Source organism: Marmota marmota, unplaced genomic scaffold, assembly GCF_001458135.2.
Source record: "Marmota marmota marmota unplaced genomic scaffold, marMar, whole genome shotgun sequence".
NCBI classification, from domain to species: domain Eukaryota; kingdom Metazoa; phylum Chordata; class Mammalia; order Rodentia; family Sciuridae; genus Marmota; species Marmota marmota.
This window is the reverse complement of record NW_026000026.1, coordinates 81,175,618-81,245,714: the sequence shown is the minus strand read 5'-3', so window position 1 is coordinate 81,245,714 and position 70,097 is coordinate 81,175,618. Positions and strand designations below refer to the sequence as shown.

Sequence of the window (70,097 nt, the reverse complement as noted above, 5' to 3'; positions counted from 1 at the left end):
CTCTCTCTCTCTCTCTCTCTCTCTCTCTCTCTCTCTCTCTCTCTCTCTCTCTTTGTGTGTGTGTGTGTGTGTGTTCTCACTTCCAGTATCAGAATTAGAACATTCATAGAAAGTGTAGAACAAAATGGGCAAACTAAGGCCTCAGCTTCTATTGAGAAAGAAAGGAAAGGGGGGGCTCAAGGACGTAAGAAAGTGTTGGGGTATTTTCTATAGAAAGGAAATCAAGAAAGCAATCCCAGGATGTGGGGATGGGAAGGACAACAAAATGAGGAGGACATTATTACCCTATATACGTGTATGATTACATTACTAGTGTAACTCTACACCATGTAGAGCCAGAGGCATTAGAAGTTGTGCTCCATTTGTGTACAAAGTGTCAAAATGCATTATACTGTCATGTATAACTAATGAGAACAAATTTTAAAAATTAAAAGAAATACAAAAATAAAGCAATCCCATAAAGTTATCTATTGACACCAAGCTGATGGCACATGTCTTTTTTTTTTTTTTTAATTTTTTATTGTGGGTTGTTCAAAACATTACAAATTTCTTGACATATCATATTCCACACTTTGATTCAAGTGGGTTATGAACTCCCACCTGGATAAAAAAAATGTGGCATTTATACACAATGGAGTATTACTCTGCATTAAAAAATGACAAAATCATAGAATTTACAGGGAAATGGATGGCATTAGAGCAGATTATGCTAAGTGAAGCTAGCCAATCCCTAAAAAACAAATGCTAAATGTCTTCTTTGATATAAGGAGAGTAACTAAGATCAGAGTAGGGACAAAGAGCATGAGAAGAAGATTAACATTTAACAGGGATGAGAGGTAGGAGGGAAAGGCACATGTCTTTTAATATCAATAGTATACCAAAAGCTTTGTTAACAGAAGTATGGGCAGACTGTGCCCAACTGTCCACTAGGTGGTGCAAGTGTGAAATCGCTCCAAACAGCACTGCAAAAGTTTTGAAAATTGAACTGACATTGGAGCCAAACACTCATTGATGTCAGATAGAAACTGTAACTGAACCTAAATAAAAATTAAAGCTAAATAAAAATTAAAGATATCAACAGTCTACCTAAGGTTTCATAACATTCAAAACATCCCAAATACCATTCAAAATTATCATTCATGTGAAGAACCAGGAAAATCTCAAAATCTCACAAGGGAAAAAAAATTAATAGACTTGTCAAAATTAACTTTTTTTTTCTCTTACTGGGGGTTGAACTCCACCACTAACCTACATCCCCAGCACTTTTTACTTTTTATTTTGAGACAAGATGTCCCTGAGCTACCCAGGTTAATCTCAAACTTGCGATCCCCGAACTTCAGACTCCCCAGTAACTGGGATTACATGTATTCACCACCAAACCCTGCAAAATTAACAGTTTTGCTCTACAAAAAAAAATCATTTTAATAGAATATAGAATATATGCAACTGACTGGAAGAAAATATATTCAAACTAAGTATCAGACAAAAGATCTTTTTACACAACAGATAAAGAATTTATAAAACTTAAAGGTAAGAAAACAATCAATCCAATTCTTAAAAATAAGCTAAAATTTAAACAGACATTTGGCCAGAAAGATACATAGATACCAAATAAGCAAAGGAAGACATGTTCAACATTCAGGAAATTCAGCAAGTACACATGGTATCACGTATCATGTACTGCATGTGTATTAGAACCAAGGAAGGAGTACGTGTGAGGATGCTGAACAAGTGATACATACACTTACTCAACACTGGTAGGAATGCAAAAATGGTGACTGCTCTGAAAAATGGTTATGGTTTGCAATACCTTATACACATGTAAATCCCGCATGAATTAGCATTCTCCTATATTAGGTATTTACCAGGAGAAATAACAACTTATGTTCATATAAAACCCTATACACAGATGTTCACAGTTACTTTGTTTGTAGCAATCAAAAAATGAAAATATCCCAAATGTCCTCCTATTAGTGAACAGATAACTAATATGTGGTTCACTTCTGTAACAACATGGAGCAGAGTATTGGGACTCAGAATATGGATGCAAAGGAGAAATATGCTGTCAAAGGAGTCAGACTCAAAAGAATACACACTGTGATTCCATTCAGCTAGCATTATGTAAAAGGCAAAACTATACTGGCAGAGAACAGATCATTGGTTGCAAGGGCCTGGGAATGGAAAATTGATTTTATTAAATAGAATCATAACAGTGGTTTGAGGTGTGGGGACTGCACTGTACCCTGTTGGCAGTGACAGTTACATGAGTCTATACATATTTCAAATCTCATAGCAAACAAGTCAATTATATTGTACATAAAATTTTTAAAGATTTTTCAAGTGATATAAATGAAAATAGATTCGGTCAACATCCTAAGAATAATTCAATGTTAGTGTCAAAATACTGTGCTAGATTTTTATCTTTAATTGCCCCAGAATCTTAAGATACCAAAGCAATGAGGGTCTTGGTCTCAATAATATTCAAGTTCTGTTAATGATGCTAGATACTTAGAACTTGGATTGATGATGACAGAAACAAAATCCAGGCTTGTGACTATGAATACACAAGCAAAACCTTTCTTTGGGCCCCCACATAGAAAAGGAGACACATTTCCAAGTGTCAGAGCCTGCAGTAGTGGCACATACCCATAATCCCAGCAATTTGGAAGGCTGAAGCAAAAGGATCACAAATTTGAGACCAGCCTCAGCAACTCAGCAAGACCCTGTCTCAAAACAAAAAATAAAAATAGCTGGACAAAATCAGCAAAGTAGCCAGATATAAAATCAATACCCATAAATCAAACATGTTTCTATATATCAGTGATGAATCTACTGAAGAAATCTACTGGAAGAAAATATATTCAAACTATCAAACAAAAGATCTTTTTACACAACAGATAAAGAATTTGTAAAACTTAATGATAAGAAAACAATCAATCCAATTCTTAAAAATAAGCTAAAATTTAAACAGACATTTCTCTGAAAAAGAAATTAGGAAAACTACCCCATTCACAATAGCCTTTAAAAAATTAATTAAAATACTTGGGAGTTAATCTAACCAAAGAGGTGAAAGACCTCTACAATGAAAACTACAGAACACTGAAGAAAGAAATTGAAGAAGACCTCAGAAGATAGAAAGACCTCCCAGGCTCCTGGAGAGGCAGAATTAATATTGTCAAAATGGCCATACTACCAAAAGGGTTATACAGATTTAATGCAATTCCTATTAAAATCCCAATGACATTCTTTATGGAAATAGAAAAAGTAATTATGAAATTTATTTAGAAAAATAAAGAGATCCAAAATAGTCAAAGCAATCCTTAGCAAGAAGAGTGAAGCAGGAGGCATCACAATACCAGAACTTAAACTATATTACAGAGCCATGGTAACAAAAATGGCATGGTATTAGCACTAAAACACACCATCAACCAATGGTACAAAATAAAAAAACACAGAGACAAACCCACATAAATATAGTTATCTCATACTAGACAAAGGCACAAAAAAAATTCACTTGAAAAAAAATAGGCTATTCAACAAATGGTGCTGGGAAAATTGGAAATCCACACATAACAAAATGAAATTAAACCCCCATCTCTCATCCTGCATGAAACTCAACTCAAAGTGGATCAAAGACATAGGAACTAGAACAGAGACCCTGTGCCTAATACAAGAAAAAGTAGGCCCAAATCTTCACCCTATTGGCTTAGGAACTGACTTCCTTAATAAAAAACTCCTAAAGCGCAAGAAGTAAAATCAAGAATCAATAAATGGGATGGATTCAAACTAAAAAGCTTCTCAGAAAAAAGGAAACAATCAATAACATGAAGAGAGACCCTACAGAATGAGAGAAAATCTTTACCACATGTACCTGAGATAGAGCATTAATCTCCAGGATATATAAAGAACTCAAAAAACTTAACATCAAAAAACAAATAACCCAATCAATAAATGTGCTAAGGAACTGAACAGGCACTTCACAAAGGAAGAAATATGATTAGTCAATAAATACATGAAAAAATGTTCAACATCTCTAGCAATTAGAAAAATGCTAATCAAAACTACTCTAAGATTTTGTTTCACTACAATCAGAATGGCAGTTATCAAGAATACATGCAACAATAAATGTTGGTGAGGATGTGGGGGAAAAGGTACACTCACACATTGCTGGTGGGACTACAAATTGGTGCAACCATTATGAAAAGTGATATGAAGATTCCTCAAAAACTTGGAGTGGAACCACCATTTGACCCAGTTGTCCCTCTCCTTGATTTATACCCAAAGGACTTAAAATCAGCATAATACAGGGACACAGCCACATCAATGTTTATAGAAGCTCAATTCACAATAGCTAAACAATGAAACCAACCTAGGTATCCTTCAACAGATGAATGGATAAAGAAAATGTGGTATATATACACAATGGAATATTACTTAGCCTTAAAGAAGAATAAAATTATGGTATTTTCCGGTAAATGGATGGAACTGGTGAAGATCATGCAAAGTGAAATAAGCCAGTCTGAAAAAAACAAAGGCTGAATGTTTTCTCTAATATACAGATGCCAATTCACATTAAGGTGTGGGGAGCACTAAGGAAGAATAGAGTTATTTTGTATTGGTAGAGGGGAGTGAAGGGAGGGGAGAGGTATGGTAGGAAAGATAGCAGAATGAATCTGACATTATTACCCTATGTACATATATGACCAAACAACTATTGTGATTCTACATCACGTAGAACCAGAAGAATGAGAAATTATACTCCACTTATGTATGATTGTAGTGGCACCCCCTTTCTCCACAGAAAAGTCTCAACTGGGCTTCTCCAGAAATCTTCACCATGGCTGATTTGGGGACTGTCAGCAAAAGAGTCTCTACAAAAGAGTTTAATGTAGATAAACTTCCTATTTTCGTGTTGCCCTATCTTACATGGCCACAGGCTGGGAAGAAATCAGCATTCCAGGTGTGCACACCCCCTTACTAGTTTTTCACAAACGTATCAAGTATAGTAGTTTGTAGAAATGTGCAAACAAGACCTCTGGCCTTGAGCTGGGCTTCACAGAGATGTCTACATTTTTAAGAGAAGTTACCAATTGGGCTCCATGGTAACAGCAAGGGGAGGAAAGAAAGGGGAGAAGAAGCTCTCCCCTTCTCAGGTGTTGTCCTTAAAGGGTTAACTTGCCTAAAACAGTGAGGGAAAAAGTTGCCTTTATGTAAACTTCTACAGACTGTGAACTTCTGAGCCCCTCCCCTAACATGCTGGGTATGAAGTTCTTAAACTACCTGAACTCGGGGTTCAGGGGATTAATTGAGTACAGCAAAAGCTGTGCCCTCTGAACCTGGCTGCAGCCAAATAAAATTGTTTCCTGCTCTCTTTGGTGCCTTGCCCCATCCGTCCCTACAACATGATGTGTCAAAGTGCATTCTACTGTCATGTGTAACTAATTAGAGCAAATTAAAAAAAAAAAAAAGAGCTGGATGTGGCTTGGTAGTAAAAGACCCCTAGGTCAAATCCCCAACACACCCTTGCCCCCCTAAAAGTGACAGGCTGGCTTGATGAAACAGAAGAAGGGAGCTAGGTTTATTGAGAGCTTGCAGGGGTGGGCTGGAGTCTGGGGTGTGAATTGGCTTTAGGGCTCTACATTAAGCTCTTTGCCCTGTGAGAAGCATGAGCTAAGTGAAAGAGCAACTAGCAAGTCAAGGGCCTGAGAATTTTCCATTTTAGTGTCTCCTCAAGGGCTTTTCCCTTTTAGCATTGGAAGAGCTGTGGCCCGGGCACCCTGGCTCTATAATGCATGTGGAAAGACAGTCTGAAGGTGGATAAATGAAGCACATTTGGTATCTAACAAATTGTGGGTTAAACTGGGACTTTTTTAATGACTGACAGGCCCAAGAATGTAGTTTCCTTTTGTCCCTGTGGTGGTCCCCAGCTATCTTACTGGTAAGTTCAACAATAATGGATATTGGGTAGTTAATTAGCCATCTCTACCAGAATCTCCATCTCTCTCAATTGTGTAGTACTAAAATAGAAATATTCAGGTATGGGGAGCCACCCATGAACTATGCATGAACTAAAAGCGATGTTGAGGCCATTAGGCAGGAAATCCCGGCATCAGGAACTCCCAGTAGCAATCCCACTGGTGTGGAAATGCCTGGTTCCTGGGGCATCCTGCCTAGGGCCATCTCAAGTTCAACACAGCATGGGAGATGGGCAGGACCCACTAAGAACCAAACAGCCTGTCTACCCCCACCTACAGCCTGTTTTTCTTGAAGAAGCAAGCACAGAGACAAGAATCATCACACTTATTCCTACCAATCCACTTTTGATCTGTGCCGGTATAAATAAAGCAAGGGAGGGCTCCATCTTTGTTAGATGCTGTAGCCCTCTGGTGGGCTTAACCCGTCACTGTGCCCTCTTTTTCAAATGTGTTTCTGGTCTTTCATGTTTATTTCATGGTGCAATTTTCATAGCTTTTATTTCTCAGCCAGCCCATCCCTTCAAAGGGAACCCTTTCCCTCGCCCACACCTGACATGCGCGAGATTCACATTCTGTGTGACAGAGCTGTTATTAAGAAAGCATATCATGTTTCAAAATACTAAATAAAACATTTGTTGAGTTTTAAAAATTCAGCAATGCACTTAGTCTGTTTTCTATCTGTAACAGAATACCTGAGGCTGAGCAATTTACAAAAGAACAGAGGTTTATTTAGCTCCCAATTCTCGGGGCTAGGAAGTCCAAGAGCATGGCATTGGCATCTGCTCAGATCAACTCTTGGCATATAGAATGCAAATTAGAGTCACCCATATGATCACCAAGGATCACAACCAGTGTAGAAACACTTTGATATTTTTTTTAAACAACAACAACAAAAAAAAAAAAAAAAAAACAGACATCAACTTCTGATTACAAGATTCTTCCAAAAAGTTTTCATTTAAAAAAAATAAAATAAAAAAGGGGCTGGGGTTAGAGCTCAGCGGTAGAGTGCTTGCCTCGCACAGGTGAGGCACTGAGTTCCATCTTCAGCACCACATATAAAAATAAATACAATAAATAAAGTAAAAGATATTGTATCCATCTTAAGAAAGAGAGAGAGAAAGAGAAAGAGAAAGGAAGGAAGGAAGGAAGGAAGGAAGGAAGGAAGGAAGGAAGGAAGGAGCTTTCAACAATGAAGGATTTCCAGCCATCCACCTATCTACTCCTGACCCAAACATTGATATCATCATTGCCACAGTCCGGCTGCAGCAAAATAACCGGGGGGTGACGAGCAACTTGTGTACATTGGTACAGCAGGAGTGGGAGCCATTTATTGTAGGACAGGAGGGGTATATATACATTACACACAGCTTATCTTAATTAACATAAACTAGATACAGCAGTCTACCAATAAGGAATCTCCACACTTAATGGCTCGCTGGCGTTACTTCACAAACCACTCCCTCTGGCAAAATGCCAGGCGCCATCTTGACTTGTTTACAGACCCTAACAATCATAGCTAGATTGTCCAGGATCAACCAAAGTCAATGACATTTCCATCGGCAAAATAAAAATAACTCATATTAGTGACAATTAATACTAAATACTGTTTCTAGAAAAGAAAAAAAGGTAAATTTTGCTATGTGAGCATTTGGTAGGTAACACTATAAAATATGTGTATTACCAAACATATTTATCACTAAATGGATAGTTAAGCAAATAATGTGAAAAGCTGCCGAGTATTTCAGGTGGATCGTGTTACTCCTTAACACACACAGCAGTGCATAGGCACACACAGAATCCCCAAACTGCATTCATTGGGACTAGGTAGGTATGTATAGAGTCAAGCCCTTGGAATGTAGGTTTCCAAAGACATAGGTTTAGTTTAAAAAAGAAATCTGAGGAACTCAGTTTAAGTTTGAAATACAATAGCAGGAATTACCGTGTAACAAGAAATGAAACAAATATCACAGGAATAAATTCACTAGTGACAATATATGCATTCATAATTTTATTATAGATAATTGTAACTAATGAAATATCAACAAGAAAAAAAGTTGTTACTATAATCTCTCTGCCCCAACTAAAGTTGTCTAGATCTCCTCTATGCTCCTTGCCATTCTTGTTTGGATGCATATATGTTCAAAATATTAACTCTATTTGTAGTTCCCCAAAATTCTTTTTGCAGGAGCAATTGGCCTTTTCCCAGTCTTACATAAAGGTTTATGAAAAATTATAGAATCATGTTACATTATCCAAGAAAATTATCCCCTCTTATCCCATTATATTAAAAATGCTGGGGGTGCCACTGAAAAGGTACATTTTTGAACTTTATTTTTTGTTGCTTACCATTTATACCGAATAGTGCTTTAATTGTTATAATTTTTTATCCTATTATTTTGCTATATTTTCCAGAACACTCCTCTATGACTGCATAAATGTTGCAATTGTTTCTTCTTTTCCTCCTAGTCATTTTCCAATGAGTTGGTTATTTCTGGAGTTGGGGTTGTGGTGGAGGGATTTTAGAGAAAAACACACTAAGGCTCTTTAGTTATAGCAATAAGTAGTATTCTGTCTGATTTACCAAATATCCTTGTCTCCCCAAAATGTTACTTCTGCTAATATTAGTAAGGATCTTAAATGGGAAAACATGTATTGGGAGTGTATAAAAATTATATTCATGTATTGTTCTTACCTACGAGCATACATATGTTTCCTACACTTACGGATATAAATCATTCCTCAGAGCTGAATAACATAAAGTAAGCACTAATATCAATAGATAAAACAATTTGGAACTCTATTATTATTTATTATTAGACTACTTTTCCAGGTAGCTAACAAATATAGATTTAAAATTTTTATTTTCACTCTTTTTTGTCAAAAGATTCTATACATTGTCTCCACTTTTGGATGATCCAAAAATAACTGTCTCCTTGTTCTTAAAGTCTTCATTCCAGCAACTGTTGGCAAATTTCTCATTCCATCACCACTCATGGACCTCTCTGAGACCCTGAGACCAAAAGCCTCTTGGCATCTCTATTTGTTCAAACCCATCTGCCCCTCATTAACACAGTTCTCTCCTCACTGATGCCAGACCACATGCTGGACTTGGAAGTGAAACAGCTAGGTCAATAATTAATAGATTTTCCCATCTGGATCAATCAAGATGTACTTTATCAAGCTTAAGCAAAAAGGTTCAGCATAGGAAAATATGTGCTTAAATTCATTGAGAGAATTGGAGGAACAGAGAAGGCAAGGGTTACCAGAATCCCTCCCAGATCAGCACTGTGAAGCTGGCCATCTCAGAGAACTGCAATTTCAGTGTGACCATTGGGAGCCTAGGGAATAAGAAAGCTACAGTCTCAGCTGTGGGCAGCAGGACTGTCCCACCTCATCTGCCATCCAGGTATCAGAAAGCTACCAGGTATCAGAAAGCTACTACTTTTCTGGAGTTGGGGTTGTGGTGGAGGGATTTTAGAGAAAAACACACTAAGGCTCAGAGCCATGTCCTCAGAGCCATGCTGATGCAGCTGGAGTCCCACCAGCACTGTGAATGCCTCACACCTCATCACGTCCCTCCCAGCTCCACTGAGCTCCACAATAAACCTGGCAGGCAGGCAGGCTTCTGAACAGCAGAGCCTCCAAGCACATTGGAATCTCTAGCACCAGGGCAGTGAGGGCAGTGCAGGCTTTCACCCTTGATGAAGTTTTTCACTTTCCAGCCTGTGACGTCCAGAAATGCACACCAGGAGTTGGAAGAAATGCTGAGCAAACCAATCAGAATCTCATCACGAATATGTATCCCCTGCTGTGGTCTGAATGTTTGTGTCCCCCTCAAAATTCATGTGTTGAACAGGAACCTTCAAAGTGATGATCCTGAGGGGTGGGGCCTGTGGTAGATGATTAGGTCATGAGGACTCTGCTCTCATGAATGACATTGGTGCCCTTGTAAAAGCTTGAGGGGGCTTTTAGTACCCTGCCACCATGTGAGGACACATAGAAGGCTCCATCTTTGAGGGAAGGACCCTCAGTGGACACTGGGTCTGCTAGTGTCCTGAACTTGGACATCATAGCCTTCAGAACTGTAAACAATAAACTTGTATTGTTTATGTGTTATTCAGTCTACTGTATTTTGTTAAAGTAAGTCAAATGGACAAGATGGAAATTCCTTCTACAGCTCTTTCTCTGAATCCCTTAATTCTGACGTCTTCACTACAGTGCTATTCCTGGGAGAAGTGAGCTGAAAATAACCTTTTCCTGTTGGGCAAGGTGGCACACCCCTGTAATCCCAGCAGCTTGGAGGCTGAGGCAGAAGGATCACAAGTTCAAAGCCAGCCTCAGCAACTTAGTGAGACACTGTCTCAAAATAAAAAAATTTTTAAAAAGACTGGGGATGTGGCTCAGTGGTTCAGCACCCCTGGGTTCAATTACAAGTACCAAAAAATAAAATAAAACAAAATAAATATTTTCCTCATCTAAGTTGCCTTCTTGGGTATTTTGGACACCATTACAAGAAGCTGACTAATATAATTATTTTCCTGACTCCCTTCCCACTTCTATTTAGCATTCTCTGCATTCTGAACTTAGCACCTCACTCCTCTTGGCCTGCATACTCTGATCCTGTCCCCTGGAGTAGCATGCCTACCATATACGACAATCTCCCAAACCATTACTCCAGCCACAAAATCTTCCCTAAGGAATAAAGCAAGATTTTCACTACATCCTGAAAGTGTCCACCTGCATAACAGGCACCTCATACTCAACATGTCCAGTACTAAATCCATTATCTTACATCCAAAATCAGTTTTTAACCCCTGGAATTATTTATTTGTGTAAACCATATAACTTCATCCATTTTCTGAAGTTAGAACCCTGGAAGTTAATGTGATTCTCCTGTTTTTCCTTCTGTTCCTCCATCCAAATAGTCACTAAGGCCCATAAACTCAGTGGAATCCTTTTATCTGAGTTCTGAGTTCAGTAGGTGCTCTTGAAAGAAAGACATCAGATAAGGTCATTCTAGTATTTTATTGGAAATTGGTTGTGTACGTCAATGAAATAAGATCAAAGTAAAAGCATCATTTTTACACAATAATATCCTAATATCTGTGCTATCTTGTTACATAGTTTAATAAATCCCAGGATGCTCCTGATGTGGATATCAAACAGCTTGAGTGGTCCAGAAATATCTCTATATAAATACAAATCATAGCATCTAAAATAATCATCACTGGCTTGAGTTAGTTCCGAAAGTCTTGAGAACGTCTCTTAAAATACAAATACCTTGTATTTGACTGCAGTTCTGGTGGGAGGGAGTAAGGAGTATATGTGGAGCTAATGACAGCAGGAGCCGGGACAGAGGGATGTAGCATCTCTAGTGTGGGGCACACAGGGTTTGGGGACTGCAGATCCTGAAAGCTGAGCAGGGTATTGGACACCCTGCATTTTCCAACACTGCCTGAGTGGCAAAGCTACAGAGAAATGAGACTCCCCTGCAGAAAGAAGCCCCTAACCCTAACTCCCTGGGCATTGCCAAACAATGGCAGAGCCTTCCTCCAGAGTATACAGGGGCAAAACCTTGGGCACAGAAGAGATTCTGGACAGCTTAACTCAACTCCCTTCTCCCTGCCATGTTCAGCTCCTGCCCTCCTTGACAAGGGAGAAAATTTAAGGGAGTGATGCTTCAAAGAAACCAATCCTGAGCCAGTGTGTTTCTAGCCCCTGGGAATGGGGGCAGGGTACCCTTCGCTTGGTTTGAGGGGCACAGGAAAAGGCTGCTGTGTCCCCAGTGTCTCCCTCACCACCTTAAAGGCCATCACCAGCTTTTAGGCTCTTGGCTTCTTCAAAGCTTCTCAGCTCTTGGCGTGACACCTGGACATCTGTGGTGGCTTCACTGTTCTCAAACAGCTTTGTCACTTGGTTCTCACAACCCTATGAGGTAGGAAGGGCAGAGATCATGATACCTGGTTGAAAGCCAGTGAACCCGGAACTCACAGAGGTAGACCAGAATGCAACCTCCCAAGTCCTTCCCACTGTGTTGCTGAGAACAGGCTGGGGCAAGGGACTTGCATCCTCGTCCCTGCCGGGGCTTTGGGTGGTTCTCAAACAGCCCCATTGAGCACTGGGTGAGTCCGCATGCGGTAGAGGATGACGGCAGTGGCTGGACACAGCAACAAGGAGGTCATGATGACGATGGTGGCCAGGATGATGAGGACAATGGCCCAGATATCCAGGATGTGCTTGGGAAGCACAGCTTCCATAGGGGATTGGCTGATGGCATCCATGCCGCCTCACTCTGCAACACACAGGAAAGGAAAATCAGCAGTCAGAGGCTTGGGTCACTTTTTAGCATGTGATCCTTATGGTTTCTTTATTTTATTTTTTTGGGGGGGCGGGTACCAGGGATTGAACTCAGGGGCACTTGACCACTAAGCCACATCCTCAGCCCTATTTTGTATTTTATTTAGAAACAGAGTCTCGCTGAGTTGCTTAGTGCCTCACCATTGCTGAGGCTAGGTTTGAACTCGTGATCCTCCTGTCTCAGCCTCCCTAGCTGCTGGTATTATAGGCAGGTGCCACTACACCTGGCATCCTTATGGTCTCTTGATCAATAATTGTAATGGCTTCCTTGCTGAAGGCTTCCTATGACCATGTCTTGCAAGGGACTTCCTATTACTCATTCAGAACTCACATCGACCACCTGTGATGAAGGGACTATACTAATGATCCATGTTTTGTTTCTTCACCTTTATCTTCCCTTATGCCCAATTTACAGAGGAGTCAAATCTTTGAAAGAAGGACATGCTTCTAATTTGACCAAGGAGTGAACCCAGCTGGGTGGCACTCCAGAGTTTCCACACTTACTTATTAAACCACCATATTACCAGTCTGTTCCCCTCAGCTGTGAAATGAAAATTTTGTTGTTTTTGTCCATTGTTCCTTTCTTATTATCCTGTAATAGATCTTCCTCTTTTCTAAGGAGAACCTACCTGTGGGTTAGGTGGGACCTTACCTAAGCATAGGGATGGAGATGCAACCTAGCTTTGCCCACTCAAATCCCCATATTCAGGGGATTCAGGGGTAGGCAAGTGACCCAGGATGGTCAACTAAGGTCCTCCCCAATATTTTCATGCACTAGCTCTTGGAACAAAGGATCATTTCTCTTGGGATTGCTAAAATAAAAGGATGTGAGTCTGGAAAGGAAGGGCCCAGGACTGCCTTACTTACATTTGGAGAGTTGGTCCTAGATGGAAAGACAGACCAGCCTCAAAGCTCATGTGAGCACTTGAACTCAGAGAATTTGATGCCATCTGTAACCCTGGACACCCTAGTTATGGGAGCCAATAATTCCCTGTTTCTTCTTAACCCACAGCTCATTTGGTGTCTCTCCATTGCAGCTAAAATAATTCAGATGAGTGAGGATGTGTTGTAGTTTAGATGTAGTGTCCCCTAAAAGCTCACAAGTGAGACAATGCCAAAAGATTTGGAGGAGAAATGATTAGATTGTAGCCTTAAACTAATCAGTGAATTGATCCCTAATGGGATTCGCTGAGTAGTTAACTGGAGGCAGGTACGGTGTGGCTGGAGGGAGTGGTTCACCGGGATGGTGACTTTGGGGTATATATTTTGATCTGGAGAGTGGAGTCTCTCTGCTTTCCAATCATCATGTGAGCTGCTTCCCTCTGCCACACTCTTCCGCCATGATGTTTAGCCTCACCTCGAGCCCTAAGGAATGAAGCCACCGTCTATGGACTGAAACCATGAGCCCCCAAATAAGTTGTTCCTCCTCTACTGTTGGTCTGGTTGGGTCTTTTAGTCACAGCAGTGAAAAATCTGACTAAAACAGAATGTAAATCAGTCATCCCTAATTATTTTTTATTCACCTTTTATTCAACCTTAGGATCTTAATTATTTTTTTTCACAGCATTCTGGGCCAAAAGAAATACCTAAAAGTCCTATATACTAAATAGTTAGGTTGAAACAGTTCAATAAGTGTCTGTGTCCTAACACCTTAGCAGCTGTTTGGAAAACACACAATTTAAAAGAAAAAAAATATTATTTCATTCTTAACTAGTTACGTACTAACGGAATGTGTGCACTGTTGGGCTCTGTAGAACTTTTCAAACTTTGGACAGTGCTATCCTCTTTTCTTATTTCACAGTAATTTTTGCCCAACAGTTGTTGTATCATGGCAACCATCAAAAATTTAACTTCATAAAAGATGATATCACCAAAAGAAATGTAGTATGTTTCAAGTTTAACTGTAACATACCACTTTGTATGATGTCTGAGATCAGTCTTTCTGCCCAAAATATTAAAGATCCTGCAGCTCCCCTTCCCTCGGTCCAGGGAGTTCACTGTGGCTCCCCAAGCTACTTCAGTGCAGAATCTGGCAACCAAAGATGTAGTCCCTTCCCTGCAGAGGGCAAGAGGCAGGAACAATCTTCTACTGTTCTCTCTAAACCTAAGTTCTGTAATTCTTTTTTTTTTAATATTTATTTTTTAGTTGTAGTTGGACACAATACCTTTATTTTATTCATTTATTTTTATGTGGTGCTAAGGATTGAACCCAGGGTCTCGCACGTGTGAGGCGAGCACTCTACCACTGAGCCACAACCCCAGCCCTAAGTTCTGTAATTCTGTAACCCTAAGTCCCAGAAAAAAATTCCCCATTCCAGTTTTATTTCCTTTTCTTACTCAGTCACTGCTTTCATTTTCTAATGCCTTTGGTTCAATGCGCACTGTTGCCACCCTACATAAGTACCCAAGATACCCATGCACGGGTGATTCTGCTTTATCTGTTATCATAGCCAACACAGAAGTGTCTGCAAATAGTAAAGTGGGACATACCAATATGCTATGGTGTAGATAGGTTCAGTGTGTCTTCCAAGGGTTCATGAGTTAATTTAATCCCCAATGGAGGGTATTACGTGGGTGATATTTAATCTAACTTTGATATTTGGGGGTGGGGCTAATTTTTAGAGGTAATTAGGATCATACAAGATCATCGAGGTACAGCCCCCATAATTGAATCCTGGTTACTTTATAAGAAGAGAGACCAAAAGAGACCCCATCTGTTACATCTTGACTCTGTCAGCCAGAAAGTCATCACCAGATGCACCCTTTGCCCTTCTGCCAGAACTGTAAGCTAAATAAACATCTTTTATTTATAAAGTTAGCCTGCCTCAGATATTTTGTTATTAACATAAAAAATGAACTAATACCATAAATGGAATACCAGGCAGCAATTGTCATACATTCACTCATTCATTTAACAAATATTTAGTGCTGAGTACACACCAGGAATGTTCCACATACATTTTACAAAAACAGAACTATCTTATGATCCAGCAACCCCAATTCTGGGTATATAACCAGAGGATGTGATATTAATACGTGGAAGAAACATCTTTATTTTCATGTTTATTGCAACATTAATCACAATAGCCAAGTTATAGAATGAACCAAAATGTCCATCAACATGAGAGGATAAAGAAACATTGTAAATATACACAATGGTATACAATTTAGCCTTTAAAAAGAAGAAAACTTGCCATTTGTGACAACATGGCCAAACCTGTAGGTCATTATTCTAAGTGAAATAAAAAAGGCACAGAAAAACTTACATGTTCTCACTTATCTATGGAAGCAAAAAAAAAAAAAAATCACCTAGAAGCAGAGCAAAATATTGATACCTGGAGTTTGGGAGTTGGGGGAAAACATGTTGGTCAAAGGATACAATGTTTTTAGTTAAACAGGAGGAAAAATGTAAGTCTATGGAGTGAAAAAAATAATATTTAATGATTATTAAAAGGAATCTAACATTGGTGAGGTCCAAAATATTTTAAGTTGAAAAAACAATAAATAGAATGCATAGGATGATTTTTTTTTGGTGGGGGGGGGGGGGTTCAGACTTTTTAGAATTAAGTAGATGGATAGGTAAGATCATATCCATGAAAAATATTTCTGAGTATAATCCCAAGGAAGGTTGGTTAATAGTGGTTACCCTCTGGGAAGTTGGACCAGGAATATAAGATACATTTTGGCTTTTCATTCTTCATGTTTTTATACCATTTGAATTTTCTAAACATAAGTATGTATTCTAATCTTTTTACCCCATTGAGGGGAAAATGGGATTTGGGGAGTTTTATTTAAAATTCTCATATTTAAAAAGGGTCAATAAAGCCAGGTGTGGTGGTACATGCCTGTAATCTCAGCACCTGAGAGGCTGATGTAGGTGGATCACAGGTTCAAGGCAGTCTCGGCAACTTAGCAAGACCCTAAGCAACTTAGTGAGACCCTGTCTCAAAATTTAAGATTTTTTAAAAGATTTGGGGATATAGCTTAGTCACAAAGCTTCCCTTGGTTCAATCCCCAATACCAAAAATAATAAATATATATATTTTTTTTTAAAGTAAATACATATATACTTTTTAAATAAAATTAAGATATGAGACTAGATCAAAGATTACCAAATGCCATGAATGAGAGTCACCTTAGGATGGTATTAAAAACACTAATATCTCACTGGAGCTCACCAATGTAGATTCTTTTAAATAGCTATTAAATAAGTTATCTTTTTCACCTCAAAGACAATTTTTCTCCTGCTTAATTGAAATGAACATGTACCCTTTGACTAGCATCTCCCCCACATTGCCCACATAGTAAATGAGAATCACCTCAGGATAGTATTAAAAAACTGACTTCTGGGTCCCAACCCAGACTCAGTGAATGAGACTCAAAAGCAGATGGGCCAGGCGCAGTGGTGCACACCTGTAATCCCAGTGCACAGGAGATTGAGGCATGAGGATCACGAGTTCAAAGCCAGAGAGGCACTTAGCAACTCAGTGAGACCCTGTCTCTAAATAAAATACAAAATAGGGCTGGGGATGTGGATCAGTCATCAAGTGCCCCTGAGTTCAATCCCTGATACAAAAAAAAAAAAAAAAAAAAGCAGATGCGAAGGCACATTTTTCCCCATAGCTCAGGTAATCTGAATACGCAGCCAGGTTTGGGAGGTCCTGGGCTCGACCATCACCAAGGTCTCTCAAACTTTTTCTAGCACTAAGATTTGGGAACTGATTTCTAGGGGCTCTTGTAGCCAGGTTGGCCATACCTGGGCAAGTTCCAAGATGAAGGAGAAGCCTCTGGCAAGGGTCCCCAGGGTCACAGGATGATCAGGCTGGGGCCTGCAGAGGAGGGAGAGGCAGAGGCCGGCCCTGACTCAGCGGTGGAGATGGAGTCATTTTCTCCAAGATCTCAGACACACAAGCATGAGTCACAGGATCCAGCAAACTGCAAATGGTTAAAGAAGGATGAGGGTGGGAGAAACCATTCTTTGTGGTCTCCTACTTACATCAATAGCAAGCCTGCCTTAAGCCAGAGGAACCCCGCAAAAGCACTTTCCAGTAAATCCATTAACATCAAACAGTCACTGGGACTCCAAATGCCAGGAATACATAATCTCCCTGACTGATTTTCCTAAGCAAAACCTGTCATTTACAGGAACACAGGCTTTGAGGCTCATCCACACTTGATCATGGAATACTACAGCTACAGCCAGTCCTGTTTTATAGACAGTGAAACGGACGTCCTGGGGCCCCTACCACTTTCACTCCTTTCTCCTTCCAGAATAATCATCGAAATACATAATCTGATCATATCACTGTTCCTAACTACAACCAAACAAAAGCAAAGCAAGTAGGTGAATAAATGAAACATTTTCTGTAACCGGTATCCTAGACCAATATTACTCTTGTGCAAATGAAATCATATTTAAAACCACAGTCACAGTCTCTGCTCTAGTAGAAATGCAGAGAGACTGAGGATGGGGCTGTGTTCCTACCTACTCAGCAAGGCAGGATAAATATCCTCAGGAACCTACGCACTAGATATTAGGGTACCCACAAACTTTACAATATGCAATTCAAACTAAAAGCAATATTAAACTATAACACACAAAATTTACATGGTATGAAATTCAAGCGGGTTTTTTTTTTCTTCTGAGAAAATAATTTTGCCCAGTTTTTGGTTTTTGTTTTATGGTGTCCCTCTGTAGTGCAGTTTGCTTACGTGATGGTCCAGGACAGCTGTTCAGCTTCCTCTTGACTCCTTGGGCTTCCCCAAACACAGTTAGAAAACCGCAGGTCACGATGTTTTCCAAGGGACTGGACCTTCCACAGCTACTGTTCCAGGACTCTAAGGCTGGCCAGACATGTGGTCAGGAGGGCACAGGGTACTCTATTTCCCTGTTTCCTCTTTCCAGTCCTCAAACACGTGTCTTTCTACAGGCTGTTCCTCCCCATGTAGGAGGGTTTTTAGACACTATTAATAAAGAAAAAAATTTGTCCCCAAAATAAGAAGTATGCAAATCCTACAGTCAGTATGTTTAATTTCATGCTGGATGAATTTGCTTGGGAAAAAAAAAAAAAAGCAGAACTCGGAAGTTTCTTCGAGCTGACTTCTGTTTGATCTTATCTGGCATCCAGGGCACTGGCTCCTTATCAGGGCTTCAAAACTTTCTTCTAGATACATCTAATTAATACTCACAGATTACTTTGCTAATAATTTGCTTCACAGATAGACTGTTTGTTATTTCTGATTAATGGGTCATGAAGGGATTTAGCCGAAACCATTTGCGTCACAAATTTAACCCTGTCCACTGATAAGAAAATTATGTTTCAATAACCCTGGGAAGGAAAACAGCAGCCAGGCCTGAACCCCTCTTATTTTGAACTAGTATCCTTTATCTACTATTTACCTCATTAATTAATAAGAAACACTTGACATATGTTCAATGTAAATTTGTCTAAGAAACTGCCTCAACACCTCCCTGAGCTCACAGCAGAGAAGCCACTGATACCAAACATGCCCCCCTATCAGGTCCTGCACTGCCAACTCAGTGAACTGCTGCTCCTCAGTCCACAGGACTCAAGAAATTTAGCCAATATAAAGGAAAAATCAATAATCACAAAATGCTGAATATTGTATCCTCTAACAAGATTAAGTGTAAGGGCAAAAAGAGTAGAGTCTCTAAAGAGGGAAATTTTGTACTTTTTCTAAAGGTGGAAAATTCATCCAATCTATCAAGTTCTCCACTTGATCTCCTTCAGGCAGGAAAGGAGATGTCCTACTGTGTGTTTAGACGAATTCTAAATTCTACTCCTGGTATTCTTTTTATTAAGCAACTAAGCTCTTTGGCAAATGAATCATTGTTCCAACCAATCTCAAGATACAACCAATTTTCTAGTTATGTGAAAAAATAATACATTTCATAAATAAAAATTTCCCACAAGTGGATAATTTTAGAATAAGGGGATTCAAGGCAACAATGCTATACTATCTATTCACTTTTCAACTATGAGATTCCTTAGCAAGCAACTTTTTTCTTCTCTGACAGGGTGATATTGTTTTTACTTTTGTTTGAGAACTATTAGAACAAGTCATTCTGCCCAGAATAGTCATTTATTTATTCATCTGTCAAGGACTTTCTTATAAGCAAGATGTTCTGTTAGGAATAACTATGACTTACTCATTATGACTGTTTTACTTCCAAGAAGCACAGAGAAGTAAAGTAACCTCCCCTTGTTTCCTCAAATGTATGATCATAAAAACCAACAGTTAACAAATGCTATTCATTTAAATCTCTTTAAAGCTTTATTTTGTTTAGCAAACTTATAGCAAAAGCAAATATTAAGTACTATTCTACTCTTGCCCCATACATTAACATATTAAACCTTCACAATAATCCTATATGGGACATATTCTTTTACTGCTGTGAACACTACAGCTAAGAGAAGTTAATTGGCCAGAGATCATAAAGTTTGAACAGGATTCAAACTCAGGTCTCCTGATCCTGTACCCACCACTCCCCTCCACACACACACACACACACACACACACACCCTCATGTATAAGCACAGAGCAGGTCAGACCCAGAGCTCTCCTCTCAGTTCAGGTCAGATACCCATTGTTTCTCACCAAAGGCTTTTCCAGATTGAAAAGAATGGTTTACAAAGATCAGGATTTCCAAATCTAGTAGTGGCAAACTAGACAACTGGACAAGTCCTTTTACTGAAGACAATTAGAAAAGTAGGCAAAAAGGGAAAAAAAAATCTATTTGAAATCACTAAGAACTAACAAAACAATGAAGACTAACAGGCTAAGATCTGGGAGAAGTAAAACTCCAGGGAGGTGAACTTGGCATTTGGGGCAGCATTTCTCTCAGCGGGAAATGGAAACTGAATAGTGCTTCTGACAGACTCAAAAAGCTCAGGGGACAAAACCTGGAGTCCAAGACAGCCAAAGCAGGGGAAGGAGAGCCTCTGCACTTTGAGCTGGGAACTCAGGAGCACCCTTGGCACTAGGGGTGACCTGGAAATACAACTGTCCTCCCAGAGACAGTAACCAGCTGGAATGATCAGTTTCTAAAACTGATTCAGATTGTTTCATTTCTAGTACCTTCCTGTACCTGACAGAAGCAAACATACATCCTCTCTGGAAACAAGAACATCATGACAAGACTCATTTTTTTTTTCATCTACAATGTCCAATACATAACCAAAAGTAACCAGAAATGGAGGGGAAAACATGGCAAAAGTGAAACCATTAGAAAGCAGAAAATAGAAAAAAAACTTTAGGGGCTCCAGATATTGGAGTTATCTCTCTCTTTCTCTCTCTCTCTCTCTCTCTCTCTCTCTCTCTCTCTCTCTCACACACACACACACAAACACACACACACACACACACACACACGGAATAAACTTATTTACTATGTTTGGGGGGAAAAAATCTAAGGATATGAATTTTTATAGAGAACTTGAAAGTACAATAAAGAACACATCAGGTTTCTCAAAGAACCAAACAGAAATACAAGAACTGCAGAATAAATAGTAGAAATTATAAAAATAAAATAGTAGATATTATAAATTCAGTAGGTAGACTTAATAGCATACCAAACATAGATGAAAAGAGGATTAATGAACTGAAGGATCACATTTTTTAAGAAGTTTTAAAGCCAAATAGAAATATTAGAACTGAAAATATAATTTAAGGAATTAAAAATACAATAGATGAGCTTAACAGCATACAAAGTAGACACCCTTGAAAAGAGAATTAGCGAATTGGAGGATAGATAAAGAAAAATCCTTTGAAAGAAACAAAAGGGTAGAAAATTCTGAAAACTGCGTAAGGGACACAGGAAATAGTGACAAGATATAATACCCATGTAACTGGAACACCAGAAGGAAAGGAGAATGGGGCAGAAACAAAATTGGAATAAAGAATAGCTTGGAATGTTCCAAAGTTAACTAAAGACATCAATCCACAAGCTAAATTAGAAGCCTTAGGGATTCCTAGAAGGATGGAATGAGAATAACTACATTTTCATTTAATGGCACTGAAAAATAACTATAAATCCATAATTAAGCACAAATTAGTAAATCTGCTAAAACCCAAAGATAACAGAAAAATAAGACAAGTTATCTTCAAATGGGATTAATAATCAAAAAAAACATAATCTTTAGTCATTAAGAAAAATATTAAAAGAGCACACAACTTCCATGGGTAGGGAAACGGCAGGAAAATAACAGCAGCATAGAACAGATGGGACACAGAGAAAGATGGCAGACTTAAATCCAAACAAAGACTATTCCAGTAAATAACAATAAAAAACAAAATGTACATCTGTTTTTTACAAGAGACATGGGGATAGGAAAGGTTGAAATTAAAAGGGTATAAACAAAACACCATATAAGGGCTGGGGTTGTGGCTCAGTGGCAGAGCGCTTGCTTCACACATGAGGCACTGGGTTCAGTCCTCAGCATCACATAAAAATAAGTAAACAAAATAAAGATATTGTGTCCATCCATAACTAAAAATTTTAAAAATATATTTAAAATTTTTTAAAGAAACACCATGGAACTATGAATTATGTCAACTAGTAGACCTATATGACTATCACACAAAGTAGACTTAAGCAAAAAGTATAACCAGGCTTGCAGCCTCGGGTTTAAACATGGTCATGTTTCTCCAGTATTACCTCAACAAGCAAGGAGATCAGGTCTAAACATTGAAGGCATTTGACCCTTTAGGGCAACAGACCTGCTCAGCCCATCCTGCTCGGCTCTCCCCAACAACAAATACTAATGACATTGAATCATCATCAAGAAATGCTTCAAGGTGCTCATGACCCAGCAACCATACCGTGTTCTCTGAGGGTCCCTTAAATTTCATGTCTCTTCTGTTGCCTGCTCCATTTTGGAGAATCTGTAACCTAAGGCGTCAATCTGTAAGCATGAAGCCTTCTTACCACCCATACCACTGGGAGTCCAGTCTCCTCCTTGCCTTTATCATGCTTGTATGAGGCCATCATGGTGGCGTCTTTTTAAAGGTAACATGTTTTTCATATTTTGAATTATTGCCACATTATTAAAGATTAAATTATTTGGGGGGAAGGATTACCAAAGATACAAGAGAGGTAAAATTATCTTTAATTTTTATGTACCTAATTGCAGAATTATAAGCAGAAAGTGACAAATTCAATACTGTATTGGAAGGTTACAACATATGTCTCTCAAATACAAAACAAAAAGGTTTTTAAAAATCAATTATGGGGGCTGGGGTTGTAGCTCAGTGGTAGACAATAACAACCTTTCTAATCCCCATGTCTCTTGTAAAAAAAAAATAGATGTACATTTTGTTTTTATTGTTATTGTGTCCACCTACAACTAAAAATATTTTTTAAAAAATAAACTATGGACATAGAAGATTTCCTAAATTAATAGTGTCTGTAATATATTATTTCCAATAGGAAATCATCTAGAACCAGGCACAGTGGTGCACTCCTGTAATCCCAGTGGCTATGGAAGGAAATGGAAGAGGATTGCAAGTTCAAGGCCAGTCTCGGCAACTTAGTGAGGCCCTACGCAACTTAGCAAGACTCTGTCACAAAATTTAAAAATTTCAAAGGGCTGGGGATGCAGTTCAGTGGTTAAGCACCCCTGGGTTCAATCCCAGTTTCCAAAAAAGGAAAAACACATCAAAGAGAATTAAATATGAAAAGTTAACATTTAAAAGGTTTCCTCTGAGAATAACTATTTTCATCTAATGCTTTGGGGAAAAAAATTAATGTAATTAATAATTACATTAAAAGAAAGTATAACATATTGTTTTTTTTTTTTTAAAGTTCCAAACAAAATAGTTTTAGTCTAGGAACAGGTAACTTTTGAATTAATTTCTCAAGTGAATTTGTTTGACCTGACTCAGAAAATAGGGAGCTGGTTCTAGCATGTTTCAGGTACAACCATAAATAATATATTACTAGAAAGCAATTATGGCATGCAAAATTCTAGGATGGTCCCCATGAATTCTATCTCCTAGTATTACCCCAGTTATACAGCAAAGGTGAAGGACCTTTGCAGATGTAATTTAAGGTTCCACTGAATCACTGATGTACAAAATGCCACTCTTCCTATTAATCACTTTGGCTGAAGGCCCAGTTACAAACACAGCTAATGAAGAAGGTACTGGTAACCCTTGAAAGTTATTCATTCCTCATTGTGGAGTAGATTTTAGATGACTTTAATCAAAAGTTTGTCTAAAGTGGGACAGTTGGAAATCTTTCAAAAGAAAGCTTAGAATTTCCCTCAGGTCAAGTTTCTGGCTGGCCTCAAAGAAATGACGCACCATGAATGTTAAAGCAGCAAGGGAAAAGAATCCGGTCCACACCTGGATGAGGCTGGAGACAGATTGTTAATCTTCCAGATGAGAAAGCAACCTAGCCAAGACCTCAACTGCAGCTTTGTGAGTCCTAGCTAAGATGTGCTTGGACTCCTGACCTAATGACACCATAAGATAATAAAGATATTATTTTAAATTTGTGATTACTTGTTATGTACCAATGAAAACTAACGCAGCCATTCTATATATCCGACTGGTTTTGTTCTGTAGAAATGAAACTAAGGATGTTCTAGAAATCTGCACAGAATTCAGACACTATCCAGTTTAAACCATGTAAACTGACTCCCATTTTATGCTTGTGGAAAATGAGGGCCTAAGAAAGGAAATGACTGGCCCGAGTAAGCTAATGGCAGAACTAAGAGAACTCAGGCTCTGACTGGCAGAGCTGTTTTCAATTCCTTCATCATCTTTTTGAGATGGGAGCTGGGGGGGCAGGGGTGGAGGGGGATGTCAAGTGGGGTGCTGGCTGGAAAACACAGTGGTAGAGAGGTGGTACAATAAACTGATGCAAACAATGAAAGCCAGGCAGGTTCCTGACTGTGTCTTTCTGCTACGTAAGAGCATGTGAGATTGCTGAAGGCCCAGAGCCATAAAGAATGTCACAAAAGGTGAGCTGAGTGGTATTCCAAGATCAAATGTACACACACACACACACACACAGAAGCCATCAGAATTGGCGACTCAGTCCTACATTTACGATTCATCCATTGGCTTGAGGCCCAAATGCAAATGAGTCCACTGAAGATAGTAATGGACAAACCTTGTAAGTCATTTATTTCCTACGGTGGGTGCAAACATCAGAGAAGAGAGGAAAAGGCAATAGAATCCACTTATGGTGGGAGATTCTACCAAACGGGGAAAATCCACATGCACACAGAACAAGAGGGAGAAGAATGGCAGAGACAACTTTACCTAGGTTCCAACCCTGCCCCAGCACTGACGTCACCCAATACAGCTCCTGCCTGCTTCTGTCCAAAATGCCTCCTCTACTCAGGAAGAGGTACTAAGTAAACATTTATTAAATCAACAAATCCTCAAGATCTTATATTCTCGTAAGGCCATGGAAACTCTTTCAAGTGGAGAGAATATTTTGAAACAAGAAGGAATATAAAGAGATTCTTTCCTTTAGAGTCACGCTACAGAGTCGTGTTAAAAACCCGGACTCCGAGGCCAGTCTGCTTGGATTTAAATATGGCTCCACCACTTTCTGGCTTAGCAACCTTAAATGCTACTTCCCACTTCCTCGTGCTTCTAGTTACTCGACTGAAAACATAACCAAATATGGGAAAATAGTTATCTGCTTCATAAGATGAAGAGTATTAGATAAGAAAATCACACACAGCATTGAACAGGGTTCTAACAGAATAACACTCTACAAATGTTAATTCTTAATATGGTTAGAAATTCCTGGCTGTAGGGACTCACTAAACTCAGCAAATAAGTAGCCTCCATTCCTTCAGCTAGTATATTAACATCCCAGACTTGGACCATGTCTTTAGCTCATCAATAAAGATGACAGAGGATACTATGGTTTGGATATGGTTTGTGCCCCCAAAGGCTCCTGTGCTGGAAGCTGGTCCTCAATATACAGTACCCAGAGGTGATTAGGGCCTGGGGCTGCCACTCTTAAAAAAGATAAATGCCCATCTCACAGGAGTGGGTTAGTTACCACAAGAGATAGTTGTTACGCAGCAAGGCCATCCCACATGCTGAGCCTTTTTGACACATACTTCCCTTTCTGTTTTTCTCCCATGAGGCTCTCACCAAAAGCAAAGCAGATACTGATGTCATGCTCTTGAACTTCCAGAACTGTGAGCGAAATAAACCTTGTCTTAGAACTCGCCCAGCCTTGAGTAGTTTGTTATAGCAATAGAAAATAAACAAGCTACGTGATAATCTATATTAATGATTTTTTTGAATTAACAACAGAGTGATTAAAGTGACCTATTCCTCCAGTTGAATAGGAGTGGATTAAGAGACAGACATTAAAAAAAAAATACAGATTTTGCCCTTAAATAAGCTCACGCTCTTTTGAAAGAACCAGATATCCATTATAATCACTAATTGCAGAGCAGTGCAAAATACCTGGAATGCTACGCTGATGGTATAAGCCACTCACCACCAGAAAAGAGGAATGAAATAGCAAGAGCATGGATTCTAGAATGGAGGGTCTTGATTTGAACCCTGTCTTCCACCCTCATGAGAGGTGAGACTTCGGCAAAATTATATAAGAATCTTTGAACCTTGACCTTCTCTTCCGTGAAGGAGGGACATTAAAAGTACTACAGCACAGTGTCCTGCCATGAAGGTGAAGTGACACAACATCTACATCCCGCAACATAACAGAGGCTCAATCCTCATTCCTTTCTCTTGCCTAAGTAAAATGAAAGACCACAAAAACAGGGGCTTTCAATATAGGTTTGAAAGTATAAACTGAAATTCAAAAGGAAGAAATGAGAGGAAAGGCAGGCTAGGCGGAATAGACATCAACAAAGCCCAGCTGTGAGGAGGTCTCTGTGTGTTGGGGGCGTGTGTAGTCCTGGTGGCTTTGACAAGAGGCTTAACCTCCTTGAACTTCAGTTTCCTCATTTGTAAAATGGAATGATAATACTACTTCATTAGGATGCTGTTGAGGTTAAATGAGTTAAATGTACTATTGGAGGTAGTTGAAATTTTAAGAGGGGAGGGCCTACTGAGAGGCCTTCAGTCAAGGGGGTTTACCCCTGAAAGGAACACTGAGACCCTAGCCCCTTCCTCTTCCTGTCTTCTTTACTATGGCTGCCATGAGGTAAGCAGATTGCTCCACCGTGATGTGCTACCTACCCAAAAGCAACAGGCCCCAAAGTAATAGGGCCAATTAGTCATGAACTGGAAACTCCAAACTATCAGACAAAATCAACCTTTTTTCTTTACAGGTTTATTAATCCTATTAAAGGGTTGGAGACTTGACTCAGTGGTTCTTGGGTATTTGTTACAGTAGCAGAAAATTGAATAACACAAGCACTCAAGACAATATCTGAAATAAAGTAAAGGTTTTCACAGAATTAAACTTGAAATAGTGAACACAGGAAAAAAGAACTCTTAAAAAAGAGTTCAGAGAGAGGGCATGGAGATAGATGGTGGAATGAGATGGACATCATTATCCTAGGTACACGTATGATTGCACGAACAGTGTGACCCTACTTGGTATACAACCAGAGAAGTGAAAAGTTGTGCTCCATTTGTGTACAATGAATTGAATAGCATTCTGCTGTCATGTATAACTGATAAGGAAAAAAACAAACAAACATTGTTTTTTTAAAGAGTTCAAAAGCCTAGTGTGGTGGTACATGCCTCTAATCCCAGCAACTCAGGAGGCTGAGGCAGGTGGATCACAAGTTCCAAGCCAGCTCTGCAACTTAACAAGACCCTGTCTCAAAATAAAAATTCGTAAAGGGTTGGAGGCTTAACTCAGTGGTAAAGCACTCTGGGTTCAATCTCCAATACAAAAAAAAAAAGAGTTCAGAGGCCTTACTATTCATTAAGGTGCTGTGACTGCTCTGTGACTGATCTGAGTCCAATGTAGGAAACCACAGTGATATGCTTCATAAGCAAATAGCCTTTGAAAATCTGTCCCCAGCTCTGACATTCTACCGGAAACAGCACACCCCTCTACTCCAAACTGCCGCTAACAGTTAACTTTTGAGAGATTGCCAATGGTTATCCAACTGGTTTTACTGCCAAGGAGCTCATGGAGGAGAGGGCAATAAATTAAAAAAAAAAAAAGACTTCCTGCTTAGCAGGCAAGCTGAATTATCCCAAAGTGAGAGAAAAGGCGGAGAGAAGCAGGTGGCATCCTGCAGATATGGCCCTAGGCCAGCACTGCCAGAGCTCTGAGCAGACACAGCCACTGCTGTTTCCTTTCCACCAGATACAGAGGCCAGAGAGGAGGCAGCGGGAACCAGCTCTGAGTCAGGGAGGCTGGGTATGTGTAAATACTCCGGACTCTGCAAGGCTGAGAACCGTGAAGATGATAGTTTTGGGGGATCGGGGGACAACAGGCCTCCTTATCCAGCATCATCCGCCTCCAAGGACCACTTTCCAAGACTCCATCCTCAGAAGGAGTCTGTAAGATTGCCAGGAAAGAAAGGAGCATTCAAGACAGAGAAGACAACCCATGGGCACCCTCAGACACCCAGAGGGATGCATAATGACCCGTGTCCCAAGGGCATATCCCACTTAAAGACTATTGCTGTCCCCTGCTCTTAGAGTTCAAAGAATGTTTAGAATGGCCTCCAGCCCAGGGCCTCAGTGTCCATGATCTCAACTGTTACTGCTCAGTTTTTCCAAAACTACCCTGTTAAATGGCCACTCTCACCCACCAGACATTCTTTGTCTCATATCTCATTTTATTTTCTTCATATACTTTTCACAAATTAGCTCATCTGCCACTTGTTTATCTATTTTGACTTTTACTCTTATCAGGCTGAAGCCTTGCTCCTTTGACCCCTCAAATGAAAATAGGCAAAGAACGGAAGACCTGTGTATTCTCAGCACCTGTCCCTGGGCCTGGCACATTGTCAGTGCCAATAAACACAAGATGGATGAAGGCATGAATATGGGAAAACTGGGTGACTTCAGATCTGAGCTCAACTCATGGGACATAATTGGTGGTGGAGGTCCAGAAAGAATCCTGATCCCTACGGAAATTCCAATGACCCTAAAATCACAACCATATCTCCAAAACAAAATGACATCCTCTCATCTTGTCATTTTCTGGAGACTCTGAACATTCAGGAAAGATTACAGGGACTTCTTTATTTCCGGATCACTCTGTGCATGCACCAGGCAGAGCACTGGCCTTTCAGAATCAAGCCCTTCAATTCCCTGCTGCTCACTAGCTTGGGTTGGTACACTCCTAGTTTTGACTCCCTGTGTGCAGGAGCTGGACACTGGGGAGGAGGGAAGTTTGCTGCCCATGGTGTAAAACTTTTTCTCTGTTCTCATAAGAGGACAGGGAGGCTAATGGAGGAGGAAGTGGGTTTCACATGACCAAACCAGTGTGAGGACATCTTAGCCTCACATTTACTCTTAGAAACAGCTCTCATCCCATTGTGTAATAGTCAGCCTCAAACATTTGCTGGCCCATCATGGAGTCATTTCACTAGGGACCTCTGTTCCAAAAAAAAAAAGGGGGGGGCCGGAGGAAGAAAGAGACAGGGCACACAAACTATCAAGAATGTGAAATGAATCAAATCAAAGAACTTTCTCCAATGACCCAAGGTCTCTGGGGAAAACTCTATTCTCATTTCACTCCAACTGGTCCCTGTCTCCTCCAAAATTGGTAGCGGGTTAAAGACCTGTTCCCTGCCTGGGTTCTATCTGTTTCTCTGTGGCTGGGGGAAAAAATGGAAAAACACCAGCACATTTGTTTCAAAGAGATCAGAAATGCAACCAGCGATGTCTAAGACTACACGTTCTATCAGACAAGCCAATCATACAGTTTCAAAAGCCAACAGAGAGCCAGTAGAAGGGAAAACCCAGGCCAAATCCACAGCATCCTGTTTCAGCCACTACCATCCATCACTGTCACTTGCCAGTTACAAAGTGCTATCGTGTGCTGGGCTCACAAAGGAGACTCTCCATGAGAGGGGCCACAGGGTGGTCCATGACAGAGCTACAGAAGTACTGGAATGTGGTGCTAACCCACTGCATCACTGAGTGATCCCAAACAAGTCTCTCTCCCAAAGAGGGCCTCACATATATGGCAAATAGAATAAAGATGTCCCAAACCAAAGATATCCATGTCCTTATCCCCAGAACCTTGAATATAAAAAAGGAAGCATGACTCAGAGGGCAGAGACATTAGAACACAGACCAAAGGGACTTTGCAGATGTGATTAAAGTTAAGGACTTTGAGATGGGGAGATTACCCTGGATTATCCAGGTGGACCCAACCTTATTACATGAACTGTTAAAGTTAAGAACAAGGAAGAAGAGAGGGTTAGAGACATGGAACAGGGGAAGGATTGATTCACTCTTGCTAGCTTGAAGATTCAGGGAGCTAACTAAGAGCCAAGGAATCTGCCAGAGGCTGGGAAAGGTCCTCTATTTACAGCCAGCAAGAAAGTAGTGACCTGTGGCCCCACAACCATAGAAAGTAAATTCTTCCAGTAACTCAGATAAGCAGGAAAGTAATTCTCCCCTAGAACCTCCAGGGAACAACAACAAAAAAAGCAGCTTGACAATACCTTGATTGATTTTATTCTCATGGGGCCCATACTGGACTCTGACTTTCAAAACTATAATTGAATAAAAAATGTTTAAAGCTGCTAAATTCAAGACTCATAAATTGCTATTGCTGCATTAGATAATGAATACATGGTGTGGTGTGATCCTGAGTAAACGACTCTTTCCCACTGGACAGGTTTGCTGCCAGTCCATTAGAAAGAATGGACAAAGTGATTTCAGAAAGTCTGGTCCCCTCTGGAAGACCAATCACTCTCATGACACTCTGCCTCCACCACAGCTTTATCCCTAGTTCCAGGATGAAATTGGGTTGAAAACCATTTAAGAAAAAACAGAAGAGAGTGAAATAAAGAGAAAAGGAATCTTTTAAAAGCTCCAAGATGTTTCCTAAGATAACGTCTAAGACACTAAACAGAGGGTCTCCTGTTCTGCCATTTGTTTCTTTCTTGAACTACCTTAGAGGAATAAAGTGGGAAGTCTGGGAAAGCCAGCAGAAGGCTCCAGCTTCAATTGGTAGAAGCAGTCCAGAGCAGGGAGCTAAAGATTTTGAGATCTTATCACAATACTCAATCTCCAATTATACTACAGAACTATAAGAACAGAAATAGGGTGGTATTGCTATAAAAATAGACATGAAGACCAATAGAATAGAATAAGACACAGAGACCTTTGACAAAGGCACCAAAAAACACAAAACACCAAAAAAACAAAAAGCACCATTTAACCAATGGTGCTGGGAAAATTGAATATGTAGAAGAATAAAAATAGGTCCCTATCCCTCGCTCTACACAAAAGTGAACTCAAAGTGGATCAAAGATCTAAATATTAGACCAGAAACACTGAAACTGCCAGAAGAAAACACAGGGTCAACATTTCAACATATAGGCATTGACTTCTTTAATAAGACTCCTAAAGTTCAAGAAATAAAACCAAGAGTCCATAAGTGGGATGGCATCAAATTAAAAAGCTTCCCCACAGCAAAGGAAACAATTACAAGCATGAAGAAAGAATCTGTAGGATGGGAGATAATCTTTTCCAGCTACTCTTCTGACAGAGGACTGATATCTGAAATAAAAAAGAACTTAAAAAACGCCAGAAAAACAAATAATTATTGCCGATCAATGGACAAATGAATAAACAGTCATTTCTCAAAAGAAAAAGTACAAATGGCCAGTAAATATATGAAAAAATGTTCAACATCCTCAGCAGTCAAGGAAATGCAAATCAAACTACACTGAGATTTCATCTCACACCGTTTGGATTGGCAAGCATCAAGAAAATAAGCAAACATTGATGAAGATATGGGGAGAGAAGAACACCTATAGATAATTGGTAGGACTGCAAACTACAAACAATCACCTTGAAAAGCAGTATGGAGATTCTTCAAAAGACTAAGAATGAAACCACCATATGACCCAGCTATGCTACTCCTTGGTATTTATCCAAAAGAACTGAAAGAAGCATACTCTAGTGATACCGGAAGTCCCCAGTGATACCTAAAGTGCAGTTCACAATTGTCATGTTATGGAACCAGCCTAGATGTCTGTCAACAGATGGATGGACAAAGAAAGTGCGGTGTATATATACACAGTGGAGCTCTACTCAGTCATAAAGAAAAATGAAATTATGTTATTTGCTGGTAAATGGATGGATCTGGAAAACATTGTTATGTAAAATAAGCCACACTCAGAAATTCAAGGGTCAATGGTACACACCTTTAATCCTAGCAACTAAGGAGATTGAGGCAGGAGGATCACAAGTTTGAGGCCAAACTCAGTAACGTGGCAAGAACCTCAGCAACTTAGTGAGACTCTGTCTCACTAATCAAAAATCAAAAAGGACTTGGAATGTAGTTCAGTGGCAGAGTGCCCCTGATTCCATCCCCAGTACCAAAAAAAAAAAAAAAAAGGAAAGTCGGGAATCAGATTTTTCTCTCATTATTTGGAAGAAAGAGAGAAGCAAGGAATTTTAAAAAGGCAATCTCATGAAAATAGAAGGGAGGACAGTAGAGGAAGGGAATAGAGGAAAGAGGAGGAATAGGAAAGGAAAGGAACTGTGAAATGATATGGACCAAATTATGTGCATGTATAAATACATCACAGTGAATTCCATTTTTATGTATAATTTTAATGTACCAATTTTTTAAAAGCAATAAATAAACAGAAATAAGACCATCAACATGGAGGAAAGGGATCAGGGGGAGGAAAGAGGACAGGAAAATGGGAAGTACTGGGGATTGAAATGGAGGAAATTATATTATATGCATTTATGAATATGTCAAGATGAGCCTGACTATTATATATAATTATAATGTATAATCAAAACATTTTTTAAAAAAATTTTTAAGTTTCCAGGGCCTTGTGGAGATAAGGTGAAAAGTTCTGATCATCAAGGTCTGTCTGAGAAGGGATCAGAAGTAGTGACAATTGTTCCAGACACTTGTCATCATTAGTTGAAACTGATTTAGAAAATTCAATTTCCTCTGCATCACCTGTCCCTCCTCTATTTCATTCACCCTGATCTTGTATGGTGGGGTCACCAGCAAAACATAGATCCATCAGCTAATCATAGTACAAACGAATAAAATAAGAAAGCTACACACAATCAAGCAATGTACTCAGTTTGAATCTGGCTTGCTATTGCTTAATATGCCAGGCAATTCTAATTCTCACCTGTTCCCCTTCCTGGCTACCCAACAGACTTTACCATTCCATTCTCTCTTGAGACTCCCCTTCTGCCTCCCTAAAGAGCTATAAGGGGACTAGGGCTAGTGACCTTCTAGTACACTGTCAAATTGTCACCTGATTTCCCCCAGGTCATCCTGCAAGTAAGTAACAGAGGCAAGATCTGAACCCTGCTTCCCCCAAATTCCAATGAAGTTCAGAGGACAGATCCTGAAGTCAGACTGCCTGGACTCAAACCTCACTCTGCCACTTCCTGTGTGATCATGGATGAGTTGCTTCCTCTTTCTGGAGCTCAGTTTCCTCATTTATTAAATGGAGGGAATGATCATCCCTCCCTAATAGAACTGTGGTCAAGACCAAATGAGTGAGGTTGGACATGCCTATAATCTCAGCAACCTGGGAGGCTGAGACAGGAAGATCACAAGTTCTCGAGAACAGCCTCAGCAACTTATCGAGGCCATCAGTAATTTAGTGAGTCCCTGTTTATAAAAAGGGCTGGGGATGTGGGTCAGTGGTGAAGCACTCCTGGGTTCAATCCCCAGTACCAAAAAAAAAAATTAAGTTTGAAGGAATGTGGATGTTAAGCAATGTTGGGTTCAATTCCCAGTACCAAGAAGAAGAAAAAAAAAAGAATTATGCCTGGCTCATGGTATGTCAAGTAGAATTATGATTCCATTATTCAGCATGCCTGGACAATGTGGGTGGAGGGCTGCAGAGTGTGGTGATGTCAAGACTTATTTCTAGAAACACTGGAGAGTAAAACTTGTGTCCATCTATCTTCCCACTGACAATAGTGTAAGAACAACCAAAATAAAGACCTTTTTTTCTTAGAGATATATCCTTCATTTGTATGTTTTAATCCATAGAGAAGAAACAGAAGCACACATTTAGAGGAGTATCAGAAAACAGCTGGGAATGATCTGGGCTGTGACTACCCCTTACACTCTTGTTCTGTCACCCCTTAGTCCCAGGATCTGACCCAACCACAGCCCCAAGAGCCTGTCATTTGTTTTGTGTCTCTAACACTTCATCACAGCTCCAGTCTCCTCCAGTTACACAAGAGAGGGGGAATCCCCAGACTTTGTGAGAAATGGAGCCCCACAGTTCTGAGGTCCTGAAAGGTCAGTGTGGGAGCTTGATGGAGCATGCCTTGTCACCCCACAGCATGATTTACAACCCACAAGACCTGGAAACAAGATGTCTCCACTAGAACAGAGAAGCACTTTGTAGTTTCTTCTGTTCTCACTGAAAAAGAGCAGATTGTCCTAAAGCTAGTCTGGGCTGTCTCCCATGTGTTCAGATGGTTGATGGGTGCACCACACAACCCACAGAGCTCGCTATGCTCACCCACAATAACACATCTGCCCCACTCCCACTTCCCATTTTACAGACAGGGAAGATAAAGTCCAGAAAGGGCAAATTGCCTAAGTCATGGTAACTCAGAGAAACTCCTAACCCACAGAGAATTGCTCTTCCCACCCCCACCCACTTTAATCAGACATTCACCAACCTCTGGCTGTGACACCACAGATCATAGCAGATGCTCTAGGACTCTCTGATAAGTTAATGACTGAGCAGCTTCCTCCATTAGAGCCTGCTCCACTGTCTACACAATCCAGAGAATCATCAGCCCTCAGGAGCCAGGGATAACTACCAGTCAGGAAGGGAAGGGGAGGCTGCGGGAATGAAAGGCCAGCCCATTCAGTCCGAATAACAACTCCTGACATTTGCTCAGGTTTTCGTAGCTCACATCTTTTGTCTTTTCACACAGTGAGCATGTATTGAGCGCTACAATTTGCCATGTTCTGTGCCAAGTGCTGAGGATGGCTCAGAAATAAGGACAGATGGGGAGTGCAACACTCAATAAATGGGGGAGGGGTGGGGATGGGGGCAAGGATTCTAAAAGAACCAGCCATTCTAACTTAAGGAGCAGTTAACCTGGGAGAAAGGCTCCTTTCCAAGATACCTTCTCCTTGCTTTCAGTTAGCAAAGTGTGTTTTCTTCACTTCACAGATGGAGAAATAAGACACAGACAGATAATGGTGAAGCAGCTAGGAACACAACCGGGGCTAGAACCCATCAGTCCAAACTCCCGGCACTTTCTGCGTGGAGTTCTGAGAAAAGCTGGACAGACGGCCCGCTGATTTGGCTTCAAAGACAAAATCCAGCGCAGTGGCCAAGCGCATTCAGGCTGGGTGGCTGAGCCCTGACGGCGGGCCAGGGGAGCCAAGAGGGGCAGCCTCTGCCGGAGGAGGGGGACCGCTTTCCGAAATCGCAGGAGCAGGGCAACCCTGGGAGCAAGCAGCCCTTCTGCGAGTAAGGCTGCGGCTCCCGATCCAAATTCCAGCCTCCCTAAGGGCCCAAGATTGTGTGCAAAAAGTGGCTGGGACTTAGGGGCTGACAGCACAAGGTGGGATTGTTGAGGAAGAAATGCAAAAGTGAAGGGGAAGAAATGAGGGAGGCGAGGGCAGAAAGAGGAGCGCTGGGAGGGCACTGGAGTAGGAGCAGCTAAGAGCTAGGTCGCGAGTCTGAAGAGGTCCACTCCACCGGAGCCCCACAATCCACACCCCATGGCCTCACTCACCCCGGAGCCGCGGTGCTGCTTTCAAACCCTGAGGCCCCCGCCAACGCCGGATCTCAGCAGGTCTGCGGAAAGTTCCTGGCGCCCGGACTGCCCAGCGCTTCTCCAGGTCTCCAGGATCAAGCGGGATCCGGCAGCCGGAAGCGGCCCCCAGCCCTAGAATCTCAACCCCAGCCAGCGCCAGGAACGAGTCCGGCTCCTCGGAGCCCAGGAGCGCTCGGGCACTGCTAGGACAGTGCTCAACCCCCAGCGCGCGGCGCTCGAGTGGCTGTGGAATGCCGGGCCTCTGAGGACCGCCCCCGGGAAGCCACGGCCCCTAGCCTGGGTGCAAACCTTGCTCAGCTCCTCCCCAGCCTCCCTCGCTGACTGGTAGAGGGGAAAAAAAAAAAAAAAAGGAACCTTCAAGGGAAAAAAAGGAGTCTCAGGTTCCCGTCGTCACTCGCTGTGTGGCCTTCAACAAGTCACTTGGCTTCTCCAGCTCTACTCTATTGTAGGCAGAGAGGGTTGGTCTACAGCGTGTCCAAGATCTTTTCCAGCTGCGGTCTAGACATGGGAAAGTCTAGTGAGGGTTGGATGTTGGAGCCAGAACTCAAGAGTTCCTGCTTTGCAGTATGCGGTGTGTAGGATCCTTATGAGACTGCCTCTCTGTTCACTCTTTCTGTAAGAGGATAATAAGGCCTGTCTCCCAGCCCTTTTTTAAGGATTGACTTTAGAGGACCAGTGTGAAGCTGCTTGGTTGCCATAATGAAACTCCAGACTTCCTGATTATTTTGCGATAACAATGAAGTCCAAGGTGGTCAGAGGCCCATTGAAATTCAACCTCTAAAAGGCTTCCCATCTCTTTATTCATGGCCCATCTTCCACACAGACATGCCAGTTCTGCAATTTCCTTACACACACACACACACACACACACACACAATCTATGGAATGAGGGAGGACTCCCATCCCACCTCAGCACCCACCCACACTTCTTAATTCCACAGCAGAGTTTACTTCAATCTTACTCTTCTGAAATAAAGAAGCATAAGTTTTGACTTCCAGTGAAAAGTCCTGGAGCCCAGTTATTTACCCACTTAACAAGAACCATACTGACCTACCCAGGCCTAAATTTGAGATGATGTAAGCCCTGAACTTACCCGCTATCATTTCCTCTGACTCACAGATGAAGTCAGCAGAAATGACACCAAATCATTACCCCATGCCATGTCATTTTTTAGAGGGAGGGCAATGAGGATGCACGGGATAGAAGTGAGAAATGATTTGACAAAAATTGTAAGGGTTATCATCCAACAGCATGTTTCTATTTTCGTTTTTGTTTTTGTTTTTGGGGGGTGGCCTGGTACTAGGGATTGAACCAGGGCACTTAACCACTGAGCCACATCCCCAGCCTGTTTATTTTGTTGTTGTTGTTGTTTGTTTATGTTTTGAGATAGGGTCTAGTTAAGTTGCTTAGGGCCTCCCTAAATTGCTGAGGCTGGCTTTGAACTTGCAATCCTCCTGCCTCAGTCTCCTGAGCTGCTGGAATTACTCCAGGCCTGTGCCACCAGGCCTGGCTAACGGCATATTTTAATCATAGAGAAAATAATGGCACCCTAAAAACAAGTACAACCCAATTCTAAATTTTTCAATTCAAAACTCTCATTTAATAAGAAAAAAATAAGTTAAAGGAGGACAATATTGATTTATTACAGTGTTCCCTGGTAGAAGTGGATGGGATCCTTTGGGTGGACAGTTCATAACTGAATGTGACCCTAACATGAATGCTGGCTTCCCTCTGGGACAATGCAGAGGCCCCCAGACTGGAGCCAGTATCAGCCATGCTTAGTCTGCTTTTTCCATTTAGCAGAGTATTAATATCTTTTTAATATTGATTCACTCTGGTACCCAAAACACAAGCCAAGAGACAGTTTGAATGTCCTGTGGGAAGTTTACAGCTCTGTCTGCAGCCTCAGCTAGACTAGTTTTAAGTTAGATCTACCTAAGACCTTTACATTTCCTTTTTCACCTATACAAGTATATTTATATATTCAATTGAGAATAAAGTGACACATCAAAATGGAATCGAGGAAACCAATTTTCTGAGTCTGTCTCTCAGTAGTTAAAGAATCATTAATTCCTCGTTTTCTAACTTGTAAATTAGTAAAATGAGAACGATTCCTCTTAATACAATTATTGTGAGTAAATGTTTCATTCATGCATTTATTTATTAAATAACTCCTAAACATTCTAGGCATGAAGAACAGGAATTATCTTCATTTATTGTGCCTACACCTAAGAAATTTATATTAGTTATAATCTCCATAATAAAACACTCTCCAGCCAGGTGCAGTGGCACACACCTGTAATCCCAGAGCCTGACACAGGAGGATCACGAGTTCAAAGCCAGCCTCAGCAAAATCGAGGTGCTAAGCAACTCAGTGAGACCCTATTTCTAATAAAAATACAAAATTGGGCTGGGGATGTAACTCAGTGGTTAAGTAACCCTGAATTCAATCCCTGGTACAAAAAAAAAAAAAAAAAACCACTCTCCATCACTCTATCCCATCATCTTGCTTTATATTGTTTATAATTTTCCAAACTAATATCATCTAACTTATTTCTAAGGAAACTAGACTACAAAACATTATTCATCAAGCATAGTATGCACACACATGTGTACACCTTGGCCTCTCATGTTTATGTGTTTGAGAGTGGATAACCTTTGTATTATATTATTATGTGTGTTCCATTTATCACTTTAAGAAGTGTAGAAGGGATGTGTGGCCATGGAAAGTTTTATAAAAATTGCTTTTGATTCATATTTCAAACCATACTCAGTTACTTGCCTAGAGTTACCTCAGAGAAGAAATAAGAGATAGATAGGCCACTTTGGTTAAAAGTGACAATTTCTGGGCCTAACTGAGACTATACTAAGAATTGAAGTAGCTAAGAAACATGAATGTGTATGTACAATTATGCATATGGTTTGAGTCATAAAGGGGAAAAGTGAGTAGTTTTGTCTGGAAGTAAATATGCCAGAATGTGAAAGATTGGTAAAAGACAAAATTTGAATGGGCAAGCAGTAGAAATTGAGGAAAAGAAAACCATTGTTTTCTTTGGTTTATAATACTTTCAAGTAATGAGTCTGGAAAGAAATAAAGAAATGCATTAAAACTGCCTAAATTGGCTCTGCTTTAATAGGCTTACTCATAAAAAAAATTCAAGGACTATGAATCCTTTACTTTCAATTGTTATTCAATTGTAATGCATAAACAGAATTTGGTTTTCTTTTTCTCTATGGAAAATAGCAAACTAATCTTGGAACATTCACTTTGTTCTTATCAAAAGATAGTAAAAGTTATTTTTAACTTCTGTGTAATCTGCCCAAAGAGCAGATATTGTATACCCAAACCAGAATAACCTTCTGTGCTTTGTGCTGACTTCATCATACCATTGATTATTTAAAAACAAAACAACAGAAAAGTTCCCTCATTGTGAAATAGCTAAAGTTCCTTCTCATTTCACCTCCAGTTATATTTATCTAGTAATAGTATATTGTCATTCTGGTTAATAACTAGAAAAGCTACAACCATTCATTGTTTCCCAGCCTATACATTTTTGTTTTAGGTCAGTGATGGTTTTTTATTATTATTATTTTTAAGGCTGCCTTCCCAGATTCAGTTTCAGAATTTAGAAAGGTGTAATTGTTAATGTGTTTTTACATGCCAAACCATCTTTGATGCTTCCCAGTTAGCTCAAATAATAAAGGCTTAATATTTTAGTATCTACCTATGACATATATGTGTCATTCACAAGCAGGAGGGATACTAGTATTAACTGGCTATGGTTTATATGGTCCATATTTCCTGACTGGCTAATAATCTAAGAATTGCATTACATATTAAGCCCACATAAGCAGACATGCTGTCCAATCAAAAAAATAATGTTTATCTTCCTGTTGTGACTTGTATGTGAGGTGTCCCCCCAAAAGCTCATGTGTGAGACAATGCAAGAAGTTTTGGAGGGGAAATTATTGGGTTATAGCTTTAACCTAATCAGTGAATTAATCCCTAATGGGATTAACTGGCTGGTACGTGGAGGATGGGTGGGATGTGGCTGGAGGAAGTGGTTCACTGGGGACATAGCTGTAGAGTATATATTTTGTACCTGGAGAGTGGAGTGTCTCTCTCTCTCTTTCTCTCCTTTCTGATCAACATGGGAGCTGCTTGCCTCCACCATACTCTTTTGGCTCACTTTGAGCACTGAGGAATGAAACTGCCCTTTGTGGACTAAGACCTCTAAAACCATGAGCCCTCAACCAAATTTTTTTCCTTTTTTTTTTTTTTTAAAGAGAGAGAGAGAATTTTAATATTTATTTTTTAGTTTTTTTGGCGGACACAACATCTTTGTTTGTATGTGGTGCTGAGGATCGAACCCGGGCAGCACGCATGCCAGGCGAGTGCGCTACCGCTTGAGCCACATCCCCAGCCCCCAAATTTTTCCTTCTCTAAAATTGTTCTGGCCAGCTCTTTTAGTCACAGCAGCAAAAAAGCTAACACATTTCCCTATGTTACTTTTTTAAATACGTATGTCATTTTCCCCATGTCCACAGTATATTCTTGCTCTTGAGGAAATACTGACTAATAAAGGGTTTTATTCACCCTATTCTGATATAATTGTCTACAGTAATAAACTAATAGAGACTTTATTTTAATCAACAACAGATGGCTTCTGCTTTCTTTTCATGTTTGCCTTGAAGACCTGTGCTAGAGTCTTCAACAAAGACAGACCCTGTGCCTTCACAGAAAACACTGCAGCAGTGATTGACTCTTAACGGGGAGAGACATGTGGAGCCAGGCTTCTCAGCATTCACTGACCCCAAGTGGACATCTATAAACTAAACCATAGGGCTATTTTAGGACTGCTAGGACACTTTTTAGCCCAGAAGCAAATGGCCACGGAAGTACACTGCAGATTTGTGAGTCAAGAATAAATCACATGAGCTTAATAAGCTAATGAGGGAAATATAATCATGGTTATTTGTTTTATTATACTGGTGGATTGTTTTGAATGTTCTGTTTTCTCATGTGCATAAGAAAGCTCTTTTCTCTTTCATTTTTACTTATTTGCTGACTTCGTGGTCTATGGATAATCCTCAACTTAGCAAACTATGCTTATGCAAACTGAAAAGAAATAGTTTTTAATGATCTCTTGTTCCCACTGACCCTTAGAAAAGAGGAGTAAATATTTTCACAGAGTCTCTGGCTATTATAACTATTTGAAAAGATTCACAGACTCTGCTCTCCTCTTTACCAGGATATATTGGATAAATCTATTACACAATCATAACCTCCAAAGAGTTTTATACTGGAATAAATGTCATTTAATCTGTTATAATTACGTAACCACTGAGGAACAAGAATTGTACTTCCTGTGTGGAAGCAAGGCTATAGCCCTCTGAGGAAACCGGTCTGGTGTCTATTATTTGGCTTAAGTGTCCCAACATTATGCTGATAAGATAGTAAGGAAATTTACTTCCTGGCAGGCCAGTAATGTGAGCAAATGGAGTAGACCTTGAGAAAGAAGGAAATCGCTCACTTTTAGATACTGCATATAAAACCTAGTGGAGATTAATTTCTTGGCTTTGGTTTTGGGGTATTGGAATATATGAGCAAAGAGGAGCTTTGATAAAAGTATCAATCATCACATTAAAAAATATTCATTCAGTGTTAAAGAAGGTAGTAAAAGAGGAATAGAAGAACAAAATATATAGAAATATTTTTAAAAGTGAAATGAGAGATTCAATTATTATCAATAATAATGTTAAATGCAAATGAACTAAGCAATTCAATCAAAAGGTAGTGATTCTCAGTTAGGATTTTTAAAATGCAGAATCAAAGTTATACAGTATCTAGTAGAGAGGTACACTTTATATTGAAAGGTATAATAGATTGAAAGTAAAAGAATGGAATAAAACATGATGCAAACAGCAAGAAAGCCGAAGTGGTTACATTTACAACAACAAGAGCAAAAAAATAGACTATAAAACAAACATGTTATTAGAGACAAAGAGGCACATTTTGTAATGTTAAGAAGTTAACACATCAGAAAATCATCACAATTATAAACATATGCACATAACAATCAAAGAAAAATGACATAACACAAAGGTTGATAGAATTGAGAGAAGAAATAAGACAATTTAGTAATAATTGTCACAGATCTAATACCTCACTTTCAATATTAGATTGAACAACAAGGCAGAGAATCAAAAGAAACAGAAGGATTGAACAATACCATGAACAAAATAGACCTAAAAGACATCTGTATAACACTCCAAACAACAGAATATACATCTTTTGCATGTATACACAGAACATTATCCAAGATAAACATGCCAGACCATAAAACAAGTCCCAGTAAATTTAAATAGACTTAAATCTTACAGAGTATATCCTCTAATCATGATGTATTGAAATTAGAAATTTATAACAGAAAAAAGTTTGGGTCATTAACAAATACGTGGAAATTTAAAAACATAATACTAAATAATCAGTACATCAATGAAGAAGTCACAAAGAAAAATAGAGAGTATTTTAAAATAAAATAAAATGAAGACAAAACAAGCTGGACATGGTGGTTCACACCTATAATCCCAGCTACTAGGAAGCCTGAGGCAGGAGGATTCCAAACTCAAGTCCAGCCTAAGCAACTTAATAATATCCTGACTCAAAATAAAGATTATTTTTTTAAAGGACTGGGAATATGACTCAGAGATAAAGTGCTTGCCTAGGTTCAATCCCCAATACCACAATAACAACAAAAGATACTACACAAAAACCTAGGGAATACAGCTAAAACAGTGCATAGAGGGAAAAAAAAAACCTAGGGAATACAGCTAGAGCAGTGCATAGAGGAAAATCCATAACTATAAGTGTCTACATTAAGAAAGAAGACAGGGGCTGGGGATACAGCTCAGTTGGTAGAGTGCTTGCCTCACATGCACAAAGCCCTGGGTTCAATCCCCAGCACCACAAAAAAAAAAAAAAGAAAAGAAAAGAAAGAAAGAAGACAGATGGCATATCGACAACCTAACCTACCACCTTAGAGAATGAGAAAAGGAAGAACAAACTAAACCAAAAGCAAGCAGAAGGAAAGAAATAATAGTTAGAATGGAAATTAACAAAATAAAGAATGGGAAAAAATCAAGAAAATCAACAAAACCATAAGTGATTTCTTTGATCTCCTCGGTGAAATTGCCTAATTTTTAGCTAGACTGAACATGAAAGACAAAGACCCAGATTACTAAAAGTAATCTATGAAATGGAAGTTGGAAATGGAAGAAAGGACATTACCATAGACCATTCAGAAGTAACAAGAATTATAAGGAAACGGTATGAACAACTTTTTGCCAACAAATGAGATCATTTAGATGAAATGGAAAAATTCCTAGAATGATAACAAACTACTAAAACTTAATCAAGAAGAAATAGGAAATCAGAATAAACTCCTAACAAATTAAGAGAGAATTGGTAATCCAAAAACAACAAAAAAGCCCAAGACCAGATGGCTTCACTGGTGAATCTACTAAACATTTAAGAATTAATACCAATTCTTCCAAAGAACAAAAGAAGTGTGTTTCTCAGCTTATTTTATGAAATCAGTATTACCATGTTACCAAAACAAGACAAAGACATCACAAGAAAAGATTGTAGATCAATATTTCTCATGAATATATTCACAAAACTTCTCAACAAAATAGAAGACTTTTGACCAAGTGGAATTATATGATCAACTTGGATTTATCCCTAGGAATGCAAGGTTGGTTGAATATCCAAAAATCAATATAATATACCACATCAAGAAAATAAAGGATAAAAATGACACGATCATGTCAATAGATGGAAGATTCAATGCAATTTCTATCAAAGCCCAACTCTTATTTGCAAAAATGGACAAGCTTATAAACTAAATTTATATAAAAATGCAAAGTGGGCTGGGGATGTGGCTCAAGCGGTTAACACACAAGCCTGGCATGTGCGGGGCGCTGGGTTCGATCATCAGCACCACATAAAAATAAAATAAAGATGTTGCGTCCACCGAAAACTTTAAAAAAATAAATATTTAAAAATTCCCTCTCTCTCAAAAAAAAAAAAATGCAAAGGAACCCAAGAAGTCAAAACAATCCTAAAAAAAAAAAAAAATAGAGAAAGTTGGAGGATTCATACTTTCAATTTCAAAACTTACTACAAACTACAGAGTAATCAAAACAGCCTGATACTAGCATAAATCAGCCAGGAAACAGAGAAAAAGAGCTCTGCTCACCAGGGAAAAATATAAACCCCAAAGGCATGCCCCCCGTTACATCCAGCCATACCAGCCTGGCTGTATTTCCCACTCAGTCAATTAGTCCATTCAAATTATTAATTTTTATTCCATCAAATGGATTAATCCATTGATTAGATTATAGCTCTCACAATCTAATTATTTCATCTGTGAAAGTTTCTGCTTTGTCTATCATGAGCTTTGGAGAGACACCTCATATCCAAACCATACACATGCTCTCTATGTATATGTATACAAATCATGTTATTTAAATTTAGAAAATTATACTTTGACAAACCATTTGAAGAGAACACAGCGCTGAAACAGATCCTGGACTTCTTGAACACATGCCATTCTTCCCGAATACCAAGAATTTCCAAACAAAATAAGGAAATGCAAGATTATGTACTTCAGAATTTTGAAAATTTAGTTTGCATACTGTTTCTGACACTTACTAGTTGTGTGGCCTTGGACAAAGTATTTAATGTCTATGAGCCTCAGTTTCTACAAACTGGGAATGCTACTGCCTACTTCAGAGGGTGTTAGTGGAGCTGAAATGGGATGAAGTAAAATCATGAATGTGAAAGAGCATGTGACTGGAAAACAGCACTCATTGTATTCACTGTACATATGAATGACATATCAATATGAGTTTACTTCTTGGGCCCTGAAGTAGATCCCTCATACATCTGCAATTCTTCCCTTCCTAGATTTTCACTAAATTGAAACACTGCATATCCAAAATTAAAGGGAAAATTAAAGATCTAGTCCAAACCTCTCCTTTTAGAGATGGGGAAACTGAGGCTTGGGAAGATTGAGTTAATTGCCATGGTCACTAGCTGGCAAAAGAGCCAAAATATAAATCCAGGGCTATCTGACTGTTGAGCCTAAATTTTATGCTGCTCTGCACAACAATTTTGAGGTGGGTCTGATTTTATCAAGGTCTTCTTTATGTTCAAAACCCTGATTGTGATATTTTCTTTTTCATTACCTGTATCTGGGGGGCAAAGAAAGTGCGCCATTCCTGGGGAGTGATATTGGCAAGATTATCTTGATATTAGGTATTGTGTGCCTGTAGAAATATGCAACAACAAATCCCAATATTATGTATGACTATAATGCACAAATAAAAAATTGTGGGGAAAAAATAAATAAATGTTCCATTTCTTGAACGAATGAATGAATAAGAGGAAGAAGAAAGGTCAATCAAGACTTCTCTTTCCAGTTCTGAGGTTGTGCCTAGAGCAGAGTTGTGTGCTTGAAAACTTAGATAAATCAGAGTTCATTAGATGTGTTTGGTATGGAGAGAGAGAGTTAGAGAGATATCAAGGAATTGGCTCATAGGACTGTGAAGACTGGTAAGTCCAAAATCTGCAAGGTGGGCCAAGAGACTAAAAACCCAGAAAAAGATGATGTTGCAGCTGGAGTCCAAAGGCAGACCATTGACAGAATTCCCATTGCCTTGGGGAAGGTCAATCTTTTCCTTAAGGCCTTCAACTGATTGGATGAGGTCTATTCTCATTATACACCACCATCCACATCATGTACAACCACAGAAAAATGGGAAGCTATACTCCTTGTATACACAATATGTCAGAATACATTCTACTGTCATGTATAGCTAAAAAGAACAAATTTAAAAAGAAACCTTCATAGCAACATCTAGTTGTGTTTGACTAAATATCTGGGAGCTGTGGCCTAGCCAAGTTGACAAATAAAATTTACCATCACACTTGTGTCCTTTTCTAGCCACCACAATCTGAAGAAAACATCAACTAGGTGATGATCTGTCTAGAATACAATGTTCTTCTAAAATGGAACAAAAAGACAGAATTATAAGAAAACAGGATGTTTGGTCTAGAGAGTAGGGGAAGGTCCACTAAGGGGACTCTGAGCAAACCTGAAGAATGTCCTAAGACAAAGACAACTGACCTACAATCAAAGAGTGTTAGTAGAGGAGAAGCAGATCTCAGTTCATTTTAATAAAGAGTTTAGTAGGATAGCTACCTGAAAACGGACAGAATGGACTTCCCTGGGACATCCTGAGCTCCCCACTGTTGGAGGTGTGCTATGAGGGCAATGTTGCAAGAAGATGACCTCGGGATAGTGAGAGACTGGGGGATACTGGCACAATGCAATGGCACCAAACTGTCATGTCTTTTTATCCTGACTTTGTCCCTGTTTTGTCATGTTACCTTGAGTGAGTCTTCCTAGGTATTTAGGCTCCAGAAATGAAAAGAAGTCACTTACACTTTCAAAATCCTTTTAAAGCGGTACTTGCCTAGCATGTGTGAGGCACTGGGTTCGATCCTCAGCACCACATATAAATAAGTAAAAAATAAAGGTACGTCACCAACTAGAAACTGTGTATATATTTTTAAAAAATTTTTTAAAGCTTAGGGTCAAGGCTCTTAGGATTTCTATAGTTTTGAAGTAAAAGCAATCTGTACAGGGTGATCCATCTTGGCCCACTGATGGATATGTCCTGGTTCAGACAGCTGTAACCCCCTTACAGGCCCTTGAGTAGCTAAGTTCTTCCAAAAACGTCAGACACTGGGCATGAGGCCTCCTGAAATTACTGGTTTCCCTCTCTTCTTCTTTCTTCCTGGAAAAATTCCAAAGTTTTTTTTTTTTTTTTTTTTTTTTTTTTATGGTCTACAGATCCTTGGGCAAAATGCCCTCAGACTCTTTGGAGAAGCTTCACTAGCTGGCTAACTCTCAAAAGAAATAAGCTTTTAGCCTGAAAACTACATGCGGGAACTTCTACTTTAATTAAAACTTTTTTATTATAGTTGAAAGACTTCACTGAATTGATGATTAGACAGGAATGTAAAATGATAGAATTGTCCAAATACATGGAATATGAGATTAAACAAGATGTTGAGCAGACAGAAAAAAAGAAAAGGAAATGGAAAAAATCCATTTTATGGCTTTGAAGTTGAGAGATGGTCACATGGTCTCATTAGTGTGGTTGTAATTACTTGAATCAATTCCTGTGGCCTAATTCCAATGTGTTCAATTACACAGTAATGTAGCTAAGAGAGAACAATTACTGGCATATATCTCAGTTCAGCCAGTCTAATTTTGGAAGTAAACTGTGTTCTCAAGAAAAATATGTAAGAAAAGTATCTGGTTTTAGTGTTTTTTTAGAAAAGATTATTTACTTAAAAAGATCTTTAGCACTTACTATATAGCAAGATTTTACATGCATTATACCGTTTAGTCCTTAAACAATTCCATGTTGAAAATGTTATTTAACTTCATTTTACACCTGGAAAAACAGACACCCAAAGAGGATAAGTTCATTTGTCTATAATTACTTGCCATCAAGTGGGAGTTCTGGTTCTAAATGCCTGCTTGCTCTTCTAAGTCCTATCCCTCAGTGCCTCTACTTTGTGCTCTATGAAATGCACTCATTCCTGCCCTGGGTAATGCACAATCAGAATGTGCAATCCACAAGCACAATTTTGCAAATAGTCCCTATGTTAAATTTTTCTCAAATTACCAATGTTATCCCACCACCTGTTTCCTGTTGATACCATGACTAATACAGCAGGTTTGATGACTTCTGGGTTTGGCCTGAGAAAAGACAGTTGGTTTTGAAAATATATGGGGAGGGCACAAGACACAATAACAAGAACGGCAGCCAGGGCATGGATGAAAAGAGAAGTACATAGCACAACAAAGGTAAACCGCTATGGTGGATATCCTCCCAGCGATCTTTCCTGTGAGGCTAGAGAGATTCTCAGATGAGACAGCTCAAAGTCTAAAAGAGCTGGAGCATTGATCACTTCCTCTCTCCAAACCTGTTTTCTACTTGTAAATGAAAGGGTTGGGTTGCACTTCAAGGCTTAATGGTGCTCTACACTCTATCCACTTTACTTTCATTAACTCATTTTACCCTCACGGCAAGGGGTGAAGCTTGTTGGGAAGAGCCCTGGCCCCATTCCAGATGGGCTGGGCTCTTGAACAGCAGCATCTCCTCAGCCTGGGTTGAAGCCCTGAAGATCTGATTAATGTGTTCAGCAACCCACTGGCTCTTTCTCTGGGTCTCTTGTGAAATATCCTTTCCTGTGTGGTAATCATCATGTTCTGTGAGTTGGAACAAAGCAAATGAGAGATGGAACAAGTTAGTTTTATTCCCTTCTCTTAAACATAAAAGTGTCTGATTCTTTCCTGGGTCTTTTTATTTTGACCTCAGGGAGAAGAAACAGATAGTATTAGTAGTGATTGAATTCATCCAAATCGTAAAACGAATCATCCCCTGGACCTACCAGGGCCTCCCTGTTCCATGGCTTCAAGCTGCACCTTCACTGGGCAGTCTCCATCCATGATGCCTCAGAGCTCACTTGGGAAATCCCATAGAGTCTACCTTCAAAATATAGCCAGAGCCCCTGCTTCAAGACCTTATGGCCTTTTGCCTAATCACTATAGCAATCTCCTAGCTGATCTCTGCTTCCATCATTTTCTGTCTCTCTATTCACAAAACACTCCCAAAACAGTGTCCAGAGTGACCCTTGTAAAATGTAGGTTACATCATGTCACTGCTCTGCTTGACATCATGCATTTGCTCCCCATTCCCCACAGAGCAAAGCCCAATGTCCTTTAAATGCCCTTCAAGACTTCAATAAGCTTCCCTGCTGTTTCCCTGATTAGAACCTTAGAGACTTTGATCAGCCTCTATCTGGGACTCTTCCCCAAGATATCCACTCAGCTCTCTCCCCACCTCTTTCAATCTTTGCTCAAATCTGACTTTCTCATTAGTCCTACCCTGCCACTCTATTTAAAATTGCAAGATTCCTCCTTCTCTCCACTTCTTATTTACCTTCTAGGATAAGAAACTGCTTAAAGATCAAAAACAAAAAGGAGGCTGGGGTTATAGCTCAGTGGTTGCTTGCCTCACATGCATGAGGCCCTGGGTTCAATCCCCAGCACGACATAAAAATAAATAAAAATAAAGATATTGTGTCCATCTACAACTATTTAAAAAATTAGTTTTTGAGATACGGTCTTACTGACTTGCCCAGACACCCTCCAACTCACGATCCTCCTACCTCAATCCCATAGTAGCTAGAACTTCAAGTGTGCACCAACACAAAAGAACTTTTAGTTGCCAACTTCCATCTGCTACTAGTTTCAGATAGTTGAAGACAATATTCATTCATTCTACAAACATTTACTGACTACCTGCTCTATGCCAGATACTGAGTTAAGCAGGAATTCAATCTTTAATTTTATTGTATTCAATTCAGCAAGCAGTAGAAAGTACACTATTGGCCCCCTAGTAGCAAGCCTCAAGATTGGGTAGTGAGCTGTGTAGAAGTAGAGGGCCAGCCAAGTCTAGCAAAAGAAATTTGGAACCAGGACCTGAGTTCCAACCCCAGGTTTACTCTAACTCTTTTCTATCTTAAAATAAGGGGATTGGACTAGTTAATTGCTAAAGTCATTTCTGACTTTATTATTTCATGACTGAACACTCATTTCACAGAGTTAGAGCCCCTTGAGTCAACTGAGCTCACAAGGGTGGGTGGAACAGAGCGTGTGGCCCCACTCTGTCTCATGTAAGCCATCATTTTGGGGACCAGGCATCTGCCTTAAGCAGTTAGGGTGACTATCAGTGGTTAACCTGAGTACACGAGGCACATCCTCCCATTGAAAGCAAATGCACAACCCACATCCCTGCTGCCTCAGCAGAGCAAAGAGAAGTGAACCAGAGTCCCACAGAATTGACATTAACTAAGCATAGAGAGGCCAATGACAGGGGTGAGCTTTGGTGAGGCTTTGGGTACACTTAGGAAACTCCTGGTGAAGCCATGGGGGAGAGATGGGACACTCATGCGCCCAAAGTGGGAATGAGATCGTCCAACAGATTTCCAAGGCAAAATAAATGGGCTATCTATTTGCATTTGCTTTCCTCTGCATTGGCTTTCTTTTCTTTTTAAGTGTTGTCAGAAGAGCAACTAGTTTCTTACTCTGTTGCAGGCATGTGGTGTGAAGCAGAGAGCCACATGTGTGTAACCAGAAAACAGGAAGCTGTATCAAGAGTGAGAAAATGTATGGGCTTGTCCCTTTAATTCTCTGGGCTTCATTTTTTTCATCTGAAAAATATAGGGATTGAACTAGAATCTTATTACTATGTACTGACACTTGATCATACACAGCCTACTATACCTGGAGACTAGAGTGAGCATCAGTAAACTCCAATACCCTGGGCAAATCTGGTCAGTGCTTGTTTTTGTACAGCCTGCAAGCACCACTGAAGCTGGCACTGTGCGCCTCAGAAACCAAGCCACTTGTTCTCCTGGGTCCCTCCTTCTCCCTCTGCTCCTCTTCCTGGGCTGTGCCTCCCTGCTGCCCAGGACTACTGCTGGCTGCCACCTATGCACTGAGAATTCCACTGATGATGACTGCTGGTCACTGAGCATGCCCAAGCTGAGACAGCCTGGCTTCTGGGAGGAAAGAAGGGTACTGGAAGCTGGGTGTTACCAGGGAAGAGAGTTAAACTGACCTCTCTCCTTCTTTCTCTTCTTGTCCCACTTTTCCCCACCTCCTCCCGTTGGTCTTTCTCCCTCAGCTGGTTTCTCTCCAACTGGGTTCAAAGTGTACCCACAACCAGGCAATCAGCAAGCCAGAGGGATGGGGCAAAGTTGTCTCTCTGTTTATATAGATACATTATGTCCTTGATTTTGCCTTGGCCTACAAATCCCAACCTACTTCTATATGGTCCTTTATAGAAAATGTTTGCCAATCCATGGGCTATAGCAGAATCTATTAGAGTAGGGTACGGAGTGATTAGATGATGTGGGTTCAAATTCTATCTCTACCATTTCTAGGTGTGACCTTGAGAAAATAACCTCTCTGAGCCTGTTTTCTTACCTGCAAAATTGGGTTTATATAGTGCCTTCCTCATGAGGTGGTTATATGTGTGTATACCTATCAGATAATCATAGCAAATTTAGCAATGAGAACATGTTATTACCCAAATGCTCCAATGAAAAAAAATTAAACAAAATTTATTGTGTGCCTACTTTGGAAACAGGCCCTTTGCCAGGCCCTCACAGAGCTCATGTTCTAGAAATCAGACTGATACCTTTTGGAAAATGAAGGCAAATGCAGTTTGCAAGTTACTCTAATGGGACATTATTGCAGGAGAAAGGCAAGCAATGGCCAACTCCCTCATTGCCAGGGCTGGACAAGATTTCACAAAAGAAAAATACCCATGAGCTGGCAAGCAGATAAAAAGGTTATTCCTGGTTGAGGCAATTGCTTATGTAGGGTCCTAAAGACAAAAAGATTGTGCATGTTTTCATTAGTTGGTCAACAAGAGTTACATAGGCCATGTGTGCAGCACCCATCTTCAGATGAGGCTATAAAGGTAGGAAGATCCTAGAGGCCTTATCTTTTATGCCAAGAGATTGGGGGTTTATCCTGTGTGATGAAGAGTCACTGAAGAAATCCAAGCAATAGCAAAACAGGATCAAAATCAAAAGATGAGTTTGAGAAAGACCACCCTAACTCAATGTAGAGAACAAGTGAGGCAGCAGGCAGGAGGCTGCAGTAAGTCCAGAAGGAAATCAGTACAACTCTGAATTAAGGCAGAGGCCATGAGAATGACAAGGGGAGTGAGCTATTGAGGAGGCAGAATCAAAAAGGAATCACCCAGGAAGTTCCTGGGCTTTGTGCTGGGGTGGGTAGGTGAGAGAATGAAATAACTACAATAGGCGGGGCAGGGACATTGGGGCAAGAGGCCGGTAGGGAATAATCACCTCCATTAAAAACAAACAAGAACCCCAAAACTTAAAGTCCCAGGCCCATAAAATGTTTCCCAGAATGAAGGCACTCTGCAGCCCTTTGCCATGCTTACATTTGGGAAATAGGATTCTGCTAACACCACATTTCCTGGGTGAAGCTCCTGCAGGTGCCAGATGGGTGTTGAGATGGTGGCTTCTTTTGTTTGTTCCCTTCTGTTCACTTACTGTGACTTTTAGATGCATCTGCGAGATTCAATGCAAGAAAACCTGTGACAAATGCCGTTTTCAATAAGAGACCAAAGGCAGGGACGGCAGCCCTGGCAGATGGCCAACATCGGTCAGCGACAGTTCTCTGAAACTGTAGAAGCCCATGAGCCTTTTCTGTGGGATCGTATTTGACCAAAGCCTAGCTCCCAGTTTTTTCAGTTGTTATTGTGAATTTTCTCTGAAGGACTCTTGAGAGAAATGAAAAACATTCCAGATTTTTCATATGTTGAACATATAGGGGACCTTTTGTTACACTTCTCTGGTGCTTCATAGCTTACAAAGTGTTTTTGCAAACATGAATATTTTCTATTTTCATTGAGACAGGAATTATCTTCCCATCCTATGTGTTATAAAACAGAGGTGTAATTGTTTTTCAAGATTTCATAGCTAGGAAGTGCCAAAACAATTTGATAGTCCATTTTGGCAAAACAATAGAAAAATGGAAGTTTCATACATTTATGGTGAGTGTAAATTGGCCCAGATTTCCACAACCGGTGTCAATATTTATTCAATATTGTTACCCTTTGATCTGAACTCACCCTAGAGTTGAAAATGAGAGTTTGCAGACCGGAATCCAGGGCTGCAAAGTGATCCCAGTGACCTGCAGTGAGCTCAGGGCTGGGAGGAGTAAGAAGGAACACATCCGGCATTATCAAGCTGCTCACTATTTTGTGTAAACAGGGCTTGATAATTCCAAAACTGTGTAAGAAACTGTTACAGAGCTGGGGCCTTCCGAGAAACTGAGGCAATGCAAAGACCCCCTTCAGGCCCCAATTCTTGTGACCAAGTCAGAAAGATTTCAGACATGTTGCTCAGAGTAACAGGAATTAGTTTATTGGAGGGATAGGGCAAGGGGACACTCCCAAGGGAGAGAGTTGGTCTTCTCAGAGAGGAGAGGTACCATGTGGCTCTCCTGCACTCCAGCTTTACTGGGGACCCCAGAGAGTCCTGCCCAGGTCCACCTCTTGACTTTTGACTGACAGCAGGGTGACAGACGAAATTTCAAGTCCCCGTTGCCATGACAACTCTATGACACCTTGGCTCATGCTGACTAGTTCTAATTGGATTCTTAATCGTTTTTTACAGTTCTATGGTTAGGAGGAATTATCCTTATCTTCCAGGATCTAGTCTGTAAAAAGGATCACAAAAGTCTCTCCCTTCAAAGTAACTTGGGTTCCCTTTATTTTTTTTTTATTCTCATGGAAATTTATTATTTATGGAGTTTTTCTACATTATGCAATGAAAGTAACATTTCCAAATAAATAAATTTACCATATTATTAGGACACAGACAGCATCAAGTAACAAACACTTTGTGTAGTATGTTAACAATTTTATGTTAACATAATAACACAGACAGCATCAAGTAACAAACACTTTGGGTAGTATGTTAACAATTTTAACAATTCTTTTAATCCATCAATACTGATATCTTTCCATATACTTGTGTATTCTTCAATTTTTTTCACCAATGTTTTATAGTTTCATAGTGTATACATTTTTTCACCACCTTAAGTTTATTATGAAGTATTTGAAGTTACTATAAATAATATTGTCTTAATTTCTTTTTTCAGGCAGTTTGTTATTAGTATATAGAAACACAACTGATTTGCATGTTGAGTTTGTTGATTTTTACTTATCAATGTTATTTCCTGCCTGCATTTCCTTGCAGATAACAGGTAGTTGGCTGAGGAATGTGACATACCCTGTCCAGGCACTGCTGCAAGTAAATTGTTTTTTGGCAAAGAAAACATGTGGAATCAGTACAGTGCGCCCATTTTATAGAATTATTCTCTTAACCTTGTGTTTCCACATACTCATCCATCTGTCCCCTAACAGAACCATAGAGAATGTATAAAGGCAGAAATGAGGGGACATTAAATCACAGGATCCCACCCTATGGTGGTCAATTTTTACCCCAAAGAATGTTAACTCTTTCACACTTCCAGGTTTGCCAAATGGATTCTCAGAGGTATCTCAAAACTGTTTTCATGTATTAATTATATATATATGTTAAAAAGTTAAGATCAAGGGAAGGCCTCAGCCTAGGTCACTGGAACACAGATCTCCCAAATCTTCAGAGGCCAAAGCTAGGGCTCTGTAGAATTTGAATTATGGAAAATAGAATCCAGGCCCCTTGGAGGTGGGAAGAAGAGCCTGGCAAAAGCCAGGCAAGGTGTTTTAGTTTTCTGCCATGGGAGACTACTATGGCTTGGATCTGGAATGTCTCTCAAAGGCTCAACTGTTGAAGGCTCAATCCCTAGTGCAGCAGTGTTCCCAGGTGGGGTTTGGGGAAAGTATATTAAATTATGAGGCCTCTGACTTTATCAAAGTATTAATCCATTGAGGGATTCATAGCTGAATGGGCTTTGGGAAGTAGTGTAAACTATAGGAGGTGGAAGCTAGTAACTGGAAATGGGTCCTTGGGGTGTGCCCTTGGGGACTACATCATGTCTCCAATCCCATGCATGAGTACTAGCACTCTCGGCATTTTCGCTGGCGTGCTTGCCCTCTGCTTTCATGTTACCATGAGATGAACAGCTTTCCTCCGCTTCATCCTTTTACCAGGATGTTCTGCCTCACTTTAGGCCCAAAGCAATACAGCCAGCTGAACACAGGCTGAAACTTCTGAAACTGTGAATTAAAATAAATCTTTCCTCCTCTAAGTTGCTTTTCTCAAGTATTTTGTCCCAGTGATGGAAAATTGACCAACATAGAGACTTTCCACATTCAATAACACAATGGCCACAAAATTCCTGATATTCTGCTAGTGAATGCTACGAATAACCAGAAGGCAGCAAAGGTAAGGCTCTCCATGCCCAGTCTCAAGGTCAAAGACAGCAAATTTAAGGAGTGATTATCAAAAAGAAGTACTTTTCCACTTTAGTAGGCAGCTTCTTATAAATTTAAATTCTTGGGCCCCATCCCAGAAATTCCTATCTGGGTCTTGGGAATCTACATATATAAATCTATATTTGTAACCTTCAGTTATAAACCCTTCAGGTGATTCCTATGTTGGTGATCGGCAACCACACTTGAGAAACACTGCCCCAGGACCTTGACTCTAAGCCCTATGAATGGACAAAGTATTTCATTTATCCCTGGTTCCCTCCCAAATATCTGGCACATCCCTGAGACCACATACATTGTTCATTTAATTGTTCAAAGCAGTCCTCAAGAAAGTGTGTTTTTCACACGGAGCCAGCTCAAGTCTGTGGTCTCTCTGCACCTGCAGATTCTAGGACTTCATTTTACCAGGGGAGATTAGTTCAGGAAAAAGCATCCAAACTCAGCAGAGGCTAATTGATAAACCATAATGCCGAAGAGTTCTTTAACCCAAAGAAAAAACTGCAAATCAGTAGGCTAATAATATATTTTCTCATAAGAGCAAAATCTACTTATGAAATCAGTACTAGGCGATAGCTTGGTAAACGAGTAAATGGAATTTAATAATTTTTAGGCTTAAATTGATAAAGACATAATTTGTGAGATAATATATATGAAAGCACTGTATAAATTGAAAGGCATTATATAAACTGTAAGGCATTATTAACATCATATTAGAAAATAAGCTAAAATAAGCTTTTACAGGAAAGTTACGTAAACTCCGAAGTCAAACAGAACGGGGTTCTACCTTTCCCTATGAAATCTTAAGACAAGTCACTGCGCTTCCCTAAGCCTCCTTCTCCTGACTGAGTTTTTGTGAGAATTCAATGAAAGAATGTATATTAAGTTTGACACAGTAACTTGCACTAATAAGTTTTCAATAAAGATTTGTTTTCAGTTCCCTTTCTCCTCTATTACCAACACTAATGTCAGATGGGTAATAATACAACACCACACTAGTATAATGAGAAAATTACAGGCATGGCGGCAGGCAACATGGGATCTAGTCTCTGCTAAGCATCTTAGGTGGTCCTTCAAGCTTTGGTTTACACTTCAGAAATGACGTCTGCCAACAACACTGTTCGTGGATTTAGTTTTTCATTCACTGATATTTATTGAATGCCCACAATACAGACTTAAATCTAAACACGGAAATAAATGTACCTACTCAGCGTCAGGGTGCATAATGAGTTTCAAACGAAAATAATATATGGGAAAGTTTCCTAGGAATAATTGACAAGACTGATTGAAGAAAGTGCTGGTCTTAATTTTCCAGTTCCCAAGGAATCTCTTTGAAACCTTTGATCTGTCTCCGGCATTTCTAACTTCAAGGTGAGGAAGGTCCTTCTCTGAAAGAAAATGAAGAAAAGGGAGAGCGCTGAGCCTGTTTGGGTTTGAGCTGCAGGTCTGGGCGTAATCATAGGTCTGAGCTAGCTCCCGGCAGCTGACGCTCACTGAAACTTCGCCGAGCCGGACGTGGGTGGGGACGAAATCTGGGACGCCAGCTGCGCGCCAGCACTTTGATATTCAACCAGAGCAAACCCCAACTGCGTCAAATTCCACGTAGAGAGACGTAAAGTAGGCGGCGAGGATGCCACCGGCTCTGTGATCACGTGAGGCGGCGGGAGGGCCGTTGGCTCCTCCCTCTCCAAGATGGCGTCCTTGCTGCAGTCGGAGCGGGTTCTCTATCTAGTCCAAGGAGAAAAGAAGGTTCGGGCTCCGCTTTCGCAGCTCTACTTCTGCCGCTATTGTAGCGAGCTGCGGTCGCTGGAATGTGTGTCTCACGAGGTAACAGTCGTTCCGTAGACAGTTTGTGTGTGTGTGTTGGGGTGGGGGGGCGTTCATCCTAGTCACTGCGACTGGTGGGGAAGTTCCGCCTGGTGGAGGCGGGCATTCATTTTACTAGCTTACTGATTGGCTCTGTCTCCCGTCACTCAGCTTGGCCTGCGATTTTATTTGCTTATAACCTGTCACTTAGAAAGGAAGTGCGGCCCCGGGTGGGGCTGAGCGGATCTTTTTCTAGAGCGGCCTCTGGTTGGACAAATTTGACTTAGCTCTGGCTGTCTCCTGTGGGCCTTGGTAATTGAGTGGGCTTGGGAGAAAGATCTGGGATGCTTACTTAGTTCAGGCCACTTGGACGAAATACCTGTCGTTGCAGGACTGATGGAAGGGAGAGGCAGACATTCTCATTCATGGTCCTCCCAGCTTGGAAGGTCCGCCCCTGTTTTAGCCAGGAAACTGGTTGCTCTTCAACCGGTTGTTTCCTGGCTCAGGTTAAGGTCTACCGCAGGGAAGAGATTAAATTGAGTGGGTGAGTTGAGTGAAAGACACCTAGAATAAAGTGAGAAAGAAGCTCAAAGAGTTATATTCATGGCGCTTCTCTTGATGGTACTGGTGCTATCCTTCCCAAGCACAAGTGGTCAGTGTAAGAGAATTGCTCAGAAATAGGAGACCTGGCCAGTAAAAAAAAAAAAAAAAAATCACCAAATAACAAAATCCTAAAACTTTCAAAGCACTTGACACAATTTAATCATTCAGTGAGCTTTAGGAATTAAATGAGGAATAAGACCCTGCTGTTGATAACTCAGTTTAGTGAAGAAAAAGCTGATAATAATAATAGTTATATTTGTTGGGTACTTGCTATATGGCATATGTATTATGTAATCTCTTCAAACCAATGAAGAAAAAAAAAACATTTTGCTTAAAAAAAAAAAACATTTTGCAGGCAAAGAAACGAGTATTTGCCTTATGTCACACAGATAATAATTTGGTGGTGGAAGAAAGAATCAGGATTTGGACCTAAACAACCTGACACACAGAATTTTACTAAAGATCTCTGGACTGTCAGAATGCACCTGAAATGTGTCTTGTACTATAAACTATTTTACACATTCACAGTTATTTTACTGGAGGTAATATTAAGATGAATCAAGGGAAGCAATTGGAAAACACAAGAAAAATCAATGTCATATATATAATATATTCTCCATTAGCACTGTTCATGTATCTCCTTGGCGGGTCCTTTCTTTCTTAGATGTTTCCCTATTCCATCTCAACCCCAGAACTTACTGGATCAAATTTCCTGTGGTGGATATTATGGAGTTTAGTCTCCATGATCTCTAAGGATCTCTTTAGCTAAGACATTTCAGACTATAACAGCATTTTTTACAATGTGGTGTGTATCTGTGTTGTGGAAGTCATTCGTTTAGGAAGGATGAGGCTACTAAGAGTCAGGGAAGTCCAGTAAGCACTAATGGAAAACCTGGGCCTAGAGCTGCATATGAAGGGACAATTTGGAAAAGGGGCAATAAGGAATTAATTGCATTTTGTCTTTTATGATATGTCAGTGTGTATTAGCTTTTCATTGCTGTGACCAAAATATCTGACAAGAACAACAACTTAGGAGCAAAAGTTTTTTATGGCTCATAGCTTCAAAAGTCTTAGTTCATGGTTGACTAACTCCATTTCTCTGGGCCCAAGGTGAGACAACATCATGGTGGAAGGGTGCTGCAGAGAAAAGCTGCTCAATTTATGACAACCAGGAAACAGAGAGAGCCAACCAGGGAGCCAGAGATAAAATATAAACCCCAAAAGCGTGCTGCCGGGAACCTAACTTCCTCCAGCCATGACAGTCATCACCCAATTAAGCCATTCAAATTATTAATCCATCAAATGAATTAATCTGCTGAGTAGGTAGCAGCTCTTATAATCTAATCATTTCAACTCTAAACTTTGACACAGGAGCCTTTGGGAGATACCTCAATCCAAACCATAACACAGTGGAAATATTAGTTAGCAATATTGTCCTTTATATTGAATAGCAATTGTATTGATCTTTTCAAATTGGGCCTATTTATAGCGGATGGTGAAAAAAAAGACAGTTTCTATCACAGTAATTACATTCAAATTACTATCTTTCCAGATGGAGGTGAGTAGAATTTTATAATTGTCAAATAGTATCTACCTGCATTAAAGAAAAGACTTATTCAGATCTTTAAAAAATATAGTGAATTTAATGTTTGGACTGTGCATTGCATTAAATATGATAAGATTATCCTATTTAATTTTTCATTTTAAAATAAACTAGTTAAAGCAATTAATTTACGTTTACTAAATATGTTACTTCACTGATGAGAAAACTTTTTTTATAAGTCTTCCTCAGCAGTTAAAGTGTATTCAAATAAAGCTGAACTAGTCAGGTGCAGTGGCACATGCCTGCAATCCCAGGTACTCAGAAAACTGAAGCAGGAGGATACAAGTTTAAGGTCAGCCTGGGCAGCTTAGTGAAATCCTGTCTCAAAATTCAAAAAAATTTTAAAGGAATATGGCTGGGGATGTAGCTCAGTGGGAATGTAGCCTAGTAATGGGACCCTGGGTTCTATCCCCAGTACTTCAAAAGAAATAAAAATTTAAAAAATAAAGCTGGACTAGATAAGAGGGTATTTGATCACAGCTTTATAATTGTATTGTTTAATTAATCTGTTCATTAAGTTATCATAGAGTTATTCATTTGAAAATTTTAAATTATGATATAGACAACTTTTGACATCTAACAATAAAAGGGAACAGGAAATATTCAAAATGAAGGGGTTTTTTTTCCCCCAGATCAGTGATATTTCACCTTTTGCTGGGATATTTTAAAATTCGTAATTTGACATTTCTACAAGCTAAACTGAGCTTCTCTGTTTTTTTTTTGTTGTTGTTGTTTGTTTGTTTGTTTTTAATTATTTCTTATTTGCTCTTAGGTGGACTCCCATTATTGTCCCAGTTGCTTAGAAAATATGCCATCAGCTGAAGCCAAACTAAAAAAAAATAGGTAAGAACATAATCAGTTTTTCTGTTTTCCTCAACTATTTTTAAATAACTGGTAAGGAAGCACATGGAATTACTTTCTTTTTTTTTAATTGCTCTTTATTTCATCACTGCCTCAGATCAAATGCCCTTTGATTTTTTTTAATAAACTTTCTATTTTAGAACAGTTGCAGATTTAAGAATTATTGTAAAGATAGTACAGAGAATTCTTTGTCACCTCCAACCCAGTCTCCCCTGTTGTTAGGAAACCACATTATATTAGTCATATATCCTTGGACTTCTCTTGATTGACAGTTTTTTAGACTTTAAATCTGATGACATTAGGAATTTTGAGGAGTACTGGAGAACTTTATAGACTGTACCTCAATTAAAATTTGTGTGATATTTTCCTCGCCAGACTGAGGGATATGTTTTAGGGAGGGAAGAGGACCACAGAGATAAAGTGCCATCTCTCATCACATCGGATCAAGGATGAATTAACTGTCCATATGATTTATCTCTCTGGATGTTAACCTCACTTACCTGGCATGAGCTAGTGTTGTCAGGTTTCTCAACTGTAAGGCTAGTCTTTTTTCCCCTCCTTTTCTTTACTCCTTCGAATAAAAAAATCACATCATAGCCCACACTTAGTGGGAAATTTCCCCCTTCTTAAAAGCTTTCTGCATAAAATATTTAAAATTTATTTTGCATGAAAGATTTATCTCTTCTCTATTTATTTATTTATCATGTAAATCATATTTCACTTTGAGCTCATGAATATTTATTTTATACCTTGGATTATAATCCAGTACTGCTTTATTTATATTTTTGCTTGTTTGTTTGTTTATTTATTTTGCCCATGTTGTTCCAGCTTTGGCCATGGAGCTCTTTCAGTTTACTTCTGTATTCCTTTGACATACCCCTATAATGGTAGTTAGGGGGAAGTGTTCTGTTCACTAGTCTGAGTGCTTTATTACTAGTACTACAAAATACTCCATGCTTGTCTCATGTATTTTTCTGTGTCTGTCTTATAATTGGCCATTTCTCAAAGGAACTTTGGTTCCTTTTATTGGAGAATAGTATTAGAAACCAAGATCTGGCTGCTAGACCTGCTCATTGCTACTGGATGATAGTTTTTAGTTTGGCATGAAAGTCCTTTTGCTACCTGTCACACTTCTGTATCTTTGTGGATGTGTTATTTATTTTTCCTGCCCCAAGAAAGAGCTCCTGATAACCAGATGCTGTTTTGTTTGCTTCCCACATGTTAATTTTATCATTTCATACTCAGAGGATCTCTGTGAGGTGGATACTATTATACTTACCTAAGGATAATATACAGATGGCAAAATGTTGCAGATAATGGAAGTGATACAAGACTGGTGGTATTGGTAATCTCAGGTGGTGGGAAGGTTAAAAGCAGCAAGGCACAGGACCCCTAGAAGGAAAATCTTGGCTGAGGCTAGGAAGAATAGCATCTGAGAAGAAAAAACACTGAAAGCATACTGTTTCTGAATCCTTGCAGTTTAGTGGCATTGTTTGGTTTCTGTTTCAGCTCTCTGGCACAGCAATCAAACCCTTATTTTCTAAATCCAATTTCACAGCTCTTTGAGCTGTTGACTCTGTTTTCCATCATATAATTGGGCTCTCCTTTCAAGGCTTTTGCTGTGACAGTTGTCTTTCCCTTAGAAATCTTTGTAACCTGCTAAGCATAAAAAGATTCTGAAATAATGAATTCTACCTGTTAACAGTGATTTCCTCTCTGGAGCAGGGTTGGATCAGGTTCTAATTCTTCAAAAGCTTTGGTGATAATTGCATACATTTTTTAAAATAATATATAATTCTTTCAAAATGCTAAAGTTGAAAACAGGCCCCAGGAATAATTTTTTATCTTTTTTCTTGGGAGATATTCCAAATTGAACATGTACTCTGTTGAATTCCTAACATGTAGAACAGTGTCTGGTACATGGTTTGATAAATATTTGTTGAATGAACAAATGGTTGTGTTTGTCACATTGCAGATGTGCCAACTGCTTTGACTGTCCTGGCTGCATGCACACACTATCCACCCGGGCAACAAGCATCTCCACACAGCTCCCAGATGACCCAGCCAAAACTACCATGAAGAAAGCCTATTACTTGGCCTGTGGATTTTGTCGCTGGACATCTAGAGATGTGGGCATGGCAGACAAATCTGTAGGTGAGTGAAGTGGACTTGAACATGAGTTCATAAAATGCAACTGTCAGCTCTGTATTCATCCGTGTGTGAGTCTTTTTTTTTTTTTTAAACATGTTTGGATACTCCAGGATGGATACTTGGATATGGAATTGCCAAGCAGAAGAAATAAAAGCAATTTAAAACTTTTATACATGTTGTCAGACTGTTTGCCAAGATGGAAGTGTATGGGAGAACCATTTTTCCTTTTTGTAGCCAACACTTTATATAACCAAATTTAAAAAATTTTGCCAAATAAAGGAAGTTTTAGCGGGGCGTGGTGCTTCATGCCTGTAATCCCAGCGGCTCAGGAGGCTGAGACTGGAGGATCCCGAGTTCAAAGCCAGCCTCAGCAACTTAGTGAGGCACTAAGCAATTCAGAGAGACCCTGTCTCTAAATAAAATACAAATAGGGCTGTGGATGTGGCTCAGTGGTCAAGTGCCCCTGAATTCAATCCTCAGTACACAAAGAAAGGAAGTTTTAATTTGCATTTCATGAGCATTAATGAACTTGAACCTTTGACATATTTATTGAACATTTTTATTTCCATTTATGAGAGTTGCTGTTCATAATCTTTGCCCATTGTCCTTCTGACTTTTCATTATTTATTTATAATGGTTCCACATTTTTGGTTATTCATTTATAGTCTGTGATATATGATCCAGCTATTTTTCTTGTTTTCAAGTAAAAGAAACACCCAGAAATCCAGATAGATGTCTCAGTTTGTTACTCTGTAAGTGAATGTTTTATATTAGCCTTTTATATTATGAGCCATTAAGTATTGGAGAATTTTTATTTCAGAACTTAAAACTTATGATGACTTCTAGAAACCTATCTCTTCTGGAGTATCTAGAAGTGATAATTGAATACTCAGAACTCTTAAATAGTATAGATAATTTCATTTCCTCCATGATGTCATTGGTGCCTAAGAAGCCCTAAAACCACTTTTATTTATTTGATTATTTTTAAGTACTTCTCTTTAATGTACAGAGAAAAATTTATAATGACATCATATAGTAGTCTTGTCAAATTGCTGTTTAGAAGAAATTACTAGTTCTGAAGAAGCAAGTAGCTAAAACATATGGATTTTTTTTTTTTTTTTTTTGACCAGGGATTAAACCCAGGGTTACTTAACCACTGAACCACATCCCCAGCCCTTTTTATTTTTGAGACAGAGTCTCCCTAGGTTGCTTAGGGCCTCGCTAAGTTGCCGAGGCTGGCTTTGAACTCGGGATCTCGTGTCTTAGCCTCCTGAGCCACTGAGAATACAGGCAAGCACCACTGTACCGACTTTTAAAAATATTTTTCATGACTGCCTTGGGTAAGACAGCCTCTAAAATATGAATATTGTGCTACAAGGTGTTATTTCAACCATTTTTTGCAAAAGAGTAAAATGCTACCATCAGCAAGGTATTTAAAAGTCCTTTTTGTTGGGGGGGGGGAAGAAATTATTTTTAAATATAGAGTATTTGTGTACTTATCCAGCCTAGGAAATGAAACATAACCAAAGCAATTTTAAGACCTCTTGTAACCTTTCCCCTACTTTATTCCTCTTCCTCTCTGCCTCATCTTCCTCTCCAGGAAATAATCTCAATCCTGAATTCTGTGTTTGCTAGTGTCCATGCTTGTCTTTATACTTCTCTGAATCTGTATGTAGCCACTAACAAATAGTATTTTTTAATTTTAAGCAAGGAGAAATATACTGTATGGGTACCGCTACCACATTTTTTCCTCAACATTGTTTCTCCTACATGATTGATTTGCACATGACTTACCACAGTATTCTTTATTCAGTTGTTTTCAATGAACATTTAGGATATTGCAGTTTTTTGCTGTTGAAAACAGTGCTGCTAGAAAAATATGTATGTGTTTATCAGGTACAAAAAGAAGCATTTTTCTGCCATAACTGGAAGTAAAATTGCCCATCAGAAGATGTGAACTTTCTTTGTTCTCCAAAATGCTGTACCAGGTTTTGGGGAATTTTTTTGTTTTTGCTTTTTTTTTTTTTTGGTACCAAGGATTGAACTTGGGCACTATACCACTAAGCCACATCCCCAATCCTTTTTCTGTATTACATTTAGAGACAGAGTCTCACTGAGTTGCTCTTACCAATTTAGGGCTCTTTAAAGTTTTTTCCAAACTTACGGTGTGAAATCATATTTCATTATACTTTATATTTATTTAGTCTTGAGATAATTACATATAATGAAGTTTACCAATTTTAAGTGTAGAAATCTGTTCTGCTTAATAAATATGTAGTCATAACCACCACCATAATGACGATACACACCATTTCCTCTAGTTCCTTTAATCAGTTCCTTTTCCACATCATTGGTCCCTGACTACCCTGATACACTTTCTTTTCTTTTTTTTCCCCCTTCTTATTGGAGATTAACCACTGAGCCACATACCCAGCTGTTTTTATTTTTTGAGACAGGGTCTCTTGCTAAGTTGCTTAGGGCCTCACTTAGTAGCTGAGGCTAGCCTCGAACTTACCATTCTCCTGCCTCAGCCCCTGAGCCGCTGGGATTACAGGCATGCACCACCACACCTGGCTGATATGCTTTCTATCACTATGTTTTTACCTTTCCTAGAAGCTTATATAATTGGTGTCTTATAGTCCATAGTCCTTTGTATCTGGCGTCTTTCACTTCAGAATAATATTTTGAGGTTCATATTTTTGCTTCATAAGATTTCTTTTTTATTGTTCCTCTTGTTTGGCTATAACACAGATTGTTTATCCATTCTTCATTTGATGAATGTGGGTCGTTTGGCAATTTGGGCTTAAATGAGAAAAGCTGCTGTGAACATTTGCTTACAAATCTTTGTGTAGGTATATGTTTTATTTTATTTTTTTAATTGAGAAAATACCTAGAAGTGGAATTGCTGGGTCATGGGGTAATTGTAGCTTAACTTTAACTAGAAACTGCCAAACTATTTAACAAAGTGTCTGTGCAGTTTTGGATACTAATCAGTAAAATAGGAGAGTTTTAATTCCTTGACAATTCTTGACGCTTTTGTTTTCTTCATTTTAACCATTCTGGCACTTGAATAGTGATTCTTCATTGTGACTTTAGTTTGTGTTTTCTTTATGTGTTTATATGCTATCTATTTAGCATATTTAGTGAATTTGTTAGAAATCTTTTGCTCATTTTTTAACAGATCTTTTTCTTTTTTTTCTTTTTGTCTTTGTGTTGAGTTGTAAGAGTTGCATATTCTGGATATAAGTTCTTTGTCGTATATGCATTTTAGAAATATCTTCTAAAGCTCCCCAGTCTGTAGTGTGCCTTTATATTTTTTCAGCATTGTCTATTGAAGAACATAAGATTATAAATTCAGTGATGTCTAGTTTATCAGTTTTTTTTTTTATTTTATACTTTGTGCTGTGTCCTGTTAAAAATTTTATCCACTGTCACTAAGATTTACTCTGTGCTTTCTACATGTTAGTTTTAGCTCTTAGAGTTAAAGTTCTTGTTATTTTCAGGATAAGTTTTGTACATGTTGTGAGGTAAGCATTCAGATTCTTTTTTCTTTATTTTATATGTGGTTATTCAATTGTTTCAGCATCATTAGTTGAAATTTTTCATTATGATTTTATTTTCAATTCTCTTGAGTAATCTATTTTTTTATAACTTGAAAGTAATAGAATATAGAATCTGTATAATAATGCAGATAATAACTGGGTCTCTGGAATTAGGCTGCTTGCTTCAGTTTAAGCCTAAGACTACCATTTACTATCCATATGACTTTAAGCAAGTTATTTAATCAGCCTCAGTTTTCTATCTGCAAAAATGAAACTAGTTATAAGAGTCCCTTCCTTAGGTTATTATGGGAATAGAAAGAAATTTAATACTTTTCAAATGCCTACTGTGGAGGCTGTGCGTGCTGTAGGAATGAAAGAGGTGGGCATTATCAGCATCATTATAGCTAAAGAAAAAAATGTTATTCTGAGCATGCTGGTCTATAAAATTTATAGAATTCTTTCTGGGAAATTCTTGGACCTTGTCTTTAAGTTTCATTTTATGGCCTACAAATGACCTATTTTTATGAAAACGGTCAAATAATGAAAGTCTCATTTAATGTTTCTTTATTTTCTAGCTAGTGGTGGTTGGCAGGAACCAGAAAATCCTCACACACAACGGGTAAGTAAAGGGTCATATGACAAAAAAAAAAATGAAATAAGAAAATATAGAATAAAAGACTAAACATCTTCCATTTTATCGGTGCATATGACCTATGCCTAGAAGTCCATGATGTCTATTTTGTTATGTTTTACACGTAGAAAATGCTTCTCGTTGTAAGACATTAAATCACAATCTCACTTCTTTTAGAAGTTAACTGAAACATCTAGATATAGTTTCAGTTCTGTGTTTGAGTTATATGTCCAAAAAAGGAAAGATAGCATTTTTTCTTTTCTTCACATACCCACCAGTGAGTTAAAATTTCATTTGTTATCAAATATTTTTGGAAATATAAACATGTAGACATTTCAACCACTGGAAACACTACAGATTTAGAAAATACCTTTGGTCTCAGTAGTGATTGCTTATAGGATCATGACTTGAGCATCCTTTAGCAATTTGTAGTGAATTGATCTGTGTATTATACCTGATTTTTTTTGTAATCCTCTTGAATTAGAACAGTATGAGTAGGGTAATGAACTTCTATAGAAATGAAGTGTCCTGTCAGTACAAATTAAACAGTAATTATTCATCTATAATATCAGCAAAAATTAGAAATATGAAAATATCCTGGGTCAAAGTGTGGGGAAATGGGTTTTCTTTTTTGTACTATTATAATATTAGTGTAGGTTGATATAGATTTCTTGAGCTCCTGGCTGTATATATTTCTTGGATTCTTGCATGAATTATAGAAATGCTTACATGTATGCATACGCGCACGCACACACACATTTCAGACACAAAAAGTGAATAACTATATGCCAAGGACTATATTGAATTATAGGATATATGGTCCCTACTTTCATAGAGATTAAGTCTAATGGTGGGGGGGAGTCAAATCAATCATTCAGATAATTCCCAGATAAAGAGAAAACCATGGTAAGTAATGTGAAGGAGAGAAATTGTGCCATGTGAACATGTGAAGGGGTGAGGGACATCCACTAAGAATTGAGGACAACAGGCACAGAGGGGAAAGAATGTAAGGCAGGGAAACAACATATGCAAAGATCTTGTAAGTGAAGGAAGCAAAACATATGGTAGGTAAGAAAGGGAGTGTCACTAGAGTGGAGCATAGTCACAACAAAGAGGAATTTAGGGTCTGACCATGCAGGACATACATGTGGACCAAATTAAGGAGTTTGAGAAACTATTAAGTGCTTTTAAGCATGGAGGAGATAACAGGATCAGATTAGTGTTCCTAAAAAGTAGTTACTGCTAAATTCAGAGTCCAGTCGTGGGCACCATAAGTCTAGTTGATTCAGTTGTAGGAATTGGTTAAATACCTTGTAGGGTATCTCTTTCCAATAAGTTACAACCTTTTTAAAAAAATGACATTGATCTATTTGCACTGGATAGAAAGATGAACCCAATGTATTTGTACTGGATAGAAAGTTCAGGATATTTGCAGTGAAAAAGAATGTTATAATTTTCATTCCCTTTTACATGGAAATTCAAGTTGTATGTCTATACACAGGTGTTTTGAAATTATGCAAAATATAATGTGCTATGTCTCTAGTGTATGAGAATGATATCTAAACTGATAGTAGTGGATAACTGAGTAAAGAGGTCAACTTAGGCACACAGAGATGAAAGAGAAGTTTTATGGTTTATTTATGTTTATATATTATTTGAACTGTTTGTAAATAATGTATGCTGCTTTATGATTAAAATACTTTAAAAGTAAAAGAGTATGATGGAGGAGTATAAAATAGAATATGAAATGTCATATTCTTGGAAATAAATGATTCATGCAGGAAAAAATAGGAGCAATTGGAAGAAGAAATAAGCAGTAAAATAAAACAACAGTGAAAAAAAGAACCTGAAATTTTCAAGTCTTTTTATTGCCCATTTCTTTCTGTGGTTGAACTTGAAGGTTTCATTTCGATTCTAAAAGCAGATCATGTAATGAAGAAATTCTCTTTAAAGAAAAAGCACATACTTGCCCATCTTAACTAATTTGTCTTCTCTATACTGATTATGTAACAAGTCGATGTGGTTTATCTATTTTGTATGTTTCCTGTTAGCTTTTTTTGCAAAACAAATACTAAGTCTTTGATTTATTACAGATGAACAAATTGATTGAATATTACCAGCAGCTTGCTCAGAAAGAGAAGGTTGAGCGAGATCGCAAGAAATTGGCACGACGTAGAAACTACATGCCTCTGGCTTTTTCGGTGAGGATTTGGTACCAAAAAAATGGACATTGCAAAACTTGTGGAACATAACATTTCAAAAAGTGGCCATTGTCCTAGATTCCTGAGTGTTGGGTAGCAGACGTTTGAGCCCAAAGGACATTTGTGTTTTTTTCACCATTACTTCTATCTTTTGAATATTTCCCCTCAAAAGGCTACTGTTTAATTTTATAGGCACCACCTAACTCTACTTGCAACTTTTGTGTGTTCGAGAAAGTCTGAGAAGAAGAAGGTGGGCAAGTGGTAGATTTTATTGAGATTACCCGTATAGCCTACCTTTGACACCCTGGTAGTAGTAGTTTCCCAACTCTATAGTTATTTATTTATTTATTTATTTATTTGATACCTTCCCATATTTCTCCAAAATCAGAAACACTGACTTTTACACAGTGCATTTGAGTGGTTAAATAGTAATAGATACACATGCAATTTTTTATAGGAATTATTTATGGAAGTTATTCTTTAATCAGTTTTTATACTAGTAGGCAGAAGCAAGAGATGAAAGTTTTGAGTTTTTGTTGTTGTCCCCCAAGTTTTATTTGCTTTTATGGAATAATTTGGTTTCTTTGTGCTTGCTTGAGACCCAACAGATTGACATTCAATAAAGAACATTTATTGAATGTCAGTGATGTGTCAAGCACTGTGCTAAGCACTTTGTTTGTATTATTGAATGTCAGTGATGTGTCAAGCACATGCTTAGCACTCTGTTTGTGTTATTTTATTTAATCCTCACGACAATCTTGTGGGACAGATAATGTATCCCCATTTTATACTTGACATAATGAGAGCTGGCAGGATGAAGTAACTTGTCATACTGTATCGACATGAGAATGAGTTAAGCCATTAAAACCCTAAAGATTGGTAAGGTTCATATGAAAATATTTAGATTGGAATTTAATAAAACATTGACACTTGCAAAGCAGCCAGATTTTTTTCAAGTCCAAAGGTATAATCAGCACATGTGGTACTATATATTTTAGGAGAGGAATTTGAATAAAATGCATTATCCTTCCAACTTTCCCGTATACCTGCCTGCTGTATGAGTTTGCTTCTATCTTATGCTGCATTTTTTTGTCTCTGTTGCAACCTGCTGCTATTTGGGGGCTCTACAGCAACATACTATTCATGTAGTGGTAAGTTCTCTTTTATAATTCTTGCTAACCCTGAAGAAGTTAGCAGATGGTCACTGGTGTTCCAGGACGAAATTCATCACCTGTTTTAGACACTCCACATAGTTCTTGCCTGAGCCACAGCTTAGATTTTTTAGCTTAATAGCAAAAACTCACATTAATTCACTTTTACTGGTATTAATGTAGTTTCAGTCTCCATTTTGGTGCTTTTATTATTTTAGGAATAGAATAATGGTGTGGGTTTACAAACCACCATCTTTAAAAGCAGCTTTTAAATTAGTTTTTGGGTTTGGTTTTGTTTTGTTTTGTGTTTGCTTATTTCCCTAAGCTTCTCATGCTGTCCCACCCCAAATTCTTTGTTTCAGTGAATACAATGTATAAATGGATTTTCTAATAGGGATTTTTGAATTTTGTTTAGGACAAATATGGTCTTGGAACCAGGCTTCAGCGACCCCGAGCTGGTGCGTCCATCAGTACCCTTGCTGGACTTTCGTAAGTTTGAACATTAGATTTTGAAAAGAAAAGCAGGTATCAAAATTAATATTTAAGGAACTTTTTTTTTTTTTTTGCCAGGCCATGGCGGGTACCAGGGATTGAACTCAGGAGTACTCAACCACTGCACCACATTCCTAGCCCTATTTTGTATTTTATTTAGAGACAGGGTCTCACTGGGTTGCTTAGTATATCACGTTACTGAGGCTGGTTTTGAACTTGTGATCCTCCTGCCTCATTCCCCCGAGTCACTGCAGGTGTGCCCCCAAAAAGAGAAAAAGGATATATGTCAATGGGGAAAGAGATTTTCATACTTAGAAAAAAAAACAAAACCAAACCAGATGTGGTGGCACAGGCCTGTAATTCCAGCGGCTCAAGAGGCTGAGGTAGGTGGATCATGAGTTTAAAGCCAGTCTCAGCAACTTGGTGAGGCCATAAGCAATTCAGCAAAATGCTGTATCTAAATAAAATATAAAAAGGGCTGGAGATGTGGCTCAATGGTTAAGCACCCTGGATTCAATGCCCAGTACCAAAAAAAGAAAAGATCAAAACTAATGAATATTCTACAATAGAAGAATATGTCAAATATTGATACAACTTGGAGGATGATCATATGGATCCTTGGGAAATTAATCTCTTATCTTTTAGCCTTAAAGAAGGAGAGGACCAGAAAGAGATAAAGAT

The 70,097-nt window shown here is 39.1% G+C and overlaps 2 protein-coding genes and 1 pseudogene across 5 annotated transcripts in view; 2 read left to right on the top strand and 1 right to left on the bottom strand.

Annotated features, from left to right (window-relative positions):
• Positions 1 to 10,981: 10,981 nt before the first annotated feature.
• On the bottom strand, positions 10,982 to 36,295 carry Smim3 (small integral membrane protein 3). 3 transcript variants are annotated; one of them, XM_015486374.2, is made up of 3 exons: positions 35,208 to 35,559; positions 17,089 to 17,161; positions 10,982 to 12,267 (listed from the first exon to the last, which is right to left on the bottom strand). In XM_015486374.2, the coding sequence occupies exon 3, from the start codon at positions 12,254 to 12,256 to the stop codon at positions 12,074 to 12,076; it is 183 nt and encodes a 60-aa protein (XP_015341860.1). In that variant the 5' UTR covers positions 12,257 to 12,267; positions 17,089 to 17,161; positions 35,208 to 35,559; the 3' UTR covers positions 10,982 to 12,073. The 3 variants fall into 3 exon arrangements, 2 of the variants coding, with proteins under 2 accessions (XP_015341860.1, XP_048667764.1); XR_001503612.2 differs by lacking the exon at positions 17,089 to 17,161 and having other exon boundaries at positions 35,208 to 36,295; XM_048811807.1 differs by lacking the exons at positions 17,089 to 17,161; positions 35,208 to 35,559 and adding an exon at positions 18,045 to 20,595.
• LOC107142852 lies at positions 21,994 to 22,187 on the top strand (annotated as a pseudogene).
• Positions 36,296 to 55,986: 19,691 nt separating the features above from the next.
• The window catches only part of Dctn4 (dynactin subunit 4), a 31,234-nt gene continuing 17,123 nt past the window's right edge, over positions 55,987 to 70,097 (top strand). Inside the window, exons 1-8 of one of the 2 annotated variants that reach the window (XM_048811802.1) lie at positions 55,987 to 56,202; positions 59,160 to 59,230; positions 61,224 to 61,402; positions 65,517 to 65,560; positions 67,666 to 67,773; positions 68,904 to 68,924; positions 69,340 to 69,413; positions 70,062 to 70,097. The exon at positions 70,062 to 70,097 is cut by the window's right edge and continues 77 nt beyond it. In XM_048811802.1, coding sequence (XP_048667759.1) covers positions 56,068 to 56,202; positions 59,160 to 59,230; positions 61,224 to 61,402; positions 65,517 to 65,560; positions 67,666 to 67,773; positions 68,904 to 68,924; positions 69,340 to 69,413; positions 70,062 to 70,097 — 668 coding nt within the window. In that variant the 5' untranslated portion in view covers positions 55,987 to 56,067. The remainder of the gene's footprint in view (positions 56,203 to 59,159; positions 59,231 to 61,223; positions 61,403 to 65,516; positions 65,561 to 67,665; positions 67,774 to 68,903; positions 68,925 to 69,339; positions 69,414 to 70,061) is intronic. The other variant, XM_015486350.2, reaches the window with a different exon arrangement.

Bases quoted from the DNA above. Each gene is read 5' to 3' on its own strand.
- Smim3 (XM_015486374.2), bottom strand. From the start codon at position 12,256: ATGGATGCCATCAGCCAATCCCCTATGGAAGCTGTGCTTCCCAAGCAC.